At 36.0% G+C, this 62,504-nt stretch overlaps 1 pseudogene; it reads right to left on the bottom strand.

Moving 5' to 3' along the window:
* Positions 1–2,606: 2,606 nt before the first annotated feature.
* On the bottom strand, positions 2,607–12,238 carry LOC112399730 (monocarboxylate transporter 10 pseudogene; annotated as a pseudogene).
* Positions 12,239–62,504: the final 50,266 nt, after the last annotated feature.

The raw sequence follows: 62,504 nt of genomic DNA, 5'->3' as shown, positions 1-62,504 counted from the left end.
AACCAATCCAAAAAACAAATCCACCAATGATAACAAGCGCTAAAAACTATACTAAAAAAAAAACAAAAAAACGGACAGATAGGACTCTAGGACAAATGGTAAAATCAAAGCTGTACAGAGAAAATCACACCAAGAAGCATGCACCCACACATTCATAGAAAGAGAAAAAGGAAAACACACACACACACAAACACACACACACACACATATATATAAAGGAAGAGAGCAACCAAATCAATAAACAAATCTAGCAATGATAATAAGCTCTAAATGCTAAACTAAGATAAACATAAAGCCAGGAACAAATTAGGTGCAGAAAGCAAACCCCAAGTCTATAGTTGCTCCTAAAGTCCACCACCTCAATTTTGGCATGATTCATTGTCTTCAGACAGGACGGGGTTAAAGGAGCAGCTGATTTGGTGGCTCTGGCTCACTGAGGCCGGGGGGGAGGGAGGGGTAAGGAATGTGGCGCAAGCCTGAGACGGCAGAGGCCAGCGTGAGGCTGCACCAGCCTGAGGTGCGCCGTGTGCACTCCCGGGGGAGTTGTCCCTGGATCACAGGACCCTGGCAGTGGTCGGCTGCACAGGCTCCCGGAAGGGAGGTGTGGAGAGTGACCTGTGCTCGCACACAGGCTTCTTGGTGGCGGCAGCAGCAGCCTTAGCGTCTCATGCCCGTCTCTGGGGTCCGCGCTGATAGCCACGGCTCCTGCCCGTCTCTGGAGCTCCTTTAAGCAGCACTCTTAATCCTCTGTCTTCGCACACCAGGAAACAAAGAGGCAAGACAAAGTCTCTTGCCTCTTCGGCAACTCCAGACCTTTTCCCAGACTCCCTCCCGGCTAGCCGTGGAGCACTAGCCCTCTTCAGGCTGTGTTCACGCCGCCAACTCCACTCCTCTCCCTGCGCTCCGACCAAAGCCCGAGCCTCAGCTCCCAGCCCCGCCCGCCCCGGCGGGTGAGCAGACAAGCCTCTCGGGCTGGTGAGTGCTGGTCGGCAACGATCCTCTGTGCGGGAATCTCTCCGCTTTGCCCTCTGCACCTCTGTGGCTGCGCTCTCCTCTGTGGCTCCGAAGCTTTCCCCCCTCCCACCCTCTGTCTCCACCAGTGAAGGGGCTTCCGAGCGTGTGGAAACTTTTCCTCCTTCACAGCTCTCTCCCAGAGGTGCAGGTCCCATCCCTATTCTTTTGGCTGTGTTTTTCCTTTTTTCTTTTCCCTACCCAGGTACGTGGGGATTTTCTTGCCTTTTGGGAGGTCTGAGGTCTTATGTTAGTGTTCAGTAGGTGTTCTGTAGGAGTTGTTCCACATGTAGATGGCTTTTTGATGTATTTGTGGGGAGGAAGGTGATCTCCACATCTTACCCCTTCGCCATCTTGAATGTCTCCTTACAGTTGAATTTTGAGATCATTCAAAAGTACATTATATTTTAACAAATAAAAACTGAGACTTTTAAAAACAAAAGAAAACAAAAAAAAAAAAAACTGGTGAAATTTACACATTAACAAGAGAGAAAGATATAGAGTACTAACCAGTGGTCACCAGTGGGGAGAGAGGAGGGAGAGGGGAAAGACAGGGGGAAGGACATCAAGAGGCACAAACTGTTATGTATTAAATAAATAGGTGACAATGATAAACTGTATAGCACAGGGAATACAGCCAATATTCTACGATAACTTTAAATGGAATATAATTTATAAAAATATTGAATCACTATGTTGTACACCTGAAACTAATACAATATTGTAAATCAACTATACTTCAATTTAAAAAAATGTAAGAAAGAAAAACATTACAGATATAGCTGGAAAGGGAAAAAAAAACAAGAGAGAAGGAACAGATTTCCAATACACTAACTCTTTATGGTTTTTTCAGGACACTAATGATCCATCAGAGACCTCAGAGAGTTTATATGTAACTCTAAAATTCAAACAATTTGCTTTTTTCCTTTTTCCTATAATAGTACTTATGTTGTTAATCAAATACAAGATAACTCTTGCTATAAATTTATACATTTGTCATGCTTTCTTCTGCTATGCTTAATGTTTATTGTAGGAAACAAAATGGAACATAAAACTATGTATATGTTCTGGGGACTTCCCTGGTGGTTCAGTGCATAAGACTCCAGGCTCTCAATGCAGGGGGCCTGAGTTCGATCCCTGGTCAGGGAACTAGATCCAACATGCATGCTGCAACTAAGAAGCTCACCTACCACAACTAAGAGTCCACATGCTGCAACTAAACATCCCCCAATGAAGATCCCGTGTGCTGCAACTAAGACCTGGCACAGCCAAAATAAACAAACAAAAAAAAACTATGTATATGTTCTACTTGTCACAGGTTGTGAAAAGCAATTCAATTTTCTCATATTCACAATGTACTAGAGACCAAAGGAGGAGATGTAGAAGCTGGAAAAAAGGTTATGTGATGTCCTCTCATTCACATTAGCCCATTTCCTCCAGAGTCCTGTCTGTGGCTGTGCAGTATGCTCGAGTGGGATCAATGGTCCAACACTGCCTCTGTTCTAGTTCTGGGGGAACAGAGGGGAAACTTACAAGGCAAATCTTGGCCCAGAGTGGCTGATAGTAAGTAGCACTCCACCCCTGAGGTGACCCCATCAGAGAACAGCAGGCTCAAGTGAACCTAAGGCACAAAGTGTCCAAAAAGTGAAAGTGGTATTCCAACTGTCCACACCGCATAGGCTGTCACACTGAAGATGGCAAAACTGAAAAAAATTGGGGGAGGACTGAACTTTCTCCTGGAAAAGAGGGAGTATCTGTTGCCTCCTTTGGTCCCACCATCTTTATCTTTGGCATGGGAGGCAAGGGGTAGATCCTACCAGACAGAAAGAGAACAAACATGAAGATACAGAGGCCCCTGCTGTCAGTCAGAATCCTTAGAAGGAAAGGCAGCAAAATTGTAAAGACACTGTTGCCAACGGTGACAATGCCATTCACCAGTTCAAGGCGTTTCTTGAAATGGTGTCTCCAAATGACCCATGAAGGCTGGTAGGCAAAGGAGCTGCCACAGGCAAACATGATTCTCTAGGTAAGGTACAGAGGCTCCGTGGAGCTTACAAAAGAACGGGGCATGAATCCAACAGCACCCACCATGGCTGTTTTCTGACAACCAAACACGTCTGTGAAGACGCTAATGGGCAGCACAAGGGCATCATGCCCATGGAGGGAGAACTTACCCACGCTGTCTTGAGAACCATCTTGTCATACTCCTTAGACCCGAAGGTCTTCAGCATGGACGTGAAGAGCACCCCGCAGGCGTTCTGGACGCCGAGCCACCCTCAGGGGCCTCACGAGGCTCAGAGAACTGGGCGCCCAGCAGCCCGCCAGCTCTACCTCGACGTTCTCGGCCGCCGGCGCCTCGGGGCCTTCCGAGGGTCCAGGGCCGGGCAGCGGGGCCACCTCCGTGGGCGCGAGGCCCCTGCAGGCTGCACCTCGCTTGTCCCCTGCACGGTGGCGGGCCCCTCCTAGGAGGGCACCACGGCCGACGTGGCCTCCTTGGGCCGGCACCAGGGGAGTGGGCGGGGCCGAGGTCCTGGCGGGCTCAGGGAGGAGCTTCCGTGTTGGGCCGCTGAGCTAGAGAGGCAGTTGTGAGGGCGGGGGAGGCCCCTGTGGGCAGGTGGCACCCCCTCCTGCTAGGACTCAGGCCGGCCGCCCAGTCCATAGCCCCAAACCAACTCTTTGTTTATTTATTTATTTATTTATTTTTTGCGGTATGCGGGCCTCTCACTGTTGTGGCCTCTCCTGTTGCGGAGCACAGGCTCCGGATGCGCAGGCTCAGCGGCCATGGCTCACGGGCCCAGCCGCTCCGTGGCATGTGGGATCTTCCCGGACCGGGGCACGAACCCGTGTCCCCTGCATCGGCAGGCCGACTCTCAATCACTGCGCCACCAGGGAAGCCCCTGTTTTTTTATTTTTATTAATACCTTGCAAAATACCTAGACTAAATATATATAGCTACCTGTTATTTTAATCAAAGTAACTTTTAGTTTTATGAGTATTGTTTATATTTCAAATATTTGTTCAAGCCATTCAACTGTTGACTGAAAAAAAATGTACAACTTGAAAGTTGAGAATTATGTTTTATTTGGCGAATTTTCTGAGGTCTTAAGCCCAGAAGACAGCCTCCCATAAAGCTCTGAGGAACAGCTCCATAACGGTAAGAGAGGAGCCAGGTTATACAGGAGTTTTGCAACAAACGCCAGGTAATCAGAACATAAAATATTACTGTTAATAAAAGAAAACCAGGTGTCTCAAGTTTTTTAAGTTAGCTCTTGCTTTTCTAAGTATAAGAAGATGCAAGAGTCTGGGCTCACTGAAATCATTCCTTTGATGCACACCTTGGCTATCTAAGGCCAGGATCCAGTTCTTCTCCATCCTGAGACCCCTCAGGGCACACCGTTGTGGGTGGCTGCAGTGGCTGAGGGCTTGTTGGATGGCAGCCCTTTTGCCTCCATCCTGAGTTCATTCCGGGCTCACCATCAGGGCCTGGTAGTGGCTGATGGCTGGATGGCCACAGCATCGTTTGTTTGCAGTTACAGTAGGCAACATTTTTCATCCACACAACAAATATTTCTTAAGTTCCTAAAAAAAAAGGAGTATAAGATAAGGGACTTCCCTGGTGGTCCAGTAGTTAAGACTCCACGCTTCACTGCAGGGGGTGCAGATTCACTCCCTGGTCGGGGAACTAGGATCCTGCATGCCGCGTAGTGTGGCCAAAAAAAAAAAAAATTGAAGTCCCTACTACCAGCCAGATAAATTTTGGGGCTCTAGGAAATAAATTACTAAAAAAAATAAAATAAAATATTTTTTGAGCTCACAGAAGTAGCCTCCACTCATCTTCAGCTGCCTAACCGAATCACCCCATGTGGATCCCTCTGAGAACAGCAGAATCAATCATGAGTACCAGGAATGATTTAAAATTTTAACTCTCCTCCAAAATTGTTAGGCTACTTCCCTTGACTTTCTCTCTGTATAACAGCCATTTTCCTCTCTGAAGGTAATGTAACATTCAAATGTGTTTCTCGGGCTTCCCTGGTGGCGCAGTGGTTGAGAGTCCGCCTGCCGATGCAGGGGACGCGGGTTCGTGCCCCGGTCCGGGAAGATCCCACATGCCATGGAGCGGCTGGGCCCGTGAGCCATGGCCACTGAGCCTGCGCGTCCGGAGCCTGTGCTCCGCAACGGGAGAGGCCACAGCAGTGAGAGGCCCGCGTACCGCAAAAAAAAAAAAAAAAAAAAAAAAAAAAAGAACAAATGTGTTTCTCTTCCAAAAGAGTAGAAATAACTGAGTAAAGAAAAAATAATCCTAGCAGTACTTTTTGTTTTGCAGAATTTTTGTTTCTCTTCAGCTTTATGGCTTTCATTAATCCTCTTTGGCATACAAAATAAAGGTAGATGTATTGCTTTAATAACTATGCATTTGCCTTAAAGAACAATACAAATGCCTGTATTTCAAGGCATTAAGCACATTAAAGTCAATACAAAGGGGAACTAGTTCATTAACTGTTTTAACCTAATAGTTAATGAACTAGTTCCCCTTTGTATTGATTTTAATGTGTTTAATGCCATGTTTATCACTGTATAGCTTTCAAACAAAAATACTGTAATGCATGCTGAAGGATCAAATAACTGACTTTACTTTCAGTATTTCCACTTTTCTAAATCATACAGAGAATAGCTGAACTGGACTTATACCTACTTTGGATTTCATTTACATTGGTGTATATAATAGTTCTAATTTCTGAACTTTATACGCCAAATGACAGGTGATTGACACATACTATCTCATACTAGCACCTAACAGGGGTAAGAGCCCTGAAAAGCAGGTATTACCACTTACATTTTACACATTAGGAAACTGAAGCTTAGAGAAATTTAATAATTGGTCTTTTATCACACAGGTGCTTAGTTATAGAGCCAAAATTTCAATCTTATGTGCCTTACTCCAAAGTATGTTTTTTTCACTACCCCATAGTGAAAGTGGGATCTCTTTTTTAAGACATGTAATTATTGTTTTAAATTATCTGATTTAGAATTCATACAATTCAAATCAGTTCCACAAATACTTTTTGAATGTGTGGTTCAATAGACACATGCTGCTCAGATAAACCCAAAGAGTCAGGCCTCAGGTAGCCTACAGATTAGCAATGAGGCTATGACAAGCATGAAACAGCTATAATTCAAAGTAGAATGTGCTAAGTTGATGCAGTATCATGATGATTAAAAGAGGAAAGTTCCCTTTGGTTGAGAGAACCAAGAGAAGTATCTTGGAGCAGAAAAGGTTTGAGATGGCTTGAAAATAGACAGCATAGGCAGAGAAGATAATGGGAATGATGAGTAAAGAAAATGGTGTGAATGAATGCATAAAGACAGGAAACTATGATGTATACTTTCAGGATAGCAAGAAGTCGTTCACTTAGATTTTGTAATAAAATCTGGCCAGAAATCAAATAGAAAAGCCAGCACTTTCCTTTGAATATTTACCTAGAGACCAACTTCAAAAACCTGTGTGTACTTCAAATATTCCTCTGCTAATAAGCTAAAAGAAGAGAGTAGACACAAAGTAGCTTTCTCATGATTTGAGGGTTACCTAATGTAGGAAGAAGAGGCAATGAACATGAATTATATGAATATCTTCTGTTTCTCATACCAGACTTCTTTCAGTAAGGAAAAGAAGGAGACTTAGTTCAAAGAAGATTTTTATAATAATAATTTTCTGTTAATTTACTGCTGTAGATAGCAATGTTTGTGAGAAAATAAGTCCAGCATCAGAGTTACTAAAAATTTCAAAGGCATCTAATTTCTTTGATTTTGAAAGCTGATAACATCCTGTAGTGCCTGATTTGCATACTGATTACAACTGTAGCTACAGCTGAAACAATGGTCTCCAAGCAAAGGAGATTCTTTCTAAGTTGTTATGATGAGTATGGCTTGGGGGCCTCTAGGGAACTGCAAAGTAATCTGTTACATGTAGGTAATTATATTATATGCTTATAGGCCTTAAGTCAGCCACACTCTATGAGTGATTCTTTTAGTCAGTATTCTCCAGAAAAACAAAACAGAGAGAGATTGATTGATTTATTATAAGGAATTGGCTCACATAATTATGGAAACTGAGAAGTCCCAAGATCTTTCATTTGTATTGGAGGCCCAGGAAAGATGGAGGTGTAAATTCCAGTCTGAGTTCAAATGCTTGAGAACCAGAAACACAAACAGTGTAAGTCCTAGTCTAAGGGCAGAAGAAGACCAGTATCCAGCTCAAGCAGTCCTCTCCCTTTTTGTTCCATCCCGACCCTCAACTGGTTGAATGATGTCTATTCACATTGGGGACGGCCATCTGCTTTGCTCAGCCCGCCAATTCAAATGCTAATCTCTTCTGGAAACATCATTACAGGTATGCATAAATATATGTTCAAACAGATATCTGGGCATCCCATGATTCAGTCAAGATGACATATGAAATTAATTATCACCGTGATGTGATTCCCTCAATAGAGTTTCATGAAGATTTCTATTTAGGCCAGTTTTTATGGCTTTTACTTAAGCACCAGGTTAAGAAATGGGGTAAGGGTAATCTTTTTCCCTTTTAGAATGTGATAATATGTCAGTGCTCTCTTGGAGAGAGGAGGAGATAGCCACCAGCAAAGGTGGGGAGGTGAAAGGAAATTGACACCTTAGAAAAGGCATCAGGATATAAGGACTTGTGATAGCCCTCAAAAGTTTTTGGGGAAAAAAATATAAGATTTGAAGGTAAAATAGAGCAGTTATATGGTAATTTCTTGAGAATAGCAGGAGCTCCACCTTCACCTAACTGGTCCAGTAGCAAGTGCACTTGCTACTTGTGGAATGACTGCAAATGTCTCTCCTTTTCACCAAGAGCTACCACCATAAAGTTAGAAATGAAAGGCAAGTTTTCAATGTGACCAGCTATTGGGGCATACAAAGCCTAGGAGATATGCCTGCTAGATCTCTCACCAGCACTATTGAGCCTTTCCAGGGAGATAATTCTATACAATATGCCATATAAAATAGTATATCAAAAAAAGAAACCTATGGGGCAGAGTTAGAATTCTCTTGCAGGTGGAGAGAGGGGAAAGCTGAGATCATATATACATTTGTAATTGTTTTCTTGTCTTATACATGCATTTTTAAAAAATGAATGTTTTCCTACATCAATAAATAGTCTTCTATGTAATAGAAATAAATAAATAAAAGAGAGGGTCCATAACTTTCCTCTGATATTTAAATGGGGTTTGGGATCATCCCAGATACTTAGAATTACTGCTGTAGAATATGAGAAATATTAAGAGCAAGAAAGAAAGCAATGAAAAAACATGGTGAAATTTGGTTCTTTCTTTAATCAGTAGTATTATAAATAATAAATTCCGATGTTTAGTCTGAATTTTATTTTTGTTTTTGTTTATATGTGTAATACCTAATGGCATGTTATAATTTCATTACATAAAGTCCTCCCAAAATAGTAAATCAGACTAGAAAAATTCTTAGGTATGCCAGAAGTGGGCAAAGGGAAATGTGGTTGGCCCAGAAAATGTCTCATGCCTGCCCAGTTGACAATACCTGACCCATCTAGTATAGGAAAAAGGTTACATGAGAAGCCTCTTAAAATAGGTTGTGGGGGAATATATTTCAAGATATACAGAAGGATGTCAGAGTAACACCAGAACCTTACTTAGACATGGAATTATCTAGAAGGCAATGGAAAAGATAGAGAAGAATTCCAGTAGAATCTCCAGGATGCATTTAATCATGATATCTGATTCTGAGGCAATTTTTCTGACTTACCTGGTAAGGTGGAAAAAAACAGCAAATAAAGATTAATTAAAGAAGTGAGAAATAATTGAAATCAAAGGATTTCTTATTGATTTGCAAAACTTTGTAATAACAGCATTGTCTTTTACTCATACTAAAGAAAAAAAGAAACCTCAGGTTTGGAAGGAAAATAAGGGCTTATAACTGGGTGCCACAGAGCTCCCAGTATGCAATCTAAAGAAAGAGGAAATTACTAACCGATAAAATAACTGTGTTCTTTTTGAAGATTCTTATGGAATATAAGTCTCAATTTTACACGACATCAGTTTAGTCTAGATTTAGGTTAGAAACTGCTGACTATTCCCAAGCTTCCTTAAATATGGCCTATTGGGACTGTGCTCCTGGAAAAAATCCATCAGAATTCTCTGTGGTTTCTAGAAGCATGGTCTTTCTGAGTATACACACAATGGAATCTGTTGTTGGCTCTAGTTATTTCTGCCTTTTAACAAACTAGGGATTTGTATATTAATCAAAGTACAGCAGTCAACATAATGGTCAAATAATTAAAGTTTATGTATGTGCAAGGGTGAAGATTAGGTAAACCCAGTCCAATTCCTTCTGAAAGTTTTTTTTCCTGGATTAACTTCATAGATTCAGGAGATATTAGTAGGGAGCATGGTAGGACCACCAGCTCTGCCCTATATTAAACTGGTGTTATTTACTCTTATGGATGTGACGCAGCCCTAACCAGGTCAAATAAATGATTACATTTCCTGTTGTTTCTGGTAACTTTGAGTTTGGTTTCAGAGAATTATGTAATTTTAAAAGTGATAGAAATTTTCATGTGTGCTTTCAGATAAGTAATGTTCACTTTAATTAACAATCGATATTCCTTGTGATCAAACAGTATCAGGACCTTTTTCATAGTTGAGGAATTCCCCACCTTATGACTTTTGGTGGGAAGTAGAAATTGCCTGTTATTATTAAAAAGTTGAGAATGTCAGACACTCATTTTCACAGCCTCCCTTGCAGCCAGAAAATAGACATGATATCTATGGCTTGCCAATCAAATGTACTCACTACGTACTTGACTCAGGATCTAGTGGCACAAGAAACACCAAATAGTAGTAGCACGTTTTCCTCTTGCATAGCACTGGGGAGGTTTTGGGTAAATCGATTTTGTCCTTAGTACAGAAGTGGCAATTATATCAGCAGCATTAGTAGTTACAGTTCAATTTAAATTTCTAGGGCAGAAGAAGGGGACAGAAGCAAGAGCAGGTAAACTAGTGTCTACTGGCAATTTCTGGAGCTCTGTCACTAGATCAGTGCTCTACCTGCTCAGTTTTGGGGAATTGTTCCTGAGTGCTTAATTGAAATATTTCTTCTCTAGTTCCTCCAAAGATTCTGTGAACTACAGTGCATCTATTTTATAAATTCCTTATCTAATTCAGTCAGCCAGAGTTGGTTTATCTTACTAGGATCTAACAACCATGACTGACAAAATATCTAGTTAATATTAGTAATCTTTAAACTGTGATATATTACAAGGTGTTAGATTATGTTTCCCAAAAGCAGACGCATAGATAAAAATTTGAATACAAGTGTTATATTTGTGAAGTGATTCCCAAATACCAGTTTGGGAATGGGGAAGTAAAGGGAAGGGGAAAAAAGCTAATAAATATTATATTATTGAGCAGATTATTGTTTTCAACAACTCTGGGAGAAAATGTAGAACACACCTTAGAGCTATCTCTCTTCACCTAAGGGAGAGATGATGACCGGTAATATAGCCAATTAGCCTCTTCTCATCGCTGCCATCTGAGGCAGGGACCTTGCAGAGTTGTGTGTAACAGAGACAGCTGGATACCAAGAAGGACAGCACACCTACATAGCAGCCCTCTCCAGACAATCTGACCTTATTTAATCAGTATACCCAGATATTGACACCTAATCAACATAGCCACTTATCTCTTTTTTCCTTCTCTGAACTTCATCCCCAGGAAACTGTCTGGACTCTCTGCTAAGACTGTATATCAGCATCTTATTTCTGCTGTAACAAGTCATCATACATTTAGTAGCTTAAAACAACACAAATTTATCCTTTTACAGTTTTGGAGGTCAGAAGTCCAAAATCAGTGTCCCCGCACAGTTTTAAGGTGTACTGGCTCCCATGAAGGATCTGAGGGGACAATCTATTTCCTTTATCTTTTCAGCTTCTAGTGGCCTCCTATGATGGTCAATTTCATGTGTCAACTTGACTGGCCTACGAGATAGTGGGATAGCTGGTAAAACATTATTTCTGAGTGTGTCTGTGAAGGTGTTTCCAGAAGCGATTATCATTTGAATGAGTAGATTGAGTAAGAAGACAGGGCCTGAATAGAACAAAAAGTAGAAGAAGGGCAAATTCGCTCTCTTTGCTTAAGCTGGGACATCCATCTGTTCCTGCCCTCAGACATCAATGCTCCAGGGTCTCTAGCCTTAGGGCTTGAACTGAGACTTTCACCATTGACTCCCCTGGTTCTCAGGCCTTTGGGCTTGGACTGGAACTACATCACTGTCTCTATCTGGGCCACCACAGATGGCAGACTGTGGAACTTCTCGGACTCTAAAATTGCATAAGCCAATCCCTCACAATACAAACATAGCTCATTTTACTGCACTTTGCTTTGTTGCACTTTGTAAATATTGCATTTTTTTACAGAATAAAGGTTTGTGGTAACCCTGCCTTGTCAAATGATGGTTAGCATTTTTTAGCAATAAAGTATTTTTAATTAAGGTATATACATGTTTTAGACATAATGCTATTGCACACTTAGTAGACTAAATTATAGTGTAAACATAACTTTTGTACATACTGGAAAACCAACACATGTGTGACTCGATTTATTGCAGTATGCACTTTACTGCAGTTGTTGGAACTGAACTCACAGTGTCTCCAACATATACCTGTAAATCTCTTTCTATATATCTATATCTCTATATAATTGGTTCTGCTTCTCTGGAGAACACTGGCTAATATATCTCCCCTATCCCTTGGCTTGTGGCCCTTTCCTCCATCTACAAAACTGCAGCACTCCTGTCTCTGTTTCCCCCATCATATCACCTTTTCCTTTGATTCAGGCTCTAACTATGCCTCTCTTATAGGGATCCTTGCTATTGCACTGGGCCCACTCAAATAATCCAGGATAATCTCATCTCAAAATCATTAACTTGATCACATCTGCAAAGTTCCTTTTGCCATAAAAGGTAACCTTCACAGACTGTGGGGATTAAGAGATGAGCATCTCAGAGTCAATTATTTGGTCTACCATAAATAATGGATTTCCTGCTTGGCAATAAAACCTTTTCATTCAGCAGTTTTTCTTTGGTTTTGAAATGCATTTGTTTTGCAACAGTAGAAAAGCTGGGCAATTTATTTCTCAGCTTACATGTTTTTATTGACTGGAAGCTGCTTTAGGGGCATCAGCTCCTTAGCACTTTCTGACTCCTTTCCTATCCCCCACCCACTAGCCAATAGAAAGTCCTGAGGTGGAGAGTTGCAGGTGTTTTTAATAAGATGCTAGTGTCATACGCTGGAAGAGTGAGTGCTGAGGGGACATGAACATGGCATCAATAATATTCCATACATATAGAAAGCAACCAAACTACATGAGAATTAGCCAAACTAATTAACTAAATACTATGTAAACAAGTTCAGTTCTAGGTAATGGGCATGTGATGACACACACTTTCCCGTGAGGCCATGTTTAAAAACTGACTCTATGAGTTGCCTGTGTATCTGTAGTTTGAGTGTCTCCACTGATGATAAGACACAAAAGAGGGAATGCAAAATATACTTCATGGCAGACCTCTGAGAGTTACCTGATAAGGAGGGGAGGCAATTCTTCATGAATTTTATGCCAACCCTTTAATGTTCATGGGAGATGTTATTATTAGTACATGGCATGAAAGAAGAAACTAGGAGATCTTGTCACAGCAGTAACTTCAAAGAGAGGTTTAATCAGCCTTCTGTTAATTTTTCTGGAGAGTTAATTTTAGTCTCCTGGTCCCTTTTGGAAATTGAGCACCAAAAACAAGCATGACAATTACTCAGTCATATTTTGGACATCAGTTCCTATGGTATTTCTACAAAACTTGAGTTGCATGTACTTTATTCAGGTTTAGGAACAGCAGGATATATAGCTGGAAATGAAAATAAGATATTATAGTGTAGGATTCTGTCATCAAATCCCATATCAGCACGTTAGACAAAACTTATGTATTGTCAAAATTCCACTTGGAAATCCTTTGTTTTATCTATAGATACAGAATTCAGAAATTGAAATGTTCAAAAGTTTTCCATGTTGAAAAATATAAACAGACTTCTGGATATCTTTGTCCTATAAGGATGATTTTGCCAGTTTTTTCCAGTTTCCTCCTGGTCTTCAATTAACTATTCCATAGTAATTAAGGCTGCAGATGGAATCATTTCTTACACTTGATCCCATGAATAAAGCGGTTTGCTTCTTTGTCAGTGATCACAAAATTATCCTCTTTTTGTTTTGATAGACTGAGCCATAATATATTGTGAATCACAGGTTGAACTGTTTCATACTAAGAGAGCATAGAGCGATGACTGAGGAAAGGGCAGATTTAGATCTTATCTCTCATGCTTACTCTGAGGAACAACAAGAACTTCCATACTATTTACGCTGTTGATTTTCTCTCACACAATCTTCTAGCTAAGCATTTATATGTGAATTTCAGTTAATCAAAAGGTTTATAATAGTGAACTTGAAATGTTAATCATGAAGCCCAACCTGGGATACGTCCAGGTTTTATTCAATTCCTGAAACATATTTAATTTGGAAAACTTTCTTTAAATATAATACAAAATTACACATAAGAAATTGGGTATAGAGCCTTGACGGGATACCTTGGAAGTGAAGGGCCCTGATGCACAATTTTCAGTAGCTTCAGGGTAAACTTGCTTCTGGGACCAAAAATTTAATCGTTTAACTTTTGAGAAGCACAAATAGCTTTTGAGCAGGAAAATACCTGGATTTAAAAAATAATCTGGGGCTTCCCTGGTGGCACAGTGGTTGAGAGTCCGCCTGCCGATGCAGGGGACACGGGTTCGTGCCGTGGTCCGGGAAGATCCCACGTGCCGCGGAGCGGCTGGGCCTGTGAGCCATGGCCGCTGAGCCTGCGCATCCGGAGCCTGTGCTCCGCAACGGGAGAGGCCACAACAGTGAGAGGCACGCGTACCGCAAAAAAAAAAAAAAAAAAAAAAAAATCTGGAAGTATTATGTCATACCAATTAGAGCAAAGAGAGGCTGAATGTAGGGAAACCTATTAGAATTCTACTGTAACAAATCAAGGCACAAAAATGTTTTAGTCCTAAGTAGGGGATTGAATTGTAATTGGAACTGAAAAGATCTTTGCAGGGTTTGAAGACAGGTTAGCAGAAGTAAATAAAGGAAAAGTGAGGATTAAGGATGATTCTGAGGATCTGGTGTCTACAAGGATAGTGAATGGGAGAATACTGGTGCCAAGTGGAAGACAAGACAAAGCCAAGAAGAGGGTCAAGTTTATAATTCCGATTTTTGACATTTTAAGATTTAGCTGTAGGCCAAAGGAAATCCAGATGAAAATATAAACCAAGGGGCTTCCCTGGTGGCGCAGTGGTTGGGAGTCCGCCTGCTGATGCAGGGGACACGGGTTCATGCCCCGGTCCGGGAAGATCCCACATGCCGCAGAGCGGCTGGGCCGGTGAGCCATGGCCGCTGAGCCTGCGCATCCAGTGCTCCGCAACGGGAGAGGCCACAGCAGTGAGAGGCCCACATACCGCAAAAAAAAAAAAAAAAGAAAAAAATATATATAAACCAGGAAGTAAATAAAAATGCAAGTGTAGCATTTGGTAGACAGTTTAGGGCTAGAAAAATAGAGACACCCTACATATCTCATAACTGATATATATAAAAAAAAACCCATGGCGCTTGAAATGAAGAAATAAAGCAAATGCACAATAAATACATATAGATTTCTGCTTCTTGTTTTTACAGGGTTATTTTTCTTTCATTAGCACATCATCGTCCTCTTAGTTGATTGAAATTTGGGACGTGATTATTAGACTTACACAATAAATATTGAACTTATAAAAGCTCCTAGAACCTATAATACATAGTATATATGCACTCCTACTTTCAAAGGTAGCCAGTTATGGGTCTCGATATGTATTATTCTTAGCGATAATATAACTTCATTTAAAAAACATGGTTTTCAGTTAATAACTGCCCTGTTTTACTCTTGATATTAAACTAAATAATGCACTTTTTAATGTAATAAAGTTACATGAATATGCGTAAAGAAAACAGAATGTTCACAGTAAAATATTTCCTTTTCCTGTTTTTTTACCTCTAACTCCTTATGTGATAAATTGGCCATCCCTTTGGAATTCAAGTAATTTCTTGTTTAATAGAAATTTAAAAGTGATTAGAAGACATTAAAATAAAAATTCAAATATCATTATTTATTTATTCTAACTTATTTATTCTTATATAAATGTTAAATATGTGACATTACATAAGTTAAAGTGTTTTAAAATTACCAGTCCATTTTATGACTTTAAAAATATTAAATATAAATTTCTGGGGACTAATTAAGTTGTAAAATCTGTGCCATCAATGGATTACAAATTTTGAGGCTCACAGTAATAAATATGATTGATTACAATAGCCAAATGTTTGTGTAAATTGATAGGAAGGAATATGCAGCTGAGACCCTTACATGTGGATATGTGAATTCTAAATGGAAACATGAGGATTTCTAATATGCATGTAAATCTACCTATAATACAAAAGGCTAGGAGATAATAAAAAATGTTTTTTATTTTAGTAACTAGAAAGATAAACACATATCTGAACATTTCAAAAATAATTTTGAGGCTAGAGCAATCAGTTCAGAGAAAGAGGTGAGAAACAAATCTCCAATAAAGTAAAACATAAGTGAGGCTGAAAAACATAGTTGTCTACAAAATGGACATGGAATAAATGAAGCATAGAGAGAGAAGGAAATTGGGATATCAGCCCTCACTCACATTGTATTCTAACATAAGAAAGTGTAATTTCATTTTGGTCAATCCAAAATATTCTGTGAGTGGCTGGGAGGTATGAAGTAGGGCTTGGGGTGAGTGTAGTGCAGTAGATAAGAGTATGGACTCTGGAGTTGGCCTTTCTAGGATAGAATTATCTGGGAAGTTTATGGCAAGTGACTAGACTATTTGTGACAGTTTCCTCATCTGTAAAATGGAATATAAATAATACCTCATAAATTACTGTGCATAGTTAATACATTAACATGCCTAGAATAATACCTAGCATATAGTAAGCTCTTGATAAATGTTATCGTCTATAATAGAAATGGTTGCTGGGAAGAGTCATTTTATTTTCAATAATTTCCACTTTCACATTCTCTTTTCTTCAGTTGTCTCCAGACAATAGAATGAATAAAATTTTAGAGAATATATGCAGTAGTATTTCTCATGCCATAACTTTCCTTATGCTTTCTTAAGACAATTTGTCATCTTTGAACTCTTTTCATTTCCAAAATATTACTGAAGTCAGGATTTTAGAAATTTGTGAAATCTTCTTTGACTCTAGCATATGGTAATCTTCTCCATTATGAATCTTAGAGAAACTGTTACCTTGTAATTTTCATATACTCTCTAAAATTATTAATGATTTTTTTAAGTAACAACATTGAAAACACCTTGACAAAAATGCCAAATCTTTTTTTTTTATTCATTTATTTTGGCCACACCATGGGGCATGCAGGATCTTAGTTCCCAACCAGAGATCAAACCTGCGCCCCCTGCAGTGGAAGCACAGAGTCTTAACCACTGGACCACTAGGGAAGTCGCAACAATGCCAAATCTTATACTTCTCTCTTTCTTTTATAATGTCTAAATTCATTCATTTTGAAGACTAGGTAAAAAACTAAATACATTAACTTACTAACAAAATCTGTCTTCATGCAACGCATTATTGCTACTCAATAGTCTCTGTTAATTTATTCTATTAATTTTTAACTTTTTCAATAATTCACACTTTCTGTTTGAATAAAATATAACTAGTGTAATATAGATACTAACCTGATATTAATATCAAATATTTTTATTATGCATAATAGTATTTTTTACTGTACTCTAGATAGATTATTGTGGTAAACATTATGGAATTTCCAAAGAAAGGTATCACAAAGTGGAAATAAACATCAGGATTAATAACTTTTATTTAAGGCAAAAATTCTGTGAAGGCCTCCTAATTACTGGTGCCATTGTGACTAGGATTAAAAAAATGGATGGGGAACAGTTGGAGTCAAATTTCCAAAAAAAAATAAGCACACCAGAAACGAAAGAAAGTCAGTCATTATAATGGAACAAAAACGGAGAAAAATAAATACTACCCAGACTAATACAAAATCAGAAAATATCTTAGCAAATTAAAGTCTCCATAGAAACAGCAGGTCTCAGAAAAATTATAGGTTTTGATTTGGAAAGATTATGGTGAAGACCACAGGTGGCTGTCATTTTTTTAAAGCATGTATTAAAATATAAGATACTACTAATTTTAATAAATGAGTACTCTGTCCATCTGTTACCATCTAAATAGCTATACTAACATGAGAAGTACAGTAACTTCAGTCTCTGTAAGAAGTCATACCACATATTCCTCTTATAAGCATATGTATGGAAATACATAGAAATATATTTAATTTATGAGTAACAATCTTTATTATAATGTAATCTTTGTTTAGTCTTGTGACTAAGCAATAAATTATTGGACATTTGCTCTCATGTTGATAAATTGCATACATAAGTAAAAATGTCTTTCAGTCTTTATTTAAAATCACAGGACCGTTATTCAATGGAGTTTTGAAAGAACAACATCTTGCCCATTACTTCCTAATGGATTGTATCATTCAAAGAGGGAGGTTTGGAGATGGGCTACTACGGAGACTGAGAATTGCCATCATCCTCTATCTCTCCCACATTTTAAGTAAAAGTGACAAAGAAAAACTTTAGTTTGCTATATTATTTGCAAAAATGTCAATTCATGGATTATTAGTGTAAATGGCTACAGGCAGTTAGTACTGTAACATCTGGATCTAATGAAGAAATGCAAAGCCAAAAACATTTGGTGAGAGTTTAAATGAGGTCATTCATCTGCTTTTGAACAAAGATTTCCCCCAGTCCCACATGCAAAAGTGAGCAGTGTTTGATTAAGACATTACTTTAAAATGGTATCAGTCAAACCACCAGAATATTCTGTGAGCCAATAAAATATGTGAATAAGAGACAAAATTGAATATTCAACATTTAATATAATAATGCCTGAATCTAGACTGGCTTTATTTACAATTTCTTTCTACTTATTAAAGATGGTATCCTTTTACATTATTACTAAATAATAATCAAAATTTGAAAATATTTCAATTATACACAATTTCAGAACAGTGCTCTCTAGTCAATAAGTATTTGCAATAGTTACTATAAATTCAATTAAAATTATAATAAAATGTGATTATTTTGTTTTTTAGTAGTAAAAATGTTATTATTTTGGATTTTTAGTTAATGTGATTAATTTGGCTTTAAAAAATTAGTTAGCAATTATAAAGAAGCAAATTTAAAAGTAGTCATTTATATTGAACAACTACAATGAGCTGTTCAAACATAAATTTATTATTTATATTTTCTTAGGGACACATTTTTTTTTTTAATGAAACTTGAATGCTCAGGGAAGTAATTTAGGCTACTCTTTGTTTTTTTTCATACAATGTAAGACTATCCAGCAGCCACAATTAAAACACCTTTCTTGGGAACTAGGAATAACTGAAAGGACTGAATGAATGTAGCATGCAGTACTTTAGATGGCACACGTTTTGTGAAGGAAACACTATGCCAGGTTCAAATGTATTCTCTCTCATAGAAGAGGGAAACAAGGGCATCTAATACACTAATGGATTTGTGTTAATATCGATTCACCAGCTACTATAGTTTTTTAGCAATTTCTTATAAATCAAGGTAACAGATAAGTGTTACCATCATTTAGATGTCAGGAACAGGAACATCAGTGAAAAAAAGAAAGAAAGAAAGAAAAAGAAACCAAAGGGAATAAAAAGGGAGAATGAAAAAACCAGAGGTTCTTTGTTGCCATTTATGTTTCCAGTCATATTACTTATAGATTATGATTTTTTAAAGTCATACAAATGTAAAGGGATAGATAAATGTGAATTAAAAGACCTCCAGAATTGTCACTTTTTAGTGTTCAAATTGTTACTGAGGTATTGCCACATTTAAATTTGCTACAGAAAGTTAAAAAACAAAACAAAAAAACCCTCAGTAGTGCTGAGTCCACCCCTGCTTTTCATTAAAATTGTTTTTAACTCTTAACATTCTTTAACAACCAAATTTTAATTTATTTATTTTGGAAACCAGCCATGGGCCATTTAAAGCTGCTTTTAAATGGTCCCTAGCATAACTGCTAAATTGTTTGCAATGTAAAATTTTGCACTTGGGTAGGATTTTTTTCTATTAATACAGGGGTCTCTGTTAATTATAGCCTATATGAAGTGCCATAATGAAACCTATGAACAGTTCAGAATCCCAAAGATTTTAAAACCTATTCACCTTTAATGGTAAGATTACTTTTAACGACACAATGTTTGCGACACAGTTCGCAAACATGGGCCAATTCTTTATGGTGATGGTGGTGATGACTACTTAACATTAATGTCTACTCATTACATGGCTATCATAGACTGAAAGCCCTAATACTGAAGCAAAGAATTTCGAAAGCTTTGTAGTCCAGTTCTGTTTTTGAAAAATTAATATTAGCTATAATTTGTCTCATTTTAAATTATGCTTACCTTTCCTTCTGCAACTTGAACTAACTGAAACAGTGAATGTTTAAAAAAACTAAAATTTCCATACATTGGTTTGAGAAGAATAGAGAATTTGAGTAAAGGCCCATGAGTCCATTTGATCTGTTAAATATATCCATTTTTTTATAGGAATTGAACAATAGGAAATGGCATGAAGAGTACTGGGTCCATCTAGGTTATAAAATTTGTTGGTGCCAACTTATTTATAGTCCTCTTGTATAATCCTTTTGATATATGTGGAATTGGTAATAATGTCCCCCTTTCATTTATAATTTTGAATTCAACAGAATATTTTTGATATTTAATCATTATCAAAACCATGTCATTACCATAAAGCCTATAGTAATCTATAATCCTGCCAATTCTGTACAAAATGTCCCTTTCATCTCATCTTTGCCAATAATAAATATAATAATATTTTATTTATTTTATTTTTTCTACTCTAATCATTAAAATAAATTACATCACGAGAGAAGCTAGATATATCACTTCACATTTTTATTGGCCATTTTAATATTTTTTTCTTCTGTGAAAGATCATTTTAAATAAGTTCCCCATTGTTTTTATAGGTATTTGCCTTTTTAATAATAATTTGTGGAAATATTTTTAGAGTATGCATATTCACTTTTTTCTATACATAAAGCAAATATCTTCTACCAGACTGCAAAATGTCTTCATTTTATTTATGATGCTTTTGCTTAATTGTTTAAGTTGAAACATTATCTAGCCCTCATGCTCAGGTATTACTTGGATGATAATAAATGAATGGTACAAAACACCTTCCACTCCCACATATTTTCATATACTTTCATTTCATACTTTGTTAAAATTTGCAAAAATAGAAGATTTTGCAACATAGCATTACAAGCAATTGAAGAATCTATGTTAGATACTTTTTTTCCTAAAGTCTCTTTGCCATTTTCCTAGACTGGGCTCTAGCTTTGTAGCAAGTATCTTTTGTTGCCTTGGTTTCTCAGAGCCCATGTCTCCAAACTCCCTCAGGCAATTCACAAAAGGATTTAAAGATAATTTCTCAAACAAAGACAAGTTGATTATAAAAGAAATTCAGGTTCTAGTTGTTAGGCTTATACAATTGCAAGCCTCAACTTCTAAATGACCTTCTCACCCTTGGGAATCTACATTGCATAAAACCCCTGAAATATATTTTTCACAACTGACCACTTTTATCCCATAATCTCTTGCTTAAGAACTCTAGTGGTAAAACTAACTTCTAACAAACTAAACTGCAGTCCTTATCATTTGTAAATTTTTGTTTTACCATTCCATTGCTTTTTAGTCTTTTTCTATTCAGCCTCAGCTTCTACTGAAATCCTCCCTCGATAGCTCCAGCCTACTATTTACCTATCTCATTCTGGATCATCTTTTCTTTTGTCACATAGTTCAATACTTCCTTCTTTTCTATTGCTTTCTAATTTAACAATAAATGAGTATAAATTTTTGCTTTCCCAATGTAGTAGTTTCTAGTCTCCTCATATCCTTTACCTTTTTTACCCTTCATTTTCAAGAAGTATAAGGCTTATATTTTCACTTCACATATGTAGGTTACAAATACTACTCTAAGAATATGTGTAGTACAAAGTCCAAAATTTTGGATAGTGATGCATTCATTTAAACAATTTTGTCTACTTGAAGTAAATTACAAAATCAAAAGCATAATCAAAAAAGTTTCCTTTTAAACACACACATGCACACACACACACACACACACTTACTTCACTTGATCACTTGGCATTCTATATGACCAGATCATAGTATGCTTATTCTCAGCCATTCTCCAGGAATACCTGGTAGTTCATAACAGATGGGGTATGAATTTTTGGCCCTTGCAATTTTACATTGTAAAGTGAATATAAGTAACATATTTTCTACAGCTGATTCAAAAATGAAATATAATCCAACAGAGTGGTGTAAGCTATCTCAAATGTCAGGATTTTGAATGAATGACATTGCATAGGATTTTAATGCCATATAAAGAAGGGACAAGCTTTCAACCATTCAAAAACACCCAGTTTCTTACATGTGAAACTAACCCTTGGTGACAGCAATTGTTTGAAGTGACCAGTCTCTGACTGCTTTCTTTAGTGAAAGGTGATTAAGAGGGTGATAGCATACTAACTCTGTGAACATCTGGAATTCGACAATAGACTGAGCCAGATCTGATCATGTTTCAGTTCTGAAAGTGGAAGAGAAATATTACAGGTTATACTAACACATAGGTTCCTTCTGTCTGCTAGTTGTATCAACAGCACTTCACATTTTTGCCCATATATTCTTACTGAGGTTATCATAACATGGGGTCAACATAACACGGAGGTCTAAATAACTGTTTTCTCTTTGACAAAGAGACGTATAATTTTTTATTTCTATCTAGTCATTATTCAGATCTTTGTAGCAAATTACACGTAAAGATAGTGAATTGTATGTTTTATTGCTACAGATGTAGAGATGTATAAACCTTCAGTAATAGAAATATACATGTGCCATATTTTATCTATATAATCATATGTGTCTTGATATATTTTAAATTTCCTAGCTTCCTAAAATTTCTTGCCCAATTAAAGGGCACACACATGAATATTCACAAAATAATTTTAAAATGTGAAAAACTTATCACACAATGAATATAGTTTATATTAATTCAAGGAGAGATATTTTGTCTTATTTTGTAATAGCTCCATGAAAGAAAGGTTCTAATTCCATGCTTGTTCACCATATTTTGAAATGTAAAAAAATTCTACCATTCAGTTACAATCACCTTTTTCCTTCAGAGAATATAAAAAGAAACTTAGACTACAGTAAAAAAAATGTATACCTGTTAAAAATTTAAATGAGATGAAATCAGTGAAAATAAGCTGAAGAAAAATCAAACAACCCCATAGTGCTATGGTTTGTTTTCTTATATGGTCTATATATGCTTCCTTGTCACCATGTGTTCAGTAGTGATGTTTCAGGGGAGTCCTATGTGACAAAATTCACCAGTGCAGCCCTCTGAGGTGGAAATTTTTCTTATTAATTCTAACAGTTGTTATGCTATTTAGAATTTTCATTTCATTTTGTGTCAGTTTCTTTGAGTTTCCTAAAAAAATATATAGCCAAGTTAAAAAATTTTTAAGTTGATTGGAATAAAGTTATTGTTAATGCATCTTATTAAGAGTTTAATGTCTCTTGACCTTTTGTGATATCCTCTTCTTAATTCAAATATACTGTATGTTTGTATTGTTAGATGTTTGTGTGTGTATCTATCTATATGTGTATTATGTGCATATATATTTCTATACATATTTCACATATTTATATATATTTCACATATACTTTTCAAAGGATCAGCTTTTTTTTTTTTTTTTTGGTACGCGGGCCTCTCACTGCTGGCGCCTGTCCCGTTGCGGAGCACAGGGTCGTTACGTGCATGCTCAGCGGCCGTGGCTCATGGGCCCAGCTGCTCCGCGGCATGTGGGATCCTCCCGGACCGGGGCACGAACCTGTGTCCCCTGCATCCGCAGGCGGACTCTCAACCACTGTGCCACCAGGGAAGCCCAGGATCAGCTTTTGATGTTTTCTATCCCATGTTTGTTTTCTATTTTTATTAATTACTTGCTATTAATATTTATTGGAGGGGTGCTATTGATATTAATTACGATGGAGAAATGTTGGGAGAAGCCAGTTTAGCAAGGAAATTTTGGGAGCTGATTTTATGACATCTTAATTTTTATATGTTATATATGACTTATCTGTTATACATCCAAGTGGAGATGAATATAGGAATTAGAGTTTAGGGGAGTGATCTAAGTTAGGAATATACATTTTACCCTTGTCACTCTATAACAGGCATTTAAATTCAGTGATGCTGAATAAGATCAAGAGCATGAGTTCAGATAGAAGAAAAGAGGTAAAAGAATGGAGCACTGTGACATTCCAGTGTTTAAGGGCCAAAGAGATAAAAAGGATCCAGCAAACAATAATGGGAAGAAAAGCAAATGAAACAGGAGTAAAACTAGATCACAGTGTGTCCTATATGGAAAGAAAAGATTTCAGAGAGGAATAATCATCTATATCAGAACCTACTGCTGGTATGTTAAGTAGAATGAGGATGGAGCAGTTTCAGTGGAATGTTGGGGGTGAAAGACTAATTAAAATGGGTTCTTATAATGACATATATTAGAGATAAAATGAACAGAGATAAAACTGAACAGGTTTGCTGCAAAAGAAAGGAAAGAAATGGGCAGTATCTAGAGGAAAAAGCAGAACTAAAAGTTTTTCTTAAAATGGAGACAAGCATTTTCATGTTGTTGGAAAAGGTTCAGTAGAGGAAAATTACTCAATCTGAAGGAGAGAGAGGAGAAAACTGCTACAAGAATAACCTCGAGAGGTGAGAGGGTTAAGTAACAGGAGTGGAATACACATATTTCGATGCAGATGCTCACAGGTTGGTGGAAGTGAGAGGGGAACTTGTGAACTTTATCCTGGCTTGCTTCTATTAGTCAATAAAATAGAAAGCAAGGTGATCAGCTGAGATTGAGGATGAAGGAGGAAGTTTTAAAGGTTTGATAAGATAGAAGAAGATACAAAATACGTAGTCAAAAGTCTGAGCATGTAGATTGACCAAGAAAATCAGAATGAACACTAGGCACCATCGATAGCCCCACCTGAACTGAATAATTATGACCTTAAAGTGAGACAAGTCATAATTAATTTTAGTTCTCTTCAAAAATGCTAAGCTGCATGGGTGAAGGCACAAAGTAGATGGTATTTTGAATTTAACCAGGCCTTTTATTTTGCCATAAGAATATTTTGAGCTGAGAAAGGGTTAGTTAAGAGTGTAGAGAAGATATAATTAAAATTAACCATAGAATTTACTGTTAGTGAAAAAGGAAATAAACATGAGAAATGGGTGAGACGTTCAATGGTCCCTGTGAAAAGGAAGGGTAGGTATTAAAAGGACTGAGCTGAAAAGACAGAAGATGGGGACCTGAGATTGGGATGATGGAAATGGCAGTTATGCAGTAGATATGCTTACTGGTAATGATAAGGTCTAAGGTGTGGCTATGTGAGTGAATGACTGAGAGAGTTTCGAAGTTGGTATCATGGGAAGAGTTGAGGTTGATAACTGAAAGGGAAGGGCATTGGGTAGAACTTGGCTCAGGATTTTGAAATCACCAGTATTAATAAAGGAACAGTTTGGAGAGAGTTATTATGAGTCAGGAGCTAAAATATTTAAGAAGTTAAGGGAAGAGATGAGCAGGTCATTTTAAGACTGCAGCAAGGAGTGTTGGCTGATGAGAAGAGATCCAATGCGAAAGGGTTTTAGGGAGAAGCAAAGGAGAATAGTCTGAAAACAGCAAAGAAATGGAAGGAGTGTGGGGTAGAAAACAAACCACCCAAGAAACTACGGAGGAAGCTGTAGTGCCTTTAGGGGAGTTCCAGGTTTTAGCTAGAGAAAGTAGGAGAGAGCACACAGATAAAAGATCAAGGATCTGGGAGATATTGCTAATGAGGCACAGTGAGTTCCTAAAAAGCCTGGTGTAAAGGCTCAGGAATAGGACAAACCTGAGAGTTGGGGTCCAAAAAAGGGGGATATAGAGAATATTGTGAAGAAAGCTGGGAGACTTGGACTTTTTGAGGTTAATACATGGAAACAGCACTAGGTTTAGTAATCAGTCCTCAATTTATGGAAATTCCTTTCTTCTCAATTAGTCTTTTGAGAATGGATTTCCAGGTAAGGTCCTAAAATATAAAAATCCCATGTGACTTATTAAGGGTAAACATTAGCTTTTTACTTTACAGTTGGTGCTAGTCAACTTAGAAATATAGCATGTATATAATGTATAGATAACACCTAAATATTTGGAATACAACTCCTTAAGAGCTATTGTATGATCAAATAACCTGGTGAAATTTATTAACATCAACTATATAAGTAATAAATAATATGTTCCCTTTTCTTACTTTAATTAGGTTTGTGTGAGATTTTGATATATGCGGTGGGGAGAGGGATTAACATTTTGTAAATAAGCATGGATATATTACTTATATGATTATTTTAGTTTTCCAAAAATATTTTTCATGTAGACATAATCTGATATTTTTTGATAATAGAAAACTTAAGTGAAACACCTTGATGGTTTGAGCTACTATTTGGACTATGTAGTCTATGACAGCTGAAATGGATTTTTTCCCCTCATACATAACCCTCCTAGTTTGCAGAACTGAACTCCTTTTAAATTGTAGTATATTAAACCCAGAGGGAGGTTATCTCATGACTAGCTCACCAAAGATATTTTTCTCATTAATATTATTTCTTGTGAATGCCTGATGTGAATATAATTTTTCTGTATTTATGAAATTTAGCAGAAGTTTTTCTCAAGCTACTGTCGAATATACCTCAAAGGATATGGAAAGGCAGTATTTTACTCATTTTCCCCAAAAAGTACTTAGTAAGCATTTGCTTTTGGAAGAACATTGTTATAGGCTCTGACAGGCATTCCCAAGATAGCTGTATTTACTATTCCTGACTTGTAGGACATTAAAATTCACCAGAGATGTTGGATGTAGACCATGAAACAGTTAATAATCAACGAGAGACAAGTACTCATATTGGTGATATAAACAGTAAGCATGATAGAATCCCAAAGATGGGAGAAGTTTAATGTTGGCTGAATTTACTAGAAAATAACTATTAAAGTGGGACTAGGCAGGATTTTGGTAGGAAAATAATAGGGCAGAAGTCATTCTAGGATGATGAGCTCCAACAAAATCGATTATTTCTCGAGGAACCTTCATTGAATCCTTGATGCAAAGCTAGACAGTAGTGTATTCCTATAGTATTTTATATATAACTTTACCATAGCAGTTATTATATTGATGTGTCATTATTTTTTGTGTGCCTGATTTATCTATAAATTGTGAGAAATTTCAGGGTGAGGACTATGCCTTATTGAAAACTATATTCCAGTATTTCTAAGTCACTGATTAACTTGAATATCTTATTGTATTTTTAATTGATGATATTCACTTCACATGTACAATATTCAAGTTACAGAAGAGTGCATTGCAGAATGCATATTCTTACTCCACTAACCCCCTATTTCTCCTGTCCAGAGATGTGTCAGCATTTTCTTGTGTATCCTTCAGAAACATACATACCCTTCATTCTTTACATATACTGGGTGTAATGCATCTAAGTACTTACTATTTTCCTCTTTTTAAACTACACGCACTGTTCTGAATTTATTTTTTTTACTCCTAAAATATGTGTTTAATTAGTTTCACGTATTAATGGTATAGTTTCTTGATTTTTCATTTCAGATGAGCAGTGTTCCATTGTTTAGGGGTATCGTATTTTTTAACCAGTCAACGAATGGTGGATATTTAGGTTGTTGTCAACCATTTTTCAATTAAAAAAAATAGCTAAAATTGATATTCATGTAGATATTTCAGTTTTCACTTATGTAGGGATAACTCTAGGATATATTCTTTGGACTGAAAATAATAGGTATGCACACAAATTTAGATATTGCCAAATTGCATCGCTAATCTGATAGGTGAAAATATTTCATTGCAGTTGATATTTTCCTTTGTCTTATTTTGAGTGACGTTGAGCATTATTTCATGTTTAAGAGACATTTGCATATACTATTTTCTTCAGTGTCTGATCATACCTTTTGGGTTTTTTTCTATTATGTTGGTGCATTTATTTTAATTGACATGTAGAAATTCTTTCTGTGTTAGGGTTATTGGCCATTTGTCTGTGATATGAATTGCTAGTATTTTTGTCTGTCTTTGACTTTGCTTGTGGTTATTTTGCATGTATAATACTTCACTGTATATGCAAGGTTTTCTTTTCATTTTTTGGTGTGTTTTTCTTTAAATAATTCTTAGAATGCACTTCTACACTTTGATTTCATAAAAGAAATCTCCCATAATTTCTTCTAAGTTTTTGATCATTTATAGTTCACTGAACTCCTGTTTGTATTTGGATCTTTGGCCAATTATTATTACATTTCAGCTTCAAATCCACTCAGTTTTGTGTACTTTGTGAATCATGGGCTGAACCCTATGAGGATATCTCTTTTATCAGTTGGCTTCACGTTAGGCTCTGTCAACAGAGGTCTTGGAGAGAAACTAAATGATTGTGGAAGGGGAAGAGACTTCTAGGCATGAGTGGATCAGAAGCATGAAGCCACAGCAGGAAATTAGGGGTTATATCTTCCTGCAATTTTTTCAGCCAACCAGAAGCCATTTCTACAGATCAGCTCTGTCCCACCTGCACCTTCCAGCCAGTTTCACTAAGATATGTTTCAGGTATATTGTGTTCCCCAGCTATATTACTACTTATTCTATGTTCACTAGTTATATCATTAGCTAGTGAAAAATTATGTTTTATGTTAACACAGAATAGTTATTTTAAAAAATTCCATAATATATTATGCAGATAATTAAACTGTTGCTTATTTTTATATGTCTTGTCCTTCAAGTTTCATATTAATTTCTGCACATTTGATAATGTTTTTCAACTACTAATGAGAAAGAATAAGCATGGAAGTATATACTGAAACTGCTGTAACAGACCATTTAGCCTTTTTATCATTAACATTTTTAGAAATGTGACATCAGTTTACTGAGGCAAACACATATTCAAAATTCTTCATATACTTATGTGATGATAAAGAAAAATAATCTTTGAAAACAGATCAATCACTCCTTAGAAAATAATTAAATGTTGAATTCATTTGGGGCATTATCTTAATTTCTCTTAATTGTATTTAATGAATCACTTCAATTCTATAATTATGTTTTAATAATCAGATGTAGCCACTTCACTGTTGACAATCCATTGAATGTGACAAGGTTAACTAGGAGTTGTTATTATGCCATGCTTCATGAAATTTATTTAACAGATTTCATCATTTTTCACTGAAATTCTTACTTGCAGTCATAAAAATTAACTTTGAATTAATTCTTGCTGTAAAATGTTTTAGATAAATAGGATCTTTTAATAATTTTTAAGATAATAATACTATGAAAAGCTTCGTAGTGTCTCTTTTCATAAGTCTAAAATTATACTCAGTTATGATTGAATATACTATGAAATCTACATAACACTTTAATTTTTGAAATGCTGGGGACTATCACTAAAGTCTTTGCTCCTAAATCAGATGTTTCATGTAAAAATCACAAATGTATTAAAATCACCAAGAAAAACCATGTTTGTGAGTGGACTGGACTGTAGAAATGAATACCTAATAATAAGTTAAAGATTGTTATTTTCTCTCATTTTGTTAGTATTAGACTTTGTGTTCTGCAGATCAAGATCCACAATGGTCAGTTTGTTTGGGGTCACTTCATTTGTTCCTAAAAGTCATGTTACTTGTATCTGCATAGTAGTTACATTGGTGTTTCATTATGTATGTTTGTGTTTGTGTGTATAAATATATGGATGTGTATACTTGAACATATTGGGAATGGGAAAGGACTCAAATTATTCACTAGCTCAAGACTGTTTTGTTTCTTGCTAGTGTTTAGAAACAGAGAGGAAACAGAAGTTTATCAGACAAATAAGCCTGAACAAGGTTTTGCAACCTTAGCACTATTGACATTGTGAGGCAAGTAATTGTTTGTTGTGAGGAGCTGTCCTTTGCATTGTTAGATGTTCAACAAGATCCCTGAATTCTACCCACTAGAAAGTAGCAGAACCTCACTCCCAGCTATGGCAACCAACAATGTTTCCAGACAGTCTCAAATGTCTCCTGGTAGACAAAATCACAAATCCGTAGTTTTCAAAGACAGATTACTTGTCCAGCATTCTATTTGTACTCATATTTACCCTTGAGTTCAGTCTCCTCCAGACTATTCTGATAATGAAGAAAAGTGACTAGCAGAAATATTTTGTAGGGTGCCAGAACACAAATATAGTACTGCAATGAAACCCAGGTGAAAGCATGGAAATTCTGCATTATTGCAGAGAGTACAGTGAAGTTTTGAACTTGAAGATATAAATCAAAATAGTTTATTACTCCAGTGAGCCCCAGTGAGAAAAAGTGAAAAGCAGCAGAAGCATAAAAATAATGTCCCCTTAAGAGAGGTAAAGATGACTGGTGCCTTGGTACTGATGGTATTCCACTAGGCATCACTGGAAGATGCATGTTGTGGCATCTTAACTCACAGCTCCCTACAGAGAATGTAGTATGAGGAGAAAAGGAGAAAAGTAATAGGCAATGAATGCTATACTTACAGAGTCTTCCGTTTGCCAAATCTGATGTTCTTCACCACCACTCTAAGTAGAGTTTTTATTATCAGAAGAGGCTAAACTCAGAAGGGACTGTACTCAAGCATAAATAGAGGCCAAATAGCTTCTCCGCTTGCCTCAGTTTGTTTGCACACACAGCCTTACCTTGATCGGCTCAAATATGCACGCTCCTCTTTATCTCATCCTTTGTTCCCCTTCCTTCCTCCTTTCCCAGTCAGCTACACTTCAGGCACATACATATCTCAGGCAAGTGCAGAATGGCATTTCTCCAAAGAAATGAGCATTTAGTTATTACCCCAGTCATTGATTTAGTGGATCGTTTTCATAATAAAAAATGTTTTATCAAAGTTTATGTTAAACACTGGAAACTACTTAATAAAATAACCTGGAAACAGAGTTAAAACTAACAATCTGTAACTGATCAGTTTATATATCTTGGACATATCATGTTCCTTCTTATTTATACCTGAACAAAATAAATAGGAAAATTAATTTTTTCCACTTTCCTCTTGGTGATTACCAGGTTTTTTTTTTAACACAGAAATATATGAAATGAAATGTGATACTGTCTTAAAACATTTTATAGTAAAAGGAACATTCCAAATAGCCCCTCTAAAGATTTTAGTTTTCTGTATTACCTCAGACTTTAAAACAGGCTAGTGAAACTCAAGAAACTGTTAAGTAACAGCTTGAAAATTCACAGGAGAAAGATAAAATAAAATAATGAAAATACATTTAAATTGATCTCAAATTCTGAATTGAATTGGCACTTACACTACCTCTGAAATAGCTTCAGTTTGTCCAGTGAGTGAGCCAGAGGATTTTCTCAATTTACAGTTAAAACAAGAATAGAAAAAAAATAACAAAAACAAGACAAAAGAATATTTTGACGAATTTCTCATCTAATCTTTATTATGCCAATCCCAAAATAACAGTATTTGCTGGACTTTTAATTGTGCATATTAATTCTTCTCTATTAAAGACAGATAAGAAAAATAATTGAATCAGATTGTTTTTCCAAAAGAAAAATAACATTAAATCTCATCCTCATGTGAAACATCTAATATTTAGAATTTTAGTTTTGCAAGGAAACAAAGTTTTAAAATTTTATTTCTCAGCCAATGCTGGAATTCATTATACTATGTATTGGTCAAATAATTACTGACTCTGTAATTGAATAGATCTAGTAACAAAATTCTGATGTACTTTCAATGGTAAACTTTGTTAGGGTATTATTTATTTTATACAGTCTAACTTTTCCTTTCTGCCTTTATCATTCATTGGCTTGAGTTATAATCTCATAATATCTGAAGCAAAAGAGTAAATCTTGTGTGTTAATGTGTGTGTGTATTTATCAGACATTCTAAGAAAGTTGTGCTGTCCCATTTCTTCCTCAATTTTTTTTTCTCACTTATTTTTGTCTATTCATGTCTAAACATCCTTTAAATTGTATTTCCCTCTAAATATACAAAGTTCTTACAATTTTTATCAACTTTTTCTGTGTGCTTCAGTGTTGTTCATTTCCATTTTTAATTTGCAATACTGAAGATTAGTCACATGGCACAACACAGTCATGGAAAACTACCTAATAATCCAGGTACTACACTTCTGTACTTGAGACTGCCTCTATAATTTTTTTTTTCTTTTTTTTGCGGTACGCGGGCCTCTCACTGTTGTGGCCTCTCCTGTTGCGGAGCACAGACTCCGAACGCGCAGGCCCAGCGTCCATGGCTCATGGGCCCAGCCTCTCCGCGGCATGTGGGATCTTCCCGGACCGGGGCATGAACCCGTGTTCCCTGCATCGGCAGGCGGACTCTCAACCACTGCGCCACCAGGGAAGCCCTGCCTCTATCATTTTAAACATTATATCATAATATAGACCTATAAACTATTTTGTGGAAGGAAAACCCAAGTTCTTCATCATGTCAACTATTTTCAAAAATGTTCTTCCTCATTCTTCCTTTATCTCCTTTATTCAATAACTATGTACTAAGATCCCAGTATAAATCACATATTATTCTAGAGAACGATGAAATATCACTCTCTTTTTCCAATAGTTATGGTATAGAAGGGAGATTGGAAACCAAACTGTTATAAAATAAGAAAATGTTATAACTATGGGCATAGTTCAAAAATAGCATAAGAAGATGAGGCATCTGGTCTGTCTATAGTGGAGAGTAGAGCTGGAATGGCATAGAGACTTTATTGCAACACATCACTTAAAGGATGATGCAGGACTACAGGTGTGCACTAAAAGTGTGGATGGGGAGGAGAGGGCAGAGACGTTATTGCTCAGATGGAGAGAATGTTGTGGTCACTAATTTTTGTGGGGGATAAAGAAGAGATAAAAAATAAGGATTTTCCCAAATCTCTGATCTCAAAGTAGAAAAAGAAAGTGAGGAGGGGAGAAAAAGGGATGCTCAGGTAAACATTTTGATACATGTTACCATAGAGTAAAGCAAGGCTACTTCATGAGACAAGGGGGATGTAGCCATCTATATTATAAATTTATTTATTTATTAATTTATTTTTGGCTGTGTTGGGTCTTCGTTTCCGTGCGAGGGCTTTCTCTAGTTGCGGCGAGCGGGGGCAACTCTTCATCGCGGTGCGCGGGCCTTTCACTGTCGCGGCCTCTCTTGTTGTGGAGCACAGGCTCCAGACGCGCAGGCTCAGTAGTTGTGACTCACGGGCCTAGTTGCTCCGCGGCATGTGGGATCTTCGCAGACCAGGGCTCAAACTCGTGTCCCCTGCATTGGCAGGCAGATTCTCAACCACTGCGCCACCAGGGAAGTACCATCTATATTAAAGGTATTGATTTTACACTGTAGATTACTGGCCTTGAATTGTTTTGATCATTCAACTGTATATGTAAACATTTTCATGCACGAACTATCAAAGTAATTTTATAATTTACAAAGGCAATATATGTATTGCATTATTACTATAGTATATATTATAAAAATGCACAAATAGAAAAATATAATGAAATAAAAATGAATTCAATATTTCAAATTATTTTACTTCATAAATATTATTTTTAATAATGTTTTTCAAAATCTTGTTAATCATGATGGCTTTGTGTCATTATTACCTTCTATTTCAAGGCCCAATATATACTTAAAGTCCATCACTAACAATAAAAGATGTAAACCCATATTTCAAATTATTTTTAATAGTTTCACATTTTTATGACCAAAATCTTGCTGATAAGTTTAGACTATTATTGATTTTACCTATTTTAGTGGCTTAAGAAGAAATGTATTATCCAAAGTGAAAAGATTATTATGACAATTTCTTATTGTTTGGTGATTCTTACATTTTGTTATCTTTCCAATTGTGGTTTCTTTGAAGGAAATTGTATCAATATCTTGTCTTTTAGTTATAGTTGTTCTGGTCAAAACTAAATAATATGATCAATAAATAAATCTATCTAGTTTACATAATCTAAACTATAGTGCAACGAGCTGAAAGTAATAAAATAACTGAAGATAACACAATTTAACACTTTTCTGGAACTCTCTGTTTACCCCACCCTTAGTATATTTCATATAATCTATATGATCCTTGACTATCTGATATATGGACCAAGATAGCATTCTGCTGTCAATCTAGTTGTTAAATATCATTAATATGTAATCTCTTTATTAGCTTTATAAAATAAACATAAATACTGTTATTTTTTACAACCTCGTAAGTCATCTTGGGCATTGTTATTCACTAAATGTTTTGTTTCCCCCGCCACCCCCAACTAGAATTTGTATGTTGAAATCCTAACCCCCCCAATATGATGGTATTAGGAGGTCGGACTCTTGAGGGTGGAATCCTCAAGAATGAGACTAATGCCCTTATAAAAGAGTCCCAGAGAGTTCCCTTTTTCCTTTCACCATGTGAGAACACAGTTAGAAGACAGCTGTCTATGAACCAGGAAGTAGTCCCTTACTCTGCAGCCACTTTTATCTTGGACTCCTCAGCCTCAAGAACTGTGAGAAATAAGTATTTGTGGTTTAAGCCACTCAGCCTATGGTATTTTTGTTATAGCAACCTGAACAAATTGATAGAGGCATGTACCAAATGTGAGATAGAAGAAAGGCATAATTAAACTTTTGTTTCAGAAAAATGTTTCTGGTTATAGTATGGAGAATTTTGAGACTAGAGGAAGAGACTATTTCATATGGAAAGTAGTGAGGACTTAAGTCAGTGGCTGAAAGGATTGAGAAGTAGAATGGATTGTTGGAGATATTAAAGACATGATCTGACCAGACTTGGTTACTGGTAAGATGTCAGGTTGAGAAAAAGGGAGATGTCTAGGATAGCTTCTAGATAGATCAGTTGGACAAATGCATGATGATGGTAGTATTCACTCAAATAAAAACTAGAATCTTAATAAAGTTAATGGGGTTTCCAGTCTGACATATAAGGAGATTAAAAGTTATCACTCTGTCCTAACAACTAGTAAAAGACTGAACAAGCTGGAAAATCACAGGGCAAATTGCCACTTCAAAAATTGCAGAGATGGACAGGTGAGTACAGAGAATCACAACTTACCAGAGCAGAAATCTCCACAGGAACCAGTACCTGGGTAGGAAAACCTAAACCTAAACTGTAATTGAGGTATTGCTGGGGACTCATTATGGACAAGTCTGAGCGTTAAAAACTCCGAGGGAGGGGGGGTCATAAGAGAGCATCCAAGCTTTTGTGAGTTTTACCTCAAGGAGCTCTACCAGGTGCTCACACTGAATATCAGAGAAAAATCCCTTCATGCTTTTGGCAGTAGGAAGGGAAAAGTAACAATTTAAAAATGTGTCAGAGCATTCTGTTTCTCTTAACAAAGTCTGACCTCAGCAGAAACTTTTTTACCAGAACTTTACCTGCTGGAGTTTCATCAGAGCCTAACTTACCTGGGGGGAGACAAATACTCAAGCCCTGGTAAAGTTCACAATCCAAGGTACAAGCTCACCAAAAGACTGAGATCTAATCATAGGATTATAAAACACTTGCCCTCCCCTACACCTCACCACCACATTGTTAAAGGCCTAGCTGTAGCAGTTCCTTTTACTGGATACATCATGTCCAGATTTCAACAAAAATCACAAGACCTACTAAAAGTCAAAAAACACAGTTTGAAAAGACTGAAGAAGAGTTAGAGCCAGAGTCAGCTGTGGCAAGGATGTTGTAATTATTAGGCTGGGAATTTAAAACAACTATGATTAAAATGCCAAGGCCTCTAATAGAAAAAAAAATAGTAGGCAACATTCAAGAACAGATGGAATGTAATAAAAGGATGAAAATTCTAAGAAAGAATCAAAAAGAAGTGCCACAGATCAAGAACACTGTAACAGGCATGAATAATGCCTTTGATGGACTGATGGATAAAATTAATAAAATCAGTTTGGGGCTTGTTCAATTTAAAGTGCCTGTGAGATGTAGAGGTGGAAATATTTAGCTGCCACAGGTGTAGCTCAGGACAGAAGTCCAAGTTGAAAATAAGTGGAGAAGTTATCTATGTACAAGTCGTGATTAGAACAAATGGCCAAGATTAAAATACATGGGAAAAGTGTTTTAGAACAATGATTCATAACCTTTACTGAGTCACATTATGATTTTAAATTTCTATATCTCCTCTTCAGAAATAAGTTCACATATAAAATATTAAATATATAGATTCAGGAGTTTTATTGCCTCCTTAAATCCCATTTCAGCACAATAGTTTCTAATTTAAAGCAAAAAGACATGAAGCTTAAATACAGATTCCTGAGGAAGACATGAAGTTGAAATACAGTCCTGATGTGTTTCATCATTTAAGAAAAGAAGGCACTTATAAAAGAAACTGAGAAGTGGATAAAAAAAATTGTAAAGAAATTTGGAAATAAATGGATGAGAGTCTTTTAAGAAAGTGGCTGAGTTTGTGTCAAAAGTTGAACATACACATATATGTGTAAATATATACATATATATTTATGCATATATATGAGTATGGATTCAAGTTTCGATATATGTATATTTGTATGGGTGTGGCTGTGCTTGTGTGGCATATTTGTACATAGAGGAGTCTAAAAATACAGCATAGAGTGGAAATAATTGATGGAGTAAGATGGACTCTATTGGGGCTAGGGATTTAAAGAAAATGAAGAAGGGCTGGAATAATTGCTGACGGGAGTGGGAAATAGACCAGATAAGAAAAATGTAATAGGATTGCCAAGCAGTTGTGGTTACCTCTGAGTTTGGATTCCATAAATTTGCTATGATACTAATCTTCAAGATCATCTGGATTTCTCTAGTGGTACACAATAACACGAGGGCAGGTTCAGAAGCAGAGGGGGCAGATGGTTGAATTAATCCAGAGCTTCTCAGAAATTAAAGAGGAAAATATCAGAATCAGCTGGGGAACTTTTTTTAACTACACAGATCTGTCAGTCAGAAATAAGAAAATACATTTTGTAATAACATACCAGTGAGTGGATAGAGAAGGGAAGAAAAGGTTTGTATTAATGACCACATGTTACAAAATTGGTAAAGAAGAGGAGGTAGAGTAAGTGGAATTGGAGAACGATTTGTTACTGAGCTTGTAGTAATAAATGATTAAATTAGATTCAAACTTATCTTCAACATTATAAAATGTAACAGAAAACCAGATGCGTTTAGATGATAAAAACTTTAGATGTTGAAAATAAATTGGTTATCTAGAACAATCAGATTAATCAAATAGTTACTTTAAAGGCAACATCACATAATGTCTAACCATACTTCGGGGCCTTTCTGGCTGTTTAATTCTCACCACTGCCTCTTTCTAATTCTCTGGCTCGAGCAAGTTACTTTGCCTTGGTCTGTCTGATCTCCTCATCCTAAAATTCATATGCTTGTCATGAAAATTAAATGAGTTAGTATATTTAAAACACTTAGAACCATACTTGGTACCTAGTGTGCACTTAAAAAATGTTACCTGTTGTTATTACTAAATCTCTATTTTACCTTTATTATACAGATGTGACTTTAACAGTGAATTCTCACTCAGTGGAAAACGTGTTTTTGTTTTTATTTTTTTAAAAAAAGCTAAAATCAACACCTAATTATCTGTAGAGAGCAGTTTCCTAAAATTTTTAAGTTTCGATCAACTTGTAGATTATTGATAGATTTATCTTCCATCCCCTACTTCCCTAGAAGCTGTTAACTATACTTACCATTTAGTATTAAGTCAGATCCTTCAAACTTAATTCTGCATAACATTCTCATCTTGCTCTGACATATATCAACCATGATTCTCCTTGACTGCATTCATGTTATCCTTAACATAAATCCCATGATGAGTAGGCTATAAAAATTGTTGTCTGAATGAAGTGGGTTTTCTATTTGGAGAAGACTAGAAAGCAAAGAAATCATCACTAAAGTCTATAACAGAGAATGAGACACATGAGCTATGAATTTCCCACTTCATTTGGGTCTGGGTTATTCCCCTGTACCCCATGTCTATTATGTCAATTAAAACATTAATCTTATTTTGTGAGTCTCAATATCCATCAATATTAGGAATTCAAATTTATGAACCTAAATAGTCATAATCTGCAATGTTTATTCTCCGGTACTCTTTTTTATTTAAATCCAAAGTCTATTTAGATCTCCTTAGGTTTTGTTTTTTTTTTTTTTTTTTTGCGGTATGCGGGCCTCTCACTGCTGTGGCCTCTCAGGCTGTGGAGCACAGGCTCCGGACGCGTGGGCTCAGCAGCCATGGCTCACGGGCCCAGCCGCTCCGCGGCATGTGGGACCTTCCCGGACCGGGGCACGAACCCTGTCCCCTGCATCGGCAGGAGGACTCCCAACCACTGCACCACCAGGGAAGCCCTCTCCAGTACTCTTGATGATACTTTTCTGAATATTGACCCTTACTTGAGGACAGTAACACTGAAGTGGTATAGCTATATTGAAGCACAAGCACATGCACAAAAAATGAAATTTTTTGTCTTTTTCATTTTACTTTCTTTGTTTTTAACTGTGTACCATGTGTTACATATGTTCCTGAATAGTAGACAAAAATGGGATGCCTATGCAACCTCTTGGATAAATGTAAATAAAGATATATGATCTTACTTTAAACTTCTGAGAAACATGAGAGCAAGGGACCTGGCAGCATGGGAGAATTCCATATGGCTCATGATGTAAAAAGCCAGAGCAGATAAAACAGTCTTTGTGATCCAGACACTAAGCAAAAAGAGATGACTTGTTTGATTCATACTGAAATTACTTTATCTCCCCATTTCTCTTGTTCTCATTCTTAGAGTGATTTCTTCTCTTCTGCTCCAGAAAATTATAGCCCTATGATATTTTTAAAATATATTTTAGGCTTCGATTAACCAAGGAAAACCTGACTCTCAGTAATTCATCCCTTATTTGTTTGAAGAATAAAACTTCAAAGTAAATTTTCTTTTCTTTTTACAACCTCCTCTCTTGTTTGATCATTTTTCTATTAAATTTTAAGTTTTGATGGTTTACTGTTATACCTTCACAAAAGAAATTTAGAGACACTGACCCTTAGAATTTTAGATGCACTGTGTATGGTGACAGATGTTAACCGGATTTATTGTGATGGTCATTTTGCAATATATACAAGTAACAAATCATTACACTGTACACCTAAAAGTACTATAATGTTGTATCAATTATATCCCAAAATATTAGAGAAACTTAGAGATATTCTGCCCTTAAGAATTTTAAATGCAAGGATGGCACTGGTGAACCAGAGCATTTATCTGTTTCCCTTTGTAACATGCAAAAAATATACATACACCTATATACAGAGATAAAAACTGTGAGTTTCCAGTGGAATCTCAGAATCTGACCTAAGGTCACACTCCAATTAGTCAATATTCTGATGTTCATAAAATAATAATACTGGACTCATAAAAAGGAGGAATAAGCAATGTGAGATATTTTTGAGAAATGGTTTTGATAGATTATTTCTCCTCATGTACAGTTTTTAAAAATTAAGTATAGTGTCATAGAAAATAAAAAACAGAAACTACATAGGTTGAAACAACACAGACATTATTTTTCCTGGACAAGATGCCTCTTAAACAATAACTATTAATTTGCTCACCAGACTGCCAACATGGCAGGTCTTGGTGCCTTCCATGGAACTCAAAGAAATATGTCTCTATGAACAAAAGAGCAAACATCCTTCTGAACATTCAAAGTCAGCAATGCTTAAGACAATCAATTTGACTAAAAATATATATAGTTATTTACATATATGTTAGCTCACTTAATTGTCACAAAACCCAGCCAAGGCTGATTTAATTATCTCCATTTTACAGATTAGACAACTAGGGCACTCAAATTCAGGAGATTTGCCGTGTCCAGACAGCTAATGAGAAACACAAATAGAACTTAATACCATTTTACAAATGTAATAACTGCTAATTAAATTTTTGAAATAATAGAAAGGTATATAAACAATTAAATCCTCTTTAATAGCTTGAATTTACATATATATTCAAAAATATGTGTATATATAAATAAGAATATATTAATATACATGCACATAATTTTATTTAAACAAATAAATTAATGCCATACATACCATTTGGAAATTTGCTTTATTACCTTATTATTTTAATGGCTTATACTGAACATTATTTCTCAGTATATACCACATATTTAAGCATTTCCATATGAGTTTTTACCAAAATGTCAATATTACAGGTTATGCATATGTATATGTTCTTGGTTTTATTTTTAAGAAAAGCTATCAATAAATGGAAGTTCTTAATCAAAAATATTTTATAACTATTATTAGATTTGGTAGTTATTATTAAATTACTCTCCACAAATCTGTTTAAAACTTATATGTACATCAATAGTGTATGACAGTTCTACTTCCTGCACATTTTCTTACAAAATAAAAGTATTCTCAATGTTTCAAAATTTTTTTTCTTAATCAATAGGAAAAAAGAAAAAATATGGTAAAATATTGTTAAAAATTCAATTACTTTATTACCTAGGAGATCAGGGATCTTTTTAAGTGCACCTGCTCATAACTTTGCTCATGCCCTTCCCCTTTATTTCTACTGGGTTATATGTCATGTTCATATTGATTTGTAGAATCATTCCTTTTTTTTTTTTTTTGGCGGTACGCGGGCCTCTCACTGTTGTGCCCTCTCCCGTTGCGGAGCACAGGCTCTGGACGCGCAGGCTCAGTGGCCATGGCTCACGGGCCCAGCCGCTCTGCGGCATGTGGGATTTTCCCAGACCGGGGCACGAACCCGTGTCCCTTGCATCGGCACGCGGACTCTCAACCAATGCGTCACCAGGGAAGCCCATCATTCCTTTTTATATTAAATATTTTGGTCCATTTCAGTTACATACTTTACAAAAATGTCTTCCCAATATGTCAATTTTTAAAAAAATTTGTTCATTCATAATTCATAGCTTTGTATTTATTTTAATCATCAGTGTTTTTATTTATGTTTTATATTTTACATCTTACTGAAGAAATTTTCCCCATTAGAAGATGATTACAAAACAATAGCATCTCAAGTTATATTCTAGAATTCATTTAAAATTGTTTGTGGGTAATAACTAATTTATAAAAAGGTAAACCTCATATTTGCTGTAATGTGAGGTAGAGCTAAATTTATTGTAAGATGTACAATCAATTATCCTAGTATCACTTTGTCCCTCTTTACTGTTAAAAGGTGATCAAATATATTCATGTCTGTTTCTGGACATTTTCTTTTGTTCCATTGATCTATTTATTTCTATGTTAGAACTTTATTGCCTTCATTACTGCAAATGCATGTGTTTTTTTAAAATAACATTTAATAAGAGGCCCAGGGGACTTTGGGCCAGCAGGCACTGACATGGTCATTGAGAGGACAGAGAAGCAAGTTTCATACACTGGGATAAAGTGCATTAGTGAAATAAAACGTACCGTTGGTAAAGGCTTGCGGCCACATGGGCTAGAGGCAGAATTCTACATAGTACTAAAAACCTGTTTAAAGACCCTCATTTTAATATATAAAAACACTATAAACAAACAAAGAATAAGACAATGCAAAGTTTGTATTTCAGCTTGAGCCCAAAGAAATAATATTTTCTAACTATGATGCTAATCATTGTAGACTACCTGCAAAAATGGCCATTCCTATAAGCATATGCTTCTTCCAGTAAGAATGAAGTCTGATCTCTCCCATTTATATTCTCTAACGATGTGACTTTTATTTTTAGCAATTTTATGAAATAAATGTGATTATCTTGGACTTCTGAACTCATGCCTTAAGAGACCTTCTTTGTAGTTTCTAATTTTATCCTTGGAAGGCAATAGCCAGGTTAAGAATTCCAACTACACTGCTTTAGAGAATGGCAACATTTAGAAAGAAAGTTGCTAAAGCTTAAGAAAGTACAACAAATATGCAAGATAGTACAACAGATATGTGAGTGAAGCCATCTCATATCTTCCAGCTCTAGTGGAACTACCCCAGCAAATACCACGTGAAGAAAATATAAGCTGAGCTGTCTCACTGAGCCCTACACAAACTGTAGAATCCAATAATATCCAAATAAATGGATATTGTTGTTTTAAGCAGAAAAGTCTTGAGAAGGCTTTGTACATAGGAGTATACAACTGAAAAAATACTAGGACTCCACAAAGAAGGAACTCCAAGAATATCTGAAAGGATTTTCCTTGGTCCTTGGCCAACTCCTAAGCTATGAATGCACCGGATGACATCAAAGGAGACCTGGCATAGAACATCTGCTGCGATCTGGGAACTGAAAAGTGATTCAAGAATTTGTACAGAGCTGGAGAAATGTTATAGTTCTGGTCCAGCCACAGCAGAAAGACTTTGCCGACTCTTCAGGTGATTTATTTAAAATCAGCAAAGGAGAGCAAAGCATGCCTCAAAAGGAAAGGGAGTACACAGTAGCAGCAAAGGCAAAACTGAATTAGATCCTCCTTACCAAAACTTTAAACCAGGTCTCAGCAGGATAAATAATCTGCCAGCAATTTAATTGCTGGATGAACAAAACTAAATATGTGTTACAGGGAAATAACAAATCCAAAGTCTCTACAATGTATTATACAAAATATTAACATGCATTTAAATATTACTAGATATATGGAGAAGCATGAATAATTCAAAGATGATTAAAAAATAAAATAGTCACTAAAAGCAGACACAGAAATGTTTAAATACTGAAATTAACAGAAAATAACTTCAAAATAATTATAATTTATATGTTTTTAAATATAGAAGATATAGATAAAATGAATGAAAGTACAGAACATTCAACAAATATTTAGAATCAACACACTCCCTGAATTCAAATGCAATATCTCAAATTAGTCATTATGTGAATTTAACAGCAGACTAGACACTGCAGAATATAAGACTCATAAAGTCAAAAACTGGTCAAGAGAAAATACACAAACTAAAGTGCCAAGAGAAAAATAATGGAAAAAAAAAAAAGATCAGAAATTAAAGAAATGTGGGATATCATCAATAAGTTTAACCTACCTGTACTTGGAATGCCAGCCAAAGAGAATGACATGGAAGTAATATTTTTAATAAAAGAATGGTGAGGTTTTTCTAATTTGATAAAAATACCAGCTCATGAATTAAAAAAAAAATTAAGATAAACTCAAGCAGGGTAAATACAAAGAAAACAGCCTCTCACTTCATAGTCAAACTGAAGAAAAACAAAGATAATGAAACAATCTTAAGAGTAACCAGAGAAAGAAGACACATTTTCTGCAGTAAGATAACTGTAGAAGTCATAAAATACTGAATTTTTTTTTTTTTTAATTTTGAGCCCGCAGAATTATGCTCCACTCAGGCTGGCTCCTTCTTCTTTCCACAACAGCCACTGAGGGCTTCTGGTTGTGGCCAAGGTCAACTAGGTCACTGCCATCTGAAATGTATTGAAAAAACAAAATACCAATCTCAGGGACAATAATCTTCCAAAATGAAGTTGAATCACAAGTGTTTTCAAGACCTAGTGAATAAATAGCAAATGGCCAGCATATCTGAACTACAAGAAATATTAAAGGAAGTTAATCAGGCTGAAGGAGAATGATTACAGATGGAATAAAGTAAGAATAAATGAATAACTCAAGAAAAAGTAAATATAAAGTTAATTGTAAAAGACTATTGATTGCTTAAGCTACAATAAAGACAGTGCATTTTGGGTTTTTACCAGAAGTAAAAGTAGAGTACATGATAACAATAAAAAAGGGCAAGAATAGGATAAATTAACTGTTAAAATATTCTTGCACTGTTTTGGATATATAACCCTACAAATTTGAGGTAGACTGTAATAAAGACATATTCATTTCTAGGGTAATCAATGAAGAAAGAATGCTAAGAGTCACACAAATGTGAATTAAAAGATAAAGTGGAATAAAATTGTACTTGTTCATACAATAGTAATTAGATGAGGAAGAATAAAGAAATAAAAAGCCTTGATGGGACAAATATAGAACTAATATCAAGGTGCTTACTTAAACCCAAATATATAAGTAATTTTTAAAAGACCCAATTCTATGCTGTTTACAAAAAATATCTTTCTAAATCACCTAGAGTTTAAAATTATGGGAAAATATGCCATGCAAATCCTAACCAAAATAAAATCTGGGTGGCTATGCTAAAATTAGGAGGAAAAAGATCTTACATCAAGGAGTATTTTAATGATACTTTCATGTTGATAAAAGAATCAGTATATCAAGAAAATACAACGATCCAAATCAACTAAAAGGAACATATACCTACCCTATTTCCCAGAAACTCTACTCCTAGATATATGTGATGCATGAGAATTGAATGCGTACTTCCACCAAAATACACAGTTGAAAACATTCATAACAATTTTATTCTTATAACTGAAAACTGGACACTACGCATTTTGAGATATATTCATACAGTGTAATACTATACTGCCACAAAAACATGAACTACTGATACACGCACTAACATAGATGATTCTCAAAAACAGTATGTTAAACAAAGGAAGCCAGTCACAAAACTGTATATACAGCATGATGTAGTAGATGAGTGCTTCTGCCCTTCACGGGAAATATGGAGGTGACTAAGCAGGGCACAGTAGGTCATAGGAGGAGGACTTTCACTTTCTCAAATGATGAGGCCATGAAGTTCCTCACCATACACCTCGAGGGGCCACATGTTTACCTGAGCTAGAATTCTCCTCATTCACTGCAGACATTAACTGAAGATCCCAGGAGGGTTTGCAGAATTGTCCTTTTTACCTCCTCACCATTAAATTTATTCAAATGAATTGAGAGTAACAAGTAACTAGTCCCTCTAAAAGCTACTTTATATAATCAATTTTTTTGCAAATAAATTTCTTATGAATAAATTCAGTCTGGGTGATGTACAGAAATTAAAATGTAGTTTAACCTGAAGAAGTTCTACAGGACTCTTTGACTCAGGCAATTTCTAAACAACATTATTTTTTCTTCTAGTATAATTTTAGACAAAGAATTTCCTGCTTTTTCTTTTATGTTTCAAGACCCCAGAGACTGCAATTAATTTTGTCATGAGATACTGTTCAATATTAATTAAATTCTTTCAAGTGGATATGTGCTATTAAGATATAGTCTTTTCTAGGTTAATGTGGTTCTTAAATTTAATTTGAAACTTATTTAGTCAGTATGTTTTAAATGTTATGAAGATTAACCTTCCCTTATTTCTTTGTTGTTATTGTTTTTCTAAATGTACAATTAACCTGAAGACAAATGCTAATTAATAGATGACATTATAATTTGGCTCCATTTATTATGTGAGCCATTTATATCAATTCAGGAGGGGTAAAGAGGTGGATTGAGGAGTTTTCCTGTTTTGAAATTTAAAGACCCTTATAGTTGTGTTTTGTGTTTACATTTCATTACCATCCTATGTTATTTAAACTATTTAGTATGTTTTCTTTTTGATGAAGCAATAAAATGTCATGTAATTGGGTAATAGTAATTTAATACCTAAATACAAGCTTTTAAAATCCCAAGAAATTTGTGTGACAGGTTTATAGTTGGTACATTACTGGCGACTAATTTTCTTCCTGTAGGCAATTTTGAAACTTAACAAAATTAGTTTCCCTTAATCATCACCATTTCTAACACTAAAAAAATTAGTAACATAATTTGTTTTCAGAATTTAGTTTTATTATTATGTTTTCTAATTGTATAAACACAAATTTAAACACACATTTCTTCCCTAAAACCACATTTTGTTGCCTCCACACCACCCCCAGATTATGTCATTTACCTCTTCTCTGAATATCATGCATAAATGCTTTTCTGCAACATGTTGATTAGAGAGGATACTAACTTACAGAAATGTCATTTCAGGCACCACTGGCAGAGAACAATGGGGGACCCAGCAACACCAGAGAAAACAGGCAGATCAATATCATACTGCAAAAATTCCAAAACTTTAACTGTCATTAGAACAACCCACAAAAGAAGGCCAGGATCTGCAGGCTAAATCTAAAGAAGGTGACAGCCTGATAAAATAAAATAATTTAAATGGGCTCTTAGTATCCAATCCGAATAGACAAAATGTCCAGTAAACTATAAAAAAAATCTTACAAAGTCCTTATACAACTAAATATACCCTTACCATAAGATCTAGCAATTGTGATCCTTTTACCCAAACGAGTTGAAAACTTACATCCATACAAAAACCTGCACATGGATGTCTATAGCAACTCTGTTCATAATTGCCAAAACTGGAAGCAACTAAGATGTCCTTGAGTAGGTAAATGGGTAAGTAAACGGTGGTACATCCAGACAATGGAATATCAATTGGTGCTAAAAAGTAATGCGCTATCAAGCCATGAAAATACATGGAGGAAAAAATTTTTTAAAAAAATGAAAATACATGGAGGAATATTAAATGCATATTGTTAAGTGAAAGAAGCTGATATAAGAAGGCTATGTACTATATGATTCTAACTATATAACATTCTGGAAAAGGCAAAATTATGAAGATAGTACAAAGGTGAGTGGTTGCCAGGGGTTGAGGAGTGGGAGGTTGATGAATAGGTAGAGCATGGAAGTTGTTTAGGGCAGTAAAAATATTCTGTGTGATACCATAATGATTGATACATGTTATAAATTTTTCAAACCCATGGAATGTACAACACTGAGTGAACCTTAATGTATACTATGAAATTTAGGTGATGATGATGATGTGTCAGTGTAGGTTCATCAATTGTAGAAAATGTACCATTCTGGTGGGGGATGCTGATAATGGGAGAGGTTATGCATGTGTGGAAGCAGAGCATATATGGGAAATCTCTATACTGTCCCTCAATTTTGTTGTGAATCTTAGAATGTTCTAAAGACAAGTCATTTAAAAAATAAGATGAATTGCATTTGTGTATGATGATTAGACATGATGTATAACTAGCATGTATTGATCCCTGTATAAATAGGGTTGTTATTATCAGTGTTAGTAATGATTAAATAAATGGCCAAATTGATATATTAAATCACCATAGGCAAATTTGTACTCTAAACCACTATCTGGCTTTGTCTAAAGACATCTGTGAATGTTCCAACTAGGGGAGTGCTATTGACACCTAGTGGGTTGAACCCAAGGATGCTTCTAAATATCCTATAATGCACAGTTTAACCACCGACACACTCTGAAAATTATCTGACTCAAAATGTCACAAGTACCAAGTATATGAAACCCTGCTTTAGACCATACATTATTTTAAAATGTAAATGAAAGAGCACCTGTTGCTCTCTCTCCTTTTCTCTTTCTGAATGTGTGAGTGTGTTAGTCTTAGAAGACAAAAAGAAAAATGTTAAGTTGCAATTTGTTGATGCCTTAAGATGCATTACATGCTTAGGTCTAGAGAGGTTGCTTAGTGAATATGAAATAATATATCTAAATTAAAAAAAAAATAGGACCAATTTTCTGTATGGCTTTCTCAGTACAATAGCTTCAGATTGAAACAAAATTAACATAAATATTTCCTTTTGAGCATTAGCAAATAAACATAGCAGCTGTATTTTTGGCTTTTTAAAAAATACTTATAATTACTTGTAAACTCTGTAATCAGCAATTTCAGAGTCTTTGGACTGTTTGTAGCATCTGTATTTATAAACAGTAATTCAAGTACTGTTTTCAAATGCCATAATTGATAAAGAAAAATGGTCTGTTAATAAGTAAAGAATATTTGAATGTAAAACGACATCCAGTCGTTTGTAAGCAAATGGCATTTCTCTAGAAACTAAATTCTTAACAAAAAACTCACCTCGATTTTACCAATTAATTATTCCTTTTAACACCATATTAAACTGATAGTTAAAAAGGTTGACAGGGCTTCCCTGGTGGCGCAGTGGTTGAAAGTCCTCCTGCCAATGCAGGGGACACGGGTTCGTGCCCTGCTCTGGGAATATCCCACGTGCTGCGGAGCAGCTGGGCCCGTGAGCCATGGCTGCTGAGCCTGCACGTCTGGAGCCTGTGCTCCGCAACGGGAGGGGCCACAACAGTGAGAGGCCCACGTACCAAACCAAACAAAACAAAACGGTTGACATATGTGAAATATTCAGAAAATACATAAAGGGCGACCATATAAATAAATGTTCTCCCTGATATTCTATTTGTGATATAAAAATATAACCATCTCTTACATGAGTTTTTGACTTGAATAAAGTTTTATTTTTAGATAATAGTATGAATTGTATTTTTAAATGACAGCATTTAAATTGCCCACACATATTTCAGTCACCCTGTATTTTTAAATTTATTTAGCATTTTCAATTTCTATTTCCTTTTATTCTATTTCCTTAAAAAATTGTTTCAAGAATAAATGTCAGATGTAGCAAACAAAAATACAGGATGCCTAGTTAAATTTGTATTTAAGAAAAACCAAAAGGAGGAGCTTCAAGATGGCGGAAGAGTAAGACACGGAGGTCACCTTTCTCCCCACAAATACAACAGAAATACATCTACATGTGGAACAGCTCCTACAGAACACCTACTGAACGCTGGCAGAAGACCTCAGACCTCCCAAAAGGCAAGAAATTCCCCACGTACCTGGGTAGGGTAAAAGAAAAAACAGAGACAAAGAATAGGGAAGGGACCTGCACCAGTGGGAGGGAGCTGTGAAGGAGGAAAGGTTTCCACACACTAGGAAGCCCCTTCGCGGGCCGAGACTGCGGGTGGCGGAGGGCAGAAGCTTCGGAGCCATGGAGGAGAGCGCAGCAACGGGGGTGTGGAGGGCAAAGTGAAGAGATTCCCGCACAGAGGATCGGTGCCGACCGGCACTCACCAGACCGAGAGGCTTGTCTGCTCACCCGCCGGGGAGGGTGGGGGCTGGGAGCTGAGGCTTGGGCTTCGGTCGGAGGCAGGGAGAGGACTGGGGTTGGCAGCGTGAACACAGCCTGCAGGGGGCTAGTGCGCCACAGCCAGCCGGGAGGGAGTTCGGGAAAAGGGCTGGAGCTGCCGAAGAGGCAAGAGACTTTTTCTTCCCTCTTTGTTTCCTGGTGTGCGAGGAGAGGGGATTAAGAACGCTGCTTAAAGGAGCTCCAGAGAAGGGCACGAGCCGTGGCTATCAGCGTGGACCACAGAGACGGGCATGGGATGCTCAGGCTGCTGCTGCTGCCACCAAGAAGGCTGTGTGCAAGCACAGGTCACTATCCACACCTCCCCTGCCAGGAGCGTGGGCAGCCCACCACTGCCAGGGTCCTGTGATCCAGGGACAACTTCCCCGGGAGAACACACGGCGCACCTCAGGCTGGTGCAACGTCATGCCAGCCTCTGCCACCGCAGGCTCGCTCCACATCCGTAACCCTTCCCCCACCCCCGGCCTCAGTGAGCCAGAGCCACCAAATCAGCTGCTCCTTTAACCCCGTCCTGTCTGAGCAAAGAACAGACGCCCTCAGGTGACCAACACGCAGAGGAGGGTCTAAATCCAAAGCTGAGCCCCGGGAGCTGTGCGAACAAAGAAGAGAAAGGGAAATCTCTCCCAGCAGCCTCAGGAGCAGCAGATTAAATCTCCATCATCAACTTGATGTACCCTGCATTGATGGAATACCTGAATAGACAATGAATCATCCCAAATTGAGGAGGTGGACTTTGGGAGCAATGATATATATATATATTCCCCTTTTTCTCTTTTTGTGAGTGCATATGTGTACGCTTCTCTGTGTGATTTTGTCTGTATAGCTTTGCTTTTACTATTTGTCCTAGGGTTCTGTCTGTTTGGTTTTTTTGTTTTTTTAATTACTTAAAAAATTTTCTTTTTTAATAATTATTTTTTATTTTAATAACTTTATCTTATTTTATCTTCTTCCTTTTTTTCTTTCTTTTTTTTCTTCCTTTTATTCTGAGCCGTGTGGAGGACAGGCTCTTAGTGCTCCAGCCAGGCATCAGGGCTGTGCCACTGAAGTGGGAGAGCCAAGTTCAGGACACTGGTCCACATGAGACCTCCCAGCTCCACATAATATCAAACGGCAAAAGCTCTCCCCGAGATCTCCATCTCAACGTAAAGACCCAGCTCCACTCAACAACCAGCAAGGTACAGTGCACGACACCCTATGCCAAACAACTAGCAAGACAGGAAGACAACCCCATCCATTAGCACAGACACTGCCTAAAATCATAATAAGGCCACAGACGAACCAAAACACATCCCCAAATGTGGACCTGCCCACCAGAAAGACAAGATCCAGCCTCATCCACCAGAACACAGGCACTAGTCCCCTCCACCAGGAAGCCTACACAACCCACTGAACCAACCTTAGCCACTAGGGACAGACACCAAAACTAACGGGAACTATGAACCTGCAGACAGTGGAAAGGAGATCCCAAGCACAGTAAGTTAAGCAAAATGAAAAGACAGAGAAACACACAGCAGATGAAGGAGCAAGGCAAAAACCCACCAGACCTAACAAATGAAGAGGAAATAGGCAGTCTACCTGAAATAGAATTCAGAATAATGAAAGTAAAGATGATCCAAAATCTTGGAACTAGAATGGAGAAAACACATGAAACATTTAACAAGGACATTGAAGAACTAAAGAGCAAACAAACAGAGATGAACAACACAATAAATGAAATTGAAAATCTCTAGAAGGGAACAATAACAGAATAACTGAGGCAGAAGAACGGATAAGTGACCTGGAAGATAAAATAGTGAAAATAACTACTGCAGAGGAAAATAAAGAAAAAAGAATGAAAAGAATTGAGGACAGTCTCAGAGACCTCTGGGACAACATTAAACACACCACAGTTTGAATTATAGGGGTCCCAGAAGAAGAAGAGAAAAAGAAAGGGACTGAGAAAATATTTGAAGAGATTATAGTTGAAAACTTCCATAATATGGGAAAGGAAAGAGCCAATCAAGTCCAGGAAGCACAGAGAGTCCCATACAGGATAAATCGAAGGAGAAACATGCCAAGACACATATTAAACTATTAAAAATTAAATACAAAGTACAAATTTTAAAAGCAGCAAGGGAAAAACAACAAGTAACACATAAGGAAATCCCCATAAGGTAAACAGCTCATCTTTCAGCAGAAACTCTGCAAGTAAGAAGGGAGTGACAAGACATATTTAAAGTGATGAAAGAGAAAAACCTACAACCAAGATTACTCTACACAGCAATGGTACCTGGAAGAAATGGACAAATTCTTAGAAATGCATAACCCTCTGAGACTGAACCAGGAAGAAATAGAAAATATGAAAAGACCAATCACAAGCCCTGAAATTGAAACTGTGATTAAAAATCTTCCAACAAACAAAGGCACAGGACCAGATGGCTTCACAGGCGAATCCTATCAAACATTTAGAGAAGAGCTAACACCTATGCTTCTCAAGCTCTTCCAAAATATAGCAGAGGGAGGAGAGCTCCCAAACTCATTCTATGAGGTCACCATCACTCGGATACCAAAACCAGGGAAACATGTCACAAAGAAAGAATACTACAGGCCAGTATCAGTGATGAATATAGATGCAACAATCCTCAAAAAATATTAGTAAACAGAATCCAACAGCACATTAAAAGGATCATACATTATGAACAGTGGGGTTTATCCCAGGAATGCAAGGATTCTTCAATATATGCAAATCAATCAATGTGAGACACCATATTAACAAATTGATGGAGAAAAACATATGATCATCTCAGTAGATGCAGAGAAAGCATTTGATAAAATTCAACACCCATTTATGATAAAAACCCTCCAGAAAGTAGGCATAGAGGGAACTTCCCTCAACATAATAAAGGCCATATATGACAAACCCACAGCCAACATTGTCCTCAGTGGAGAAAAACTGAACCCATTTCCACTAAGATCAGGAACAAGACAAGGTTTCCGACTCTCACCACTATTATCCAACAAAGTTTTGGAAGTTTTAGTCACAGCAATCAGGGAAGAAAAAGAAATACAAGGGATCCAAATTGGAAAAGAAGAAGCAAACCTGTCACTGTTTGCAGATGACATGATACTATACATAGAGAATCCTAAAGATGCTACCAGAAAACTACTAGGACTAATCAATGAATTTGGTAAAATAGCAGGATACAAAATTAATGTACAGAAATCTCTTGCATTCCTTAAAACAAAAAAACAACCCAATCCAAAAATGGGCAGAAGACCTAAATAGACTTTTCTCCACAGAAGATATACAGATTGCCAACAAACACATTAAAGAATGCTCAACATCATTAAGCATTAGAGAAATGCAAATCAAAACTACAGTGAGATATCATGTCACACCAGTCAAAATGGCCATCATCAAAAAATCTACAAACAATAAATGCTGGAGAGGGTGTGGAGAAAAGGGAACCCTCTTGCACTGTTGGTGGGAAGGTAAATTGATACAGCCACTATGGAGAACAGTTTGGAGTTTCCTTAAAAATTAAAAGTAGAAATACCATATGACTCAGCAATCCCACTACTGGGCATATACCCTGCAAAAACCATAATTCAAAAAGAGCCATGTACCAAAATGTTCATTGCAGCTCTATTTACAATAGCCAGGACATGGAAGCAACCTAAGTGTCCATCAACAGATGAATGGATAAAGAAGATGTGACACATATATACAATGGAATATTACTCAGCCATAAAAAGGAACGAAACTGAGTTATTTGTAGTGAGGTGGATGGACCTAGAGACTGTCATACAGAGTGAAGTAAGTCTGAAAGAGAAAAAAAAAAAAAAAAACCATATGCTAACACATATATATGGAATCTAAAAAAAGAAAAAAAAGTGGTCAGAAGAACCTAGGGTCAAGACAGGAATAAAGATGCAGACCTACCAGAGAATGGACTTGAGGATATGGTGCTGGGGAAGGGTAAGCTGGGACAAAGTGAGAGAGTGGCATGGACATATATACACTACCAAACTTAAAATAGATAGCTAGTGGGAAGCAGCCACATAGCACAGCGAGACCAGCTCGATGCTTTGTGATCACCTAGAGGGTTGGGCTAGGGAGGGTGGAAGGGAGGGAGATGCAAGAGGGAAGAGATATGGGGACACATGTATATGTATAACTGATTCACCTTGTTATAAAGCAGAAACTGACACACCATTGTAAAGCAATTATACTCTAATAAAGATGTTAAAACAAAAACAAAAAAAACCTTTTAATATAAGTATGTCACAAACATTGCATGGGACATTCTTATAATAAAAATATTTTTTAATTATCTGAAATTCAAATTTAACTGGGCACTTTTATTTTATTTGGAAACTCTATTTTGAATCCTTCTAGAATATGTCCCCTTGTGTCCCTTCTTACTGTGATGTTTCCCTGTTATTTACCATTCTGTAACTTATGTTCTATCTCCAAAGTTTTTGCTTTTAATTCCTTGATAATTATAATTTCCCTGCTACATTTTATATACTTAGTATACAAAAAACAAACACACTTAACAGTTAAAATTTTCATATAAATTTTAAAAATCTTCAATATATATTTTATATATAAAATCATATAAATTTAAAATCTTCATATAAATTATATAACTTGACTATTTGGATATTTTTTATGATTTTTGTTTTTGAGTAGGAAATTATTTATAATTATATTTATATAGGATACAATATATAGTCCAGAAAATATTGACCCTGAATTGAGGTAGACTGAACAAACAAATAAGATTGTTTCTTCCACAGCTTGTAAAATAATATCTATGATTTGCAGACTAATGTCTTGATCATTTGGGTTTAATTTAGGATAGAAACAATTGGAGATTGGAATGAATTCTTTTATTTGTAATTAAATGTAGACTTTATTCTGTGGATTATGCCAATTAATCAACACATAATCTTTTTTCCTATTGCTAGCAAGATATATGATTCCTGGGATCTTTTGCTCTATTAAATTGTTCACAGACTTAAAGCACATGAGGAGCACTGTTATACATAACCATGGATTGGATATTTTGTAACTGGTACATCAAGTCATTTTCTATAAATTAATCTTGTGTTTACTAAAGACAATATTTATCATAGCTACTCCTTCACAGATATTTGAGAGCAAATCACTGTGGTTACAATATCACGTCTCAAACTATTTTATCACCCACATACTCCTTAATGGTCATCCAGCCTATGAATGGATTGCCAATTTTAGGTAAATTACAAAAACATTTATGTAAAACATAGCCATTATTTTTCTTGCCAACCAGAGAGAAGATGTTGATTATATTTCACCAATATCTTAACTGAGTTTAATAAAAATAGTTTTAAAAATTTGGTGAACTTAAACATCTACTCATTTTCTTTATTACATTTAATTTCTACTGAATTAAGTAATACTAATTCAAAATCAAGGGTATTAGAAATGATCAAAACTGTAATAGGGCCACTATTAATATAGCATTAGATAGGAAGCTCCCAGATGTAATTAATGTATATTAATACTTATGGCAGATTATTTTCTACCAATTAATCTTGTGTTTTATAATGAAGATACTAATAATAGCTAACTTTTCAAACACTTGTTGCATGTTTTATATACATTATTTCACATAATCCTTTTTAAAATCCCTCCAAATTTAACTATCAGAGAAGTCACACAGCGGAGCTGGGCTTCACCATGGCTTTTATGTGTAATGCTCACCCTTTGAGATGCTATAACCTCTGCTCTTCTGGAAGAAAAAAACCTGGAATCAGTCAATATTCTATCAATTAAGATCCCCTGTGCTGCAACTAAGACCCTAAGCAGCCAAAAAAAAAAAAAAAAGAAAAGAAAAGAAAAGAGAGAGAAAATAAAATGGTATTTAAAAAAAGAAATTTATAAAAAAAAAGAAATTCACCTCTCTTTAAAATGAAATTCTATCAATTAAACTGCAATCTTTTTTGTGTGTGTCTTTGTCTTATAACTGAGGACATGTGTAGCTTTATTTTTTTTAATCACATGTTCCTTGGAAAGAGCAATTTCCCAAGTAACATAAATTTTCATTTTGCTTTGGTTCAGATCAGGTCAGGATGTAAAGCTTGAAATCTTGCAGATGAAAATCAGTTGACGATGAGACAAATCCTTGAGCTTCTCTAAAAGCAAAAATATCTCCCCACCAAGCCCTCTAATCTTATTTATATTTTCTTTACCCATATCTCATATTGGTCATGTCTATAACAAAGCTATAAGTTGATTAATAGGACAAATGCTTACTCTTGATTTAGTGATCACAATGATAGAATTATTTGAATTATAACATCAATGAAACACTTGGCTTTTGGTTTTTGGTTTTTGCTATCTGATATCTCATCTGTTCACTTGAAGATGATTGATATAATTCAATATCATCACAGCCTTTTTGTGTTTTAGGACTTTCTTAAGTGGCTGACCTTGTTACACATAATTCATAAAAAGTTTCTGCCTCTATAGGACACTACTAATCCTACAATTTAATATAATGGAAGTGACCAAATTGTAATATGTGCACAAATTAGAAATAGAATTTCTGGGCCTTTGAATTACAACATATGTTGCTATATATAATCACATTGAATCTGTGTCTTTTAATACATAGCATTAAGTAGAAAACTGATAAAATAATTTTCCCTATATTTTGAAACTTTCACATTTCAGTCATGTATATGCTGCCAATGTTTTTTAAGAACAAAGAATAAGTTAAACTCTTGGCATTAGCTTAGACTTCTATTTACATAAGGCATGCTTTCAAATTTAATTTTATGTTAATCCATATAGATTAGCTAATTGCTTACATTTTAAATGTGTTATTACGGACTTTATACTTCTAATATAGGGAAATTTTTATACATGTGTGTTTTAAGACTATCCTCTTAAATTAAATTCCAAATGAATATGGGGGTTTGAGGCAGAAGGCCATAAATCTGCACTTGTCTCATTGTCTTACTCTTTGTGCCAACTCAAAAAATTCCAAATGGAGTTATGTTTCTGAACATTTGTTAGCGTGCCAGTTGAATCTACACTACATTTAGTAAAATTAGATGAGAGTTAAAAGTGCTCCTGCGAAGTAACATGATGAATAACAGATAAGACATATTTTAAACAGATCAAGAATTATGAGTTTAAGGGCAAACTACTGACCTCTACATTAGAAAATATTTCTGAAAGTATTTTCTAAATTGACTGTTATTATTTTTTTTTTAGTTTTAGTAACTTTCTGCAGGAGGGTCAATTCATCCTGACACACACCACCACCCAGTATGAAATCACAGGCTAAATGTGTGGTCCAGACAAGCACTAACCAGTGCAAATATGAGTCAGCACATTTACCTCCATGCCACACTGTCTCTATCTTTATACTATGTTTACATTGCACCAAAAAAATTATGAACAAATATAGATAGATAGATGGATATAGATACGTATGTATATACATGCATACATATTTGGACCCAGAAATGAAATAACTTGCCCTGACACAAACATCTTGGAAAGTATTGATTCTCAATTTGGTTTTGTTTTTGTTTTTTACCATTGTATCTATCTTTACTGTCGAGCAGAATGTCTGGCACTCAGAAAGAATTAAAAAAATATTTTTGAGTGAATGCTGAATAAACTATAAAACTATTCTGTTTTCTTTTTTCTTTATCTAAATATAGTTGACTTACAATATTATATTACTTTCAGGTGTACAATAGTGATTCGATATATTTATAGATTATATACCATACAAAGTTATAAAATATTAACTATATTCCCTGTGCTTTACTTTACATCCCTGTGACTTCTTTACTTTTTAACTGGTAGTTTGTACCTCTTAATCCCCTTCCCCTATTTTGTCCCTCCCCCAATCCCCTCCTTTCTGGTAACCAATAGTTTGTTCTCTATATCTGTGAGGCTATTTCTGTATTGTTATATTTTATTTGAATATGTGTAAAAGAAAATAGTTGTTTTCTGTACAATGGGAAATTATAGTTAAATGTAATTGACATAATTTAGGATATTATGCTCTCGTAATATGCTGAGCCAAACAACCAAACGATGCATGTTTTGAAAAGTCACTATTTGCTCCTTTTGTTGTGTGTTGACAAGTAGAATACAAAAAAAAGAATGAATTATATCATATTCAAAGTTAAAATAACTTTACGGATTCACAGCTTTAGGGTAAAGTCAACTTTTGTCTATGTTAATGTAAGATATAAAAAATACAGACTACTGAAAACAGATGATGAAAGTGATTTATATCACTCTTTAGGAAACAGAAATATACACAAAAGCATATAAACAAGCAAATGTTTATACAAAAACTTACTGTATTTCATGACTCACTAGCTTGATTCTACAGGCTTTCTCTAAAATGTCTGAAAAGGAAAATATTTAAAGCACTGGAGCTAATCCACTGGCAAGGAATCAGAATTAGATCGTATTTCAATAATTAAATAAACTGAACAGCAAGGATGTCTCAGCAGCAGAGATTCCTAGTTACTGACCCAATATCTGCTTCTACTCTTATGTCCCACTGACATCTAGCTTTCCCCTCCTTCTCTGAAAATAGGTGATATGTAGGTGTATGGTTCGATGTAGTTTCTTTTAAAAAACTTTTAAATATTGACAGAATTGACATGCCCCTTATCCCTTGTGCTTCTTCCTTTTAACCTTTCCTCCTGTCTGGAATTTTGATATGAAGGCTGGGGTTCTAAAAGCCACCTTGAAAACATGAGAGGGGGAATCAAAGTTTAAGAATGACAGATCAAAGTAGTGGATGAGCCCTGAGAAGCCAGGATGCCTGTTAATATTTGCCCACTGCAAGGCAGCCCTGTCCCAACTTCTGTCCCACTCATACCTCTGTTTTCCAGGTCTGTGAAACTACTTTCTGAATTCAGTATCTAACTGACACACTCAACTAATCTTAAGTCCAATATATCAAAATATAACTATTTTCCCCTTTGTATCTCATCCAAATAAACTTACAAATGTCTACAATACATTATCAAGTGAACTATTTTTTTCTTACTCAAATTTGGAATACCATGGTTAACTGTGCCCTTTTTTATTTCCTAAGTTAATGTAAATATGTATATTTTGTGCATAAATTTTATCAATTCTTCTTTTAAAATTATTCTCAAATCCAATTTTTGCCATTCTTATTTCCAATTTCATCATCATCATTGCTTTACATCTTATTACTATTTATTTGGGAAACTTCCTTCATTTCTTCATTCTTTTCATCATTTGTATTATATGTTCCTTCCTTTTTCCTTCCTTCTATTCTTTTCACAATGTATCTAGTTCTACTTAATTAATCTATTTTAAAGTTCCAAACAGTTTCAAACATATATCTAAAACGCCAAGCTTATCATGTCAATTCCTGTTTAAAAACACTCAGTGGCTTCCAGCACCTATCTTATGTTAGGACTTCACAAATGTATTACCACTTTTTTATATTTCTGTTTGAAATTAATTTATTTGGAGGAAATAAACATTAGTGCTTTGGAAAATTTTTTAGAATAGTATATTTGTTTCCAAAAGCTGTTGTAACAAAGTACCAAAAATTGGGTGGCTTAAAACAACACATGTTTATTGTGTAATAGTTTTGGAGGCTAGAAGTTCAAAATCAAGGTGTCAGCAGGGCCACACTCCCTTTGAAATCTGCAGGGAAGAATATCTCCTTACCTCTTTTAGCTTCTGGTGTTTGCAGACAATCCTTGGCATTCCTTGGTGTGTACATGCATCATTCCAATTTGCCTCCAAGTCACATGGCTGTCCGTGTCTTCACATGGAATTCTGCTCCCTACAAATGTCTGTGTCCCAACTTCCCTCTTCTTATTAAGTTACCAGTCATATTGGGTTAGAGACCTCCCTAATGACCTCATAATAACATGATTACATTGCCAAGACTACTTCCAAATGAGGTTACCTTGCAGGAACAAGAAGTTAGGACTTCCAACATCTATTTTGGGGGGACACAATTCAACCAATAACAAAATGTATTTATGCATTTCTTCCTTTGAAAAAAAGACAAAAAATCAAACCTTGTTAAGGTTTTTACTGTGAATGGATTTGCATCAAAAATAAATAAATAAAATATAAAAAACAAAACAAAAAAAACAACCCACAATGAGATACTATCAATACTTCACCAGATGGCTATAATAAAAATGAAAGACAGTAACAAATATTGTTGAGGATGTGGAGAAATTAGAACACTCATTCATTGCTGGTGGGAGTAAAATGTGGCAGACATTTATAAAAGAGTTTAGAAGCTCCTTGAAATTGATAAACATAATTACCATATAACCCAGCAAGTTCATTCCTAGGTAACTACCCAAGAAAAATAAAAACGTACCTTCACACACACACACACACACACACACACACACACATACACACATACACAAAGTATAAAGAATTACTTTGCATTGGTCAAAGAGGTCAAGCTAAAAGACTTCTGAATTTTGACATTTTTCTCTCAACCAAAAGCTTTGGATTCAATGATTTTATATTTCCCATTCTTCTGTCAAGTTCTTGATGGTAAATAAGTCAGTGATCATTAATATTTTGCTTTAATTTAATGGTCCTGTTATAGTTGGATCAATCAGAAGCAGCTTGTTTCTAATGAATTGGAGAGAGTCAGGCAGTGTTCTAGGGTGCTGAGTCTCACCCAGAGCATGGTGTGCTGCAGTACATAGTTTATTGGTCTAGAAGATGCTTTGAAACCCAACACAGTTTCAACTCTTCCCCTGTGAACAAGCCAAGTAAGGAAAACTGGGCATGACAGTTTAACCACAACTCAAGTAAGGGATTAAAACCCCCTCTGTCATCCAACCACATCTGTTTGAAGAGTGAGAGTATGAAGAATATGAGTGGTTTCTTAGTGGTTTTTTTTCTTAGGAGTCTCTGATCCTTAAGTAAAGAGGCTCTGTTTCCATTTCTAAATGTTTTATGGAAAATGCAATGGATCCCATTGAAATTGGCTATGGGCAAGAGGTTATCAATATAAGCTAGTTAGTAGGGAGATATATAAAAAAACAAGGCGTTTTCTGGTTGTTTATAGCAAAAGCATGTAGGGAACTGGAGACCTATGGCAGAACAAGTGTCTGTGGAGATTCCTAATAGTAGTTACTGAAAGGATATTAAGTCTCATATAAATTCCATTGCTAGTGGGTTGGTATTCCTGACCAAGACAATGTAGCTTACATCCCAAGAAAAGGGTACACAGAAATGGGGAATAAGCCATATAAAAAATAAAATTTAGACTTGTGGGTCAGGTCATTTTTGCCATCTAATTTGATCAGCATAGCCTTAGTCATTTGAGCTTGGGCTTAAAATCAAAGCTAAATTTCTTTTTTTTTTTAACATCTTTATTGGGGTATAATTGCTTTACAATGCTGTGTTAGTTTCTGCTTTATAACAAAGTGAATCAGTTATACATATACATATGTTCCCATATCTCTTCCCTCTTGTGTCTCCCTCCCTCCCACCCTCCCTATCCCACCCCTCCAGGTGGTCACAAAGCACCTAGCCGATATCCCTGTGCCATGCGGCTGCTGCTTCCCACTAGCTATCTACCTTACGTTTGTTAGTGTGTATATATCCATGACTCTCTCTCGCCCTGTCACGGCTCACCCTTCCGCCTCCCCATATCCTCAAGTCCATTCTCCAGTAGGTCTGTGTCTTTACAAAGCTAAAATTCTTAGAGAAGACACTAGCAAGAGCAATGTAGCTTCCTGGTCTTAAAGAAGACCTGAGGTATCAGACACATCAATAAAGTAGAGTCCCAGAAAATTAACCAAAGTCCCAGTTTTAAGAAACAAATCAGGAGCAACCAACTTGGTTAGTGAAGTCACTGGTAAAAAAACCAATATTTAAAATCAATCACAAAGCTAGGGATTGGTGTGTGACTACAGTTGTGATAAAAGCCAGTGGCCCCAGTTTTTTGGGGAAAAGATGAAACCATGGCATCAGTTATAGGTTAAAATCTGAAATTATTAACCTTGCATTCAAGGTTTTCATTAACTGATTATAATTTATTACCCTAATATTGCTTTCAAACATATCTAACACATACCAAAATTATTCCAGCTACACGAATGTCCTCACGGTTCTCAGAATAAATTGTGTTCCTTATTAACTCTGTATATTTACCTTCTTTTCCCCAATGGAGTGCTACCACCTCTACTTGCCTACTTCCAATCTACTCCCAAAATAATGTTCTATCACTCAGTTTTATCAGTAATCATAGGATGCTATGCTTGTTTTGTTAATTATTCCATGTATGAATACTTTATCTCTATAATTCAATTACAAACCCCTGGAGAGTATTATTTGCTTGCTACTTCTGTTTGCTTTTATTTCCTTAGGTTTCAACTTTCTATCAGTAGGGGAAAAAAAATCAATGAAGAACTATTATAGAAATTTTTAAGAAATCGATTCCTCATATTTTAAAAAAGAACTTAATCTACTTTAACACTAGACAGATGTTAGAAAAAATAAAAACTCTTGACTAATATCATCCTTTAATTATTTATTTTGATATGATGTATACAGATGCCATTGTGGATTGACTTGCATCTCCCCCCAATATATATTCTAATCCCAACCCTGGTACCAGTGAATGTGACCTTATTTGGAAATAGCAGCTTTGTAGATGTAATTAAGTTAAGGTGAAATTGTACTGAATGAGAGTGGACCCCAATATAGCGAGTAGAGGCTTTATAAGAAGAGGGAAATTTGAACACACAAGGTAGAAAGCCATGAAGGCAGAGGCAGAAATAGAAAGGATACAACTACAAGCCAAGTAATGCCAAAGATTTCAGGCAAACACCAAAAGCTAGAAGAAGCAAGGAAGAATTCTCCCATAGAGCCTTCAGGGAGAGCATGGTTCTTCCCACCCCTGGTGCCTGAGTCAGTTCAGCCTGCTATAACAAAAATTCCATGAACTGGGTGATTTGATGTTGTGATTTTTTAAATTAACGTTTGTTAAGTAGAGTCTTAATTAAGGTGTCAGATGATGAGCAGTTCAATACAGACCACAAGGGAAAGTGAAATAGTGTTTATTACTCACAGGTCCTGGAGGAGCACAGCAGGCCTTGAGGGGCCACATGGGGAGGTGGAGCCAGGCTGCAGGCAAAGTGTGACCAGCAAGACCTGCAGCACATGGCTTTCTTAAGGTCCAAGGGTGACGTACTTTGAGGAATTGGTCAATTCAAACCAAGAAAAGAAGAGTTTTGGTAAGCTTTCTGGGGATATTATATAAAAGGTGTACAAGCAGGAGTTAGGACCCAAGGGAGACTATCACCAGGTGCATTGAGGGTGTCGTATAAGGAACTTACACTTACTTGTGACTCTGTAGGCTGTTATCTAGGGCATGCACTTGAGGGAGGGGCTAGTGACAGTTCAAGGCCCCTACAGCTGCTTAGCTACACAAAATGAATGCTGAGGCAGCACTATTATGGAGTGGGTTAGCTAAACCCTCAACATTCATAAACAACAGAGATTTATGTCTCACAGTTCTGGAGGCTGGAAGCTCAAAATCAGAGTGCTAACATGGACAGGTTCTGGTGTAAACCCTCTTCTGGGTTGAAGACAGCTGACTTCACATTGTATCCTCATAAGGAGAGGAGAGAGGAAGCAAACTCTCTCATGACACTTACAAGGGCACTAGTCGCATTCATAAGAGCTCCACCCTTATGACCTCAACTAATCCTAATTACTTTCCAAAGGAAGCAATACTATCACATTGGGTGGTAGAGTTTCAAAATATAAATTGTGCGGTGCCACAAACATTAGACTATAAAGCAAAGAATGTTGCTCATCATTTGGTTCTACAAGGATTAAGTCATTAGCCTTTGCAGTCATTGACTGACAGTGCACCCTGAAAGGAATTTAGGATGAAAACCTGGATAAGGCACCATGTGCTTTGGAAAAACAGGTCCCTTAGATAGTTACAGATATCTCAGCAAAAAAGAAAAAAAAAAAAAGAATTGGTGAATCCAGATTCTTGCATCTTCCCATGCAGAGAAAAGCACTAAAGTAATCAACTGAGATATCTTTTGCTTGTGACTAGCAGCAACTCAGTAACTTTTTTTTTTTTTTTTTGTGGTACGCGGGCCTCTCACTGTTGTGGCCTCTCCCGT

This window comes from Neophocaena asiaeorientalis, unplaced genomic scaffold, assembly GCF_003031525.2.
Source record: "Neophocaena asiaeorientalis asiaeorientalis breed wild unplaced genomic scaffold, Neophocaena_asiaeorientalis_V1.1 scaffold65, whole genome shotgun sequence".
NCBI lineage: Eukaryota > Metazoa > Chordata > Mammalia > Artiodactyla > Phocoenidae > Neophocaena > Neophocaena asiaeorientalis.
Note: the sequence above shows the minus strand (reverse complement) of the source record. Positions and strands in the feature narration are given on the sequence as shown.